The sequence below is a fragment of the Rhamphochromis sp. 'chilingali' genome (genome assembly GCF_963969265.1).
Source record: "Rhamphochromis sp. 'chilingali' genome assembly, chromosome: 1".
Classification (NCBI taxonomy): Eukaryota; Metazoa; Chordata; class Actinopteri; order Cichliformes; family Cichlidae; genus Rhamphochromis; species Rhamphochromis sp. 'chilingali'.
The window spans coordinates 38,670,715-38,733,570 of NC_137929.1; the positions used below are offsets into that span (position 1 = coordinate 38,670,715).

The following is a 62,856-nucleotide window of genomic DNA, read 5'->3' on the forward strand; positions in this document are numbered from 1 at the left end:
CGCAGCAATTTCCTGATGTTGTAAACCTGCTCAACATTTGGCAATAAACCCCTTTCTGATTTCTGATTTTCTGATTTCTGATCACTGAACAATGAAATGAATGCTACACATGTAATATATATATATAAAACAAACAAACATTTGCAGTCAAAATGATGTCAAACATGTCAAAATGGGTTTCAAGAGGACAAATGAAAAGAAAAGTCCAGCACTTTGTATTTATTTTTACACTTGTTTCTACAAACGTATTATTAAAGTATGTTTAAAAAGAACAAAGAAGAACAAAATTAATATATACAAGATACTGTTCCTTTTAAAGTAAATACTGACCAGAGTGAGATACCTTGGTGGAGGGTTGTTATTATTTTTTAAGTGCTTTAGTCATTATTTGGAGTATCTGTCTGAAATTTTAAAAAAAAAAACAAAAAAAAAAAAAACCTCAGTTTCTTTGTTTTGTTTCTGTTCTGTACCTTTTGTTTCCCCCTGTTCACAGATCTTGTTTGACCTCTTGGTGGTTCTGTGTATGTAGCAGATTTGTTGCTGTAAACTGAGTCAGTCTGTTTGGAGGGCCTCCTCCATGGTGGCCGTCACTTCTGGACAGTTGTAGATGGTATCTGCTTTGTGGCTTTCCATGGAGATCATTTCCTCTCTTGGGCTGCTGGTCTGTATGGACTGAAAGATGTCCATGTTCTCATAAACAGGGCCAGGATCATCAGAATAAGAGGCTCTAGACTGAGATAATGGCAGTGTTCTTATGGGCTGAACATAAGATGCTTGTGCATAAAAATAATGAAGTAAAATATGTATTCATTCATATTATCACATGCACCAGAATGAGAAGGTTATATGATAAATATCTGTTACCAAATACATCTTACCTGGTAGGATTTGTATTTTGTTTTAACGAAAAAGAAAGAGAAGACTCCAAGAATAATTAATACAGAAACAGGAATAAGTATTCCTTTTAGTATGAGTTGTTGTGATTTCTCTTCATCTTTATTAGATTTAAAACCTGCAGATTTGAAAACATAGTTTCAGTGGATATTTGTTTTTCTTTTCAGACGTAAAAATAAAATCACTTTTATGATAACAAACAATAGAGTATGAGAACATTTCTTTTTAGACATTTAACTATTTAAATTACAGGGAACGATATAAAAAAAATTCAATGTATTTGTCTAAATAAAATCAACAGCCAGTTATTTTTAATTAATATTTAATACTTACACAGTGTTAAGCTTTCAGAAGCTTTATTTGTGGTTGTTGCCTCTACAGACCACAGCTCTGTTCTCAGTGAAGATGGTGATGTTGACCTCACTGAATGACTTCTGAGATGTTCTGCAGCCGTCTTCATCACAAACAGACCAAAGCCAATAATCCTGGATGGAGCAGTTTACTGTGATACTGCAGCGTCCAGCAGACTGGTTGGAGCCAAGCTTTGACATTATAATGACAGGTCTGGGAACCACATCTGTAACATCGAGCCAAACAGATAAATTAATGATTTAATGCAAAAAGGAGAACAGACAATAACCTGGATGTTTCTTAAATTGTAGGATATATGATGTTGTGGTTAAAGACAATGACAGATTCTGTTTTTCTTTCAGTCACAATTGTGCACAGGCTAAAGACAAAGTTCTCATTATTACTTACCTTGAACAATGACTTGATGTTTCTATGACATTGTAATAAAGTTTTGGCGGTATGAGACTTCGTATATCCCAGCATCTGTATCAGCCAGGTTATTAATACACAGGGAGAGGTTCCCAGCAGTATAAACCACTCTCTCTTTGTATATTGGATTGATTTCTGTATCATCAGCAATAAATATTGTGTTAAATTTCCATTCACCACGTTTATATGGTGGCGGTTTCCTGACATTCAGACACACTGAGCTGTTTTTCAGTAGATAATATGTCGCTGTTGGGTCCTCTGCCATGAGACCTAAGAGAAAACAGTACAGCAAGAGCCTTAAAATATATTATTACACCTTAAAATGGGGCGATCGTGGCTCAAGAGTTGGCAGTTCGTCTTGTAATCGGAAGGTTGCTGGTTCGAGCCCCGGCTCGGACAGTCTCGGTCGTTGTGTCGTTGGGCAAGACACTTCACCTACCGCCTACTGGTGTTGGCCAGAGGGGCCGATGGCACGATATGACAGCCTCGCTTGCTGAAGCGACGTTGAGAAGAGAGGTGACAATCACTACAGCTGTACGGTTTGCCGACTAACAAAAAGACAGGAGGCCGAGCTGAACATTTTCATCGCAAGTGTGAGTAGAATGAACAGGATTAGAAATAAGTGCATCAGAGGGACGGCTCAGGTTGAGCTGTTTGGAAACAAAGTCAGAGAGACAAGGCTGAGATGGTTTGGACATGTGCAGAAGAGGGATAGTCGATATAAATGGTAAATGGCCTGTATTTATATAACGCTTTACTAGTCCCTAAGGACCCCAAAGCACTTTACATATCCAGTCATCCACCCATTCACACACACATTCACACACTGGTGATGGCAAGCTACATTGTAGCCACAGCCACCCTGGGGCGCACTGACAGAGGCAAGGCTGCCGGACACTGGCGCCACCGGGCCCTCTGACCAACACCAGTAGGCAACGGGTGAAGTGTCTTGCCCAAGGACACAACGACCGAGACTGTCCAAGCCGGGGCTCGAACCGGCAACCTTAAGATTACAAGGCGAACTCCCAACTCTTGAGCCACAATACTAAACAAAGGATGTTGAAGATGGAGCTGTTAGGCAGGAGGAAGAAAAGGACCACAGAGAAGATTCATGGATGTAGTGAAGAAGCACATACAGAGGGGTGGTGGGACAGAAGAGGATGATAGGGATGGAGATGGATGGAGTCAGATGATCCTGTATTCACCAGATGTTTGAAGGTTGTTTGTGTTGGGTGGTGCCTGTTTGTATTTCAAACCCTTTGCCTTCACCTCCCTGTATCTCATATCTTAGAGAGGATTGTCTCACCAGTGAATATCTGAGGCCAGTTAGTAAGAAGATTCACTACGATTCTGTTGGAAACAATTTAGAACAATTTAGGACACACAAAGAAAAAATAAAAACTAAACAGAAAAACGTAAATATTTACAGATGACATTCATAATAAATATATGAATGCAAAATGATTCTTCATTATGGAGGAAAGATGAGGTCACATCATTCACTTTTTTCTAAATGAATTTTCTACAAACGTTTGGAGATTCTGAGCAGTTTTAATCCAGATTAAATGTTGAAACTCATCATTTTCCTGAATGATGACTGGATCATTTTCTTTTATGAATGAATGTGTCCCTTTTGTACATCGCCTGCAGTTAAAGACGTCCCCACTAGAGGTCATGAATACTCTGTCTGATTCACCTGCATGGGATCAAATTGTGGTCATAAATATTTTGTTCTTGTAAATCAGGTTATAAAGAATTTATTCAGTTAAAAAGAATTCGTGTGCGTGAAAAAGTTTTGTATGTGTAAAAAGAATTTGTGTGTGCGTAAAAAAGATTTGTATGCGTAAAAAAGATTTGTATGTATAAAAACAATTTGTGTGTGCGTAAAAAAGATTTGTGTGTGGACTTAGCCAAAAAAAACCTGCAAGTTACAAGTACAAATTTTGACCCTAGTTTTCTTCCTTTCATCTGATTGGTTAATGTCATGTCAATCACAAATGTAACAATCCAATCAGAGAACAGATGGGTTTGGCTGTCGGAGGGGGCGCTTTTTTGAACTGCAGGTCCTTGAAGGGTAATACAGTTTGAAGCTGGAGGATCTCTATATAAATATCCAATAGCAGCTAGTATTGATGGGATTTCCGGCTCTTTTTAGAGAACCGGCTCTTTTGGTTCGGCTCACTAAAAAGAGCCGGCTCTTTCAGCTCCGATCCGGCTCTTCAGGTTGTTTTGTTGCTTTAATTCATTATTATTAACAATAATATAAAATTATGCACAAAAGGAATTACTAATGTAAAAAAAAAGTGGTTTTATTTATATATGTTTATATATAAATATATGCGGTGGCCCCTAGAGACAAAACACGTACAAACTTCAAAAAGCACATACAAACTCCAAAACACATTTCTAGCATGAACTGAACTTCCAAAACAGAGCTACCTAGATCACCTAAATTACACAATTGAAAGCATGAAAGCATATGTGTATTGTTTGTGTATTTATACACAAGCATTCATATATAGTCAAATAATAAAAAAAAATTTTCATTTACCTGTTACTACCACACACCAAATCCGGTCGTTGGTACTTGCTGGCTTGTGTAGCCACTAGGTAACAAAAGCTCAACACTGCGACCTAGCATCATGGAGCACTTCTGTGGTGTTTTGTACGTGTTTTGAGTTTGTACGTGCTTCGGAGTTTTTACGTGTTTTGGAGTTTGTACATGCTTCGGAGTTTGTACGTGTTTTGGAGTTTTTACGTGTTTTGGAGTTTGTACGTGTTTTTACGTGTTTTGGAGTTTTTACGTGTTTTGGAGTTTGTACGTGTTGTTACGTGTTTTGGAGTTTGTATGTGCTTCAGAGTTCGTACGTGATTTGAAGTTTGTATGTGCTTTGTCTGTAGGGGCCACCGTAAATATACTTTTATTTACTCCACATAAAAATGTACAAAAATCAACTATTCATATTTCAACTTTTAACTATTTAAATTTTCAGCTTTTTCCTTTTACAAATTTAAAGTGAAACAACACAAAACACTGCAAACCACAACACAATTAAATATAAATTATAATATGAAAACAAAAAGAACATGCATATTCTCTGTCATATGGGCCTGCATTTATTCCCTTCAAAGACCTGCAGTTCAAAAAAAGCGCCCCTCCGACAGCCAAACCCATCTGTTCTGTGATTGGATTGTTATTGTTAACACATATGGGTCATATGTGTGATGTCACATGCCGAGCTGCTGCTTTGTGAGTGGTTGTTCTGCCTCACAGTTGGAACAGATGATCTTTAAAAGATGCCAAAGCACAAGTGCAGCTTTTCAGACGAACTGCAATTTCCCTCGTACCATCGCGGTACTAGTAATTTTTCTTATACAGGTAAGGCCTTCTTTCTGTACCATTTTTTTTAATTCCAGAGGTTTTTAAGTTATTTTTTGTTTTGCACTTCTTGCCTAAAAGCCTATATCACATTTTTTATTTCACCAATCGCACAGAGAAGGCATCATTTAAATATGTTAAAATTTTCTTTAAACAAACAGTATTAAGAAAATTCTTAATGACTGGGCGAAGTGTTATCATTTTTGGAAATCAAACTATACTTACACCATTGTGATTGTACCGTAATACACCAAATATCCCTGTAAATCTCAGCTTCTCTTCTTTTCTAAAGCGCATTCTCCGCTGGTGGGCCCATGGTAAATAAGAGTAAGTGTCAGTGTGGACATACAGATATAGTTCCTCTCCCATATTTCTCATGTCAGACTCTGAACACAGCTTCCAAGTACAATCACTGGACTGTGTTTACAGTTGGTGGCCAATAGAGGGAGACATAATCCATTTATAATTTATTGTATCTGTCATAGTCTCCCAGTCCTCCTGGTCAACCAACACGTAATGAACTCGATACTTTACTTTCTGTTTCTTTCCTGTACGCACTGCTGCAGTTCCATCTAAGAAGCAACCTGGCTGTCTTAAAGGTCATGAAAATTCATTCAGAATTAGCAACACTGATGATGGTAATTATTAAAAAGTATTGGTACTGGTATCAGTATCAGCGATATAGGCCTGGTATTTACTTGGTATTAGATTGATACCAAATCTTGCAGTATTGCACATGACTAATAAGTAGTGATATTAAATTCATTAAACTGATATAATTTCAGCACCATGGACAGCACACAAGGTTTTCACTGCATGAGCTGTGCTCTCTAACACGTGACTGTTTGTAGTGGTGGACAAATTTAGCTGCATGCACACATAGCGCTCTCTGTGATAGGTTAATAATTTTAATTAAAAAATATATGTATATTGATTATTGGCTGAAAGTGATTAAAATTTTTAATATTGTGACACAGTGGGTCGGCACTCTGGAAGGGAGGGGAACATCCGAAGAGGCATACACCTGCTGAATGGCCTCCACAACCCTGTGGGACAATCGAGACTTAGACAAGGGTCTGACCAGAATTCCATAGTGGAAGCTCACAAACGGCTGGTCTGACTTCCTGAACGGCCGGATAAGCAAGAAGTTCTGTGCCAAAGCACAGAGATGGCACAGGGCAACCTGGCTCCCAGCTGCCTCCTTGTGCAGGTCCCCTGTGAGGAATATTCATAACTCCACTGACTTGGACAGGTGAAATTCAGATGGGGTCGTCAGCAGCAACCCAGGGTTAGGCCGGAGGATAACCCCTGTGTCACCTTCATCATTGCCTTTGGACCGACAGAGTGTGCAGCTCACAAAGAATCAAGTTAACTGTGGTCTGGTGGGGGTCCAGCTGGTGGACCGCACACCAGGAGGCAAACAGCCCCCGAAGGAAGCAGTAGGCAGTCCTAGTGGATAGCACACAAAACTCCTGCAGCATTCTCACTTTTAGATCAGGCCAGGCATGGAGCCTCTCCCTCTCAGGGTACAGGCTGTCACCCTGAGCCCTACTGGGAAAAGATGGAACAGTGACCCCCTCACCTGGAACAGGAGGTCCCTCAGAACAGGGAGCTCCGGGGGTGTCCTGGCCATGAGTGGCAGGATAGCTGAAAACTAGCATGTAGGGCCAAAGAGGGGTCACCGGGATCAACTCCTCGGTCTGGACCTGGTGAAGGAATAACTGGAGGAGGGGTATGGAGGGAAGGCACAGAGAAGAGCCTGTGGTGAGGAGTGCACCAAGTTGTCTGCAGGGAGAAGAACAGATGGCAATGTGTCGATTCTCTGGGGGATAAAAACTTCTGCCCCTCTGAAGCGACTCCAGATCTGCTGGACCACCTCTGGATGGAGTCTCCACTCCTCTTGGATCGGGCTCCCCCTCAACATATTGTAATGTCCACTGTCACGTTCAATGGTCCTGGCACATAAACTGCTTTCAGTGAGTAGAACGGGGTGAGCCCACTGCCACAGTCTGGTAGCTATCGTCCAGAGGAGGGGAGACCTTCGGCCCCCTTACCTGTTGATGTAGGCTACTGTGACTATGCTTTCTATCTTGATGATAACATGGTACCCTAACAGAAACTGCTTGAGTGCCAGGATGACAGCTTGCAGCTCCAGCATATTTATGTCAGAGACGCCCAATGACTGATATAACAGCTGTAGACTGTAGAGCCCTCAGCCTCAGGAGCTGACCCCACGAGTGAAGCCCAAATGGGTCTAGGCACACCCCGAAGGTCTGCTGTCAATTCAGGGTGAAGGACATGTCGGCTCTGTTGGACTCCACAGTCATGCCCAGAAATTATGTGATGTGGGAAGGCTGCACATGACATGAGCAGAGCTACATGGCTGCAAAACTGTCCTTTAGTGCAGCAGAAGGATACGGCCCAATGCAGTGGGAGAAACTCTCACTCACTGGGTTAACAGCCAGTCAGCCACAGAGAGGACCCACTAGCCACGTGAACGCACTGACAGAGGTGTTCTGACTTTCATGCATGTTTCTCACCCAGCATGCTGGTGCTCTTGGCTTCTTGGTCTTATGGGGTGCAGATGCTCTCTCAGCACAATTTACCACACTGCTGGGTGTTATATACACTAGTGTATTCAGCTTTTCTTGAATGTTTTGATTCTGGGTCTCATCATGATGCACTTTGCTTGTGTTTTTGATTATTGATTTTGATGTTATGAAGATTAAGGGCACGACTTCACAAATCTGAATACAAACACACACACAAAGAAGAAAAAAGGAGGGTGATGATGTTTCAGATTAATATTAATTGACAGATGCCTCAGCGTGTAGACAAGAGTACATATGACATGTGAGTCTAGTGGTTCCGGTCACCCTTTAATTCTTTTCTGACCCCCCTTTGTTTCTCTGAGCAGACTGTGATGACTGCATGTGGTTTATTTTTATCTGCTGAAAATCTGATACCACAAAATTTCTGTCTGGGCCTCCAAGAAAAGAGGAAATGCAGCCTGTGGTTTCAGCCTGAAGTCTAACGTTTGTCTTCTTTAATCTCAACACAGCACAGTGGAAATGTGCAGGTATGACAATGTGTGAAAAGAGGTTAAAAGTAGCTTTATTGTGGTGACGACACATGCTGGACTAAAGAATAAATAAAGCATGTGGGCATCAAGAGAAACGGTGAAAAGCTTGTTTCTCACGCTCATGTCTTTAAGAGTCTCTGCATGGACGTGCTGTAAATGTTCATTTATCTCTGAAATAAATAAAATCATCCATCACTCTCTCTGTCCACAGCATCATATACAGACATGTTTTCTTCTTACTGCAACTTCCAAACAGGCCAGTTCCTCACAGTATAACACAAAACTCCAAAGTATAATCACTGCTTTGTAACCAGCAGAGGAGCCAGTAAATCATCTAAACCTACTGATACTAATGTGTCTGTTTGGCTGCTGTTACAGAAATGGTTCCTACACCTGTGATGATGACATCAGTGTTTGACTCCAAACTGTCTGCTGGACTCTGCAGTATCACAGAGACTTGCTGTCTTCAAGCCTCATAACATATTGATATGTACTGAAACTTTTGCACTTATGTTAACATATAAACTGCAAATAACATAAAAACATGAAGTAACATCTTAATGTATTTTTCCTTTCCCACAGAAAAGTGGAGGGAAGGAAAAACACACCTGCTGTTCAACAATCTAAAACACTTCGATATCAACATGTTTGTGAGTGTGTGTAGATGATACTGCAACAAACCTTAACTGTAACCTTTGTAAGAAAGTGTTTGACAGAATAAGGATAGATGCTGTGTTTGCAGGCTTTAACTATTATTAATATTATAGACTGTATCTTGAGAATGAGAAGTGAGAAACTGAGGTACACCGCATTCTCATATGGAGGGGATTAGCCAATCACAAAGTTACCACACAAAGCTTTCACTGCTCTGCTGTCCTTTTGGAATCCAATGTGGGCGGAGCCTATAGTAGCTTTCATTGTGTAAAAGATCACCTAGACAGGTTATGGAGAGACAGACAACCATTCATGTTCACATTCACACCTGCAGGCAATCATTGGAATCACCAGTTAACATAATAATATATGACTTTGGACTCTGGGGAGAAGTCAGATAGGTAGAGGGAGAAGATGCAAACTTCACACAAACAGCCCAGCTGGTGGATTCAAACCAACAACTTTCTTCTTGTGAGGCAACAGTATGAACCACAGTCATTCAGCTCATGGTGGTCTAAGAAGTTTGGAAGGAAAGTGACTAAACTTCTTTAACTTTCTTGAAGACGTGTCACCTCTCATCTAAGAGGCTTTTTCATTTCTAAAAGCAAACAGTAGAGAGTCTCAGGTATTTTAACCTCAGTGAGGGTTTTACTTTAAGTGGGTCATAGACCCACAATTAATGACATGAGTCATCACATGAGCCAAGATGTGAAAAAAGGTGCGAGCGTCTGGGGAGGGTCTGTGCTGGCGGACGTTGGTTACTGGCCTGGTAGCCTGGCTACCCTTGGGTGGGTCTGGGACGGGCATGGAGGCTTGGGGGTCTGGGGGTGCTCCGCCCTGGTCTGGGGTGCTGGCTGGGCCTTGGGGGCTTAGGTCCTGGTTGTTGTGTCGCTGGAGCTGTGGGCGGGTGGGTGCATGGGGGCTCAGCCCCGGTGCAGGGGACCTCTGGTGCATCGGCCCAACTGGAGGGCTCTCTAACTGGTGAGGAGGCTGTTATATCTTTGCAGGAGGTCTCCTCTCTACAGGAGCTCACTCTGCAGGTGGGGGAGAGATATAGGAGAGGTAGAGAATGAACTCAACCTGGGTGTCTATTGTCTTGTGTCATTTGGGAGATGATTGGATGATGGGGTGGGTGCAGTTTTCTCTGCCGTTGGGTCGGGTGGGCTGCCCCGGACTGGGCCCCCTTGCCCTGGTGGGTTCCAGAGTGTGGGGGTGCCTACTGGGATCAGCGGGGCTATGGCTCCCCACACTCCCTAGCAGATTGTTACATGGAGAAACCTTTGGAATACAAGTGTGCTGATCCACACAGGTGTGCACAGACACAAACTACAGGGAGTGCAGAATTATTAGGCAAGTTGTATTTTTGAGGAATAATTTTATTATTGAACAACAACCATGTTCTCAATGAACCAAAAAAACTCATTAATATCAAAGCTGAATGTTTTTGGAAGTAGTTTTTAGTTTGTTTTTAGTTTTAGCTATTTTAGGGGGATATCTGTGTGTGCAGGTGACTATAATTATTAGGCAACTTAACAAAAAACATATATATACCCATTTCAATTATATATTTTTTACCAGTGAAACCAATATAACATCTCCACATTCACAAATATACATTTCTGACATTCAAAAACAAAACAAAAACAAATCAGCGACCAATATAGCCACCTTTCTTTGCAAGGACACTCAAAAGCCTGCCATCCATGGATTCTGTCAGTGTTTTGATCTGTTCACCATCAACATTGCGTGCAGCAGCAACCACAGCCTCCCAGACACTGTTCAGAGAGGTGTACTGTTTTCCCTCCTTGTAAATCTCACATTTGATGATGGACCACAGGTTCTCAATGGGGTTCAGATCAGGTGAACAAGGAGGCCATGTCATTAGTTTTTCTTCTTTTATACCCTTTCTTGCCAGCCACTCTGTGGAGTACTTGGAGGCGTGTGATGGAGCATTGTCCTGCATGAAAATCATGTCTTTCTTGAAGGATGCAGACTTCTTCCTGTACCACTGCTTGAAGAAGGTGTCTTCCAGAAACTGGCAGTAGGACTGGGAGTTGAGCTTGACTCCATCCTCAACCCGAAAAGGACCCACAAGCTCATCTTTGATGATACCAGCCCAAACCAGTACTCCACCTCCACCTTGCTGGCGTCTGAGTCGGACTGGAGCTCTCTGCCCTTTACCAATCCAGCCACGGGCCCATCCATCTGGCCCATCAAGACTCACTCTCATTTCATCAGTCCATAAAACCTTAGAAAAACCAGTCTTGAGATATTTCTTGGCCCAGTCTTGACGTCTCAGCTTGTGTGTCTTGTTCAGTGGTGGTCGTCTTTCAGCCTTTCTTACCTTGGCCATGTCTCTGAGTATTGCACACCTTGTGCTTTTGGGCACTCCAGTGATGTTGCAGCTCTGAAATATGGCCAAACTGGTGGCAAGTGGCATCTTGGCAGCTGCACGCTTGACTTTTCTCAGTTCATGGGCAGTTATTTTGCACCTTGGTTTTTCCACACGCTTCTTACGACCCTGTTGACTATTTTGAATGAAACGCTTGATTGTTCGATGATCACGCTTCAGAATCTTTGCAATTTTGAGACTGCTGCATCCCTCTGCAAGATATCTCACTATTTTTGACTTTTCTGAGCCTGTCAAGTCCTTCTTTTGACTCATTTTGCCAAAGGAAAGGACGTTGCCTAATAATTATGCACACCTGATATAGGGTGTTGATGTCATTAGACCACACCCCTTCTCATTACAGAGATGCACATCACCTAATATGCTTAATTGGTAGTAGGCTTTCGAGCCTATACAGCTTGGAGTAAGACAACATGCATGAAGAGGATGATGTGGACAAAATACTCATTTGCCTAATAATTCTGCACTCCCTGTACCTCTTTCTTGGCTGCTACCTCAAAGCACATTGTGCGCTGTCGATCTTGCGTGCTGCACAATAACATTTAATATTTATTATCTACTGCTACCTAGTTCATTGTGATGGTGTTGTATTTATTATGTTGCTCTTTTTTGTTTGTTTTCTCTTCTGTTTTGTTTTCTCCATATAGTTGATCCAGGTGTTTTGTTTGTTTTCTTTCTTTCTTCCCCCCTTTCTCACGTCTCTTCTCCCCTCTATTTTTCTTTCTCTCCCTCTTTCTTTCATTCTTTCTCCCTGTCCTATCCCCTAATCATGTCTGTCCCGTCTGTAACAACCGAAAATAAAATAAAATAAATACATAATTATAATAAAGGTCAATCAAATGGAGCAATATGGCAAGGCCATGATGATCCACTTGGTAAAGTAAACCTTTCTTGGCCTTAAGACAACAATTCTGATGGCTAAAGATCCAAATGGGACAGGCAAAAAAAAAAAGAAAGTGCGAGCCATTATGGAGCTTTTTGTACTTAAAAAACAAATTAATGAATCAAAGCTAATCAGTGCTCTGTGTATGACATATTTAGTGAGTCAAAAATACAAAAGAGTGGCAGTACAGATGAAAGTTTACAGTTTTACCATTGTTTTAAGTCACAGTATGTGTGTCTGCTCAGAATTTCCAAGCCGTAAATGTGAGTTGATTTCCACAAAAAAAACCCAATTCCAACTTCTGGCTTGTTCAATTCAATTCAATTCAATTCAATTCAATTTTATTTATATAGCGCCAAATCACAACAAAAGTCGCCTCAAGGCGCTTCATAGATACAGAGAAAAAACCCAACAATCATATGACCCCCTATGAGCAAGCACTTTGGCGACAGTGGGAAGGAAAAACTCCCTTTTAACAGGAAGAAACCTCCGGCAGAACCAGGCTCAGGGAGGGGCGGCCATCTGCTGCGACCGGTTGGGGTGAGAGAAGGAAGACAGGATAAAGACATACTGTGGAAGAGAGACAGAGGTTAATAACAGATATGATTCAATGCAGAGAGGTCTATTAACACATAGTGAGTGAGAAAGGTGACTGGAAAGGAAAAACTCAATGCATCATGGGAATCCCCCGGCAGCCTACATCTATTGCAGCATAACTAAGGGAGGATTCAGGGTCACCTGGTCCAGCCCTAACTATATGCTTTAGCAAAAAGGAAAGTTTTAAGCCTAATCTTAAAAGTAGAGATAGTGTCTCTCTCCCGAATCCAAACTGGAAGCTGGTTCCACAGAAGAGGGGCCTGAAAACTGAAGGCTCTGCCTCCCATTCTACTTTTAAATACTCTAGGAACAACAAGTAGGCCTGCAGAGCGAGAGCGAAGTGCTCTAACAGGGTGATATGGTACTACAAGGTCGTTAAGATAAGATGGGGCCTGATTATTTAAGACCTTGTATGTGAGGAGCAGGATTTTGAATTCAATTCTGGATTTAACAGGAAGCCAATGAAGGGAAGCCAAAACAGGAGAAATATGCTCTCTCTTTCTAGTCCCTGTCAGTACTCTTGCTGCAGCATTTTGGATTAGCTGAAGGCTTTTCAGTGAGTTTTTTGGACATCCTGATAATAATGAATTACAGTAGTCCAGCCTGGAAGTAATAAATGCATGAACTAGTTTTTCAGTGTCACTCTGAGACAGGATATTTCTAATTTTAGAGATGTTGTTCAAATGGAAGAAAGCAGTCTTACATATTTGTTTAATATGTGCGTTGAAGGACATATCCTGGTCAAAAATGACTCCAAGGTTCCTCACAGCGTTACTGGAGGCCAAGGTAATGCCATCCAGAGTAAGAATCTGGTTAGATACCATATTTCTAAGCTTTTCAGGGCCGAGTACAATAACCTCAGTTTTATCTGAATTAAGAAGCAGAAAGTTAGCGGCCATCCAGGTCTTTATGTCTTTAAGACATTCCTGCAGTTTAACTAATTGGTGTGTGTTATCTGGCTTCATGGACAGATAGAGCTGGGTGTCATCAGCATAGCAGTGAAAATGTATGCTATGTCTTCTAATGATGCTGCCTAAGGGAAGCATGTATAATGTAAACAGAATTGGTCCTAGCACTGAACCCTGTGGAACTCCATAATTAACCTCAGTGTGTGAAGAGGACTCTCCATTTACATGCACAAATTGGAGTCTATTAGATAGATATGATACAAACCACTGCAGCGCAGTACCTGTAATACCTACAGCATGTTCTAATCGCTCTAATAGGATATTATGGTCAACAGTATCGAATGCTGCGCTAAGGTCTAGCAGGACAAGCACAGAGATGAGTCCACTGTCAGAGGCCATAAGAAGATCATTTGTAACCTTCACTAAAGCTGTTTCTGTGCTGTGCTGAGCTCTGAAACCTGACTGAAACTCTTCAAATAAACCATTCCTCTGCAGATGATCTGTTAACTGTTTGACAACTACTCTTTCAAGGATGTTTGATATGAAAGGAAGGTTGGAGATTGGCCTATAATTAGCTAAGACTGCTGGGTCTAGAGATGCTTTTTGAGTAAAGGTTTAACTACAGCCAGCTTGAAGGCCTGTGGTACATAGCCGATTATTAGAGATAGGTTGATCATATTTAAGATAGAAGAATCAATTAATGGCAGGACTTCTTTGAGCAGTTTTGTAGGAATGGGGTCTAAAAGACACGTTGATGGTTTCGAGGAAGTACTTATTGAAGTTAACTCAGAAAGATCAACTGGAGAAAAAGAGTCTAACTTAACATCAATGGTACTAAGAGTAGCTGTAGATAATATTACATCTGTGGGATGATTATTGGTAATTTTTTCTCTAATGATAAAAAATTTATTTGTGAAGAAGTTCATGAAGTCATTACTAGTTAAGGTTAAAGGGATGGTTGGCTCAAAAGAGCTCTGACTTTTTGTCAGCCTGGCTACAGTGCTGAAGAGAAACCTGGGGTTGTTCTTATTTTCTTCAATCAGTGATGAATAGTAAGATGTTCTGGCTTTGCGGAGGGCTTTCTTATAAAGCAGCAAACTATTTCTCCAGGCTAAATGATGATCCTCTAGATTTGTGACACGCCATTTCCTCTCCAGATTACGAGTCATCTGCTTTAGGGTACGTGTTTGAGAATTATACCACGGAGTCAGGTACTTCTGATTTGAGGCCTTAGTTTTCACAGGAGCTACAGTATCCAGAGTCGTACGCAGTGAGGAGGTGAAATTATTAACAAGATAATCGACCTCTGTTGGGGTAGCGTTCAGATAGCTGCTCTGCTCTGTGTTGGTACAGGGCATTGGAGATGATATTGGAGATGTTGGATAACACCTCCCACCCACTCCATGACATGCTGGTCAGTCACAGGAGCTCGTTCAGTGAGAGACTGAGATTACCGAAAAGCACCACTGAACGACACAGGAAATATTTCCTGCCTGTGGCGATCTCCCTGTACAACGCATCCACTTAACACACTGTTTACTGCTACAACTACACATGTTTCTTTTCCAACTATTTATTTATGAGTGACTTATGTATGTATATATATATTATACTATTCTTAGTTAGTGTATTGTCCGTCTTGTCTTGTCTTAATGTTGGTTTAAAATGGAGCACTGTAACAAAAAAATAATTTCCCCCAGGGATCAATAAAGTATTCTGATTCTGATTCTGATAACAGTGGGTGGATTATATTCTTAAACTTAGTTACAGCACTTTCAGAAAGACATCTACTTTGATATAGTCTACTCTTCAACGCTGTGTAATCAATTATCGTAAATGTAAATGTTATCAGGAAATGATCAGACAGGAGAGGGTTTTCAGGAAATACTGTTAAATGTTCAGTTTCTATGCCATATGTTAAAACAAGATCTAGAGTGTGATTAAAGTGGTGGGTGGGTTCTTTTACATTTTGAGAGAAACCAATTGAGTCTAATAACAGATTAAATGCCATGTTGAGGCTGTCATTTTTAGCATTTACATGGATGTTAAAATCACCCACAATAATTATTTTATCTGAGCTCAGAACTAAATTAGATATAAAGTCTGAGAAATCAGACAGAAACTCTGTGTAAGGCCCAGGTGGACGATAGATGATAACAAGTAAGACTGGTTTCTGAGTTTTACAGTTGGGGTGGACAATGTTAAGCATCAGGCTTTCAAATGAATTAAAAGTCTGTCTTGGTCTTTCATTAATTAATAGGCTGGTGTGAAAAATTGCTGCCACACCGCCCCCTCGGCCTGTGCTTCGAGATTTCTGGTAGTTAGAATGACTCGGGGGTGTTGATTCATTTAAACTAACATAATCATCCTGCTGCAACCAGGTTTCTGTAAGGCAGAGTAAATCGATTTGTTGATCAATTATTAAGTCATGTACTAACAGAGACTTGGAGGAGAGAGACCTAATATTTAATAATCCACATTTCACTGTTTTACTCTTTGGTTCAGATGTGGATACTGTATTGTTCTTTCTTTGTGATTGTTTATGTTTAAGTTGTTTGTTGCTGGTTTTTAGTTAGTTTTTTGTCTTTTTGGAAGCTGACACAGTCTCTATGGAGATGGGTTTTTGGGGGGGTAGCAGGAGGAGAGAAGCTGCAGAGAGGCGTGTAAGACTGCAACTCTGCTTTCTGGTCCCAACTCTGGATAGTCATATTTTGGGGGGTTTAATAAATTTGTCCATATTTCTAGAAATGAGAGCTGCTCCATCCAAAGTGGGATGGATGCCGTCTCTCCCAACAAGACCAGGTTTCCTCCAGAAGGTTTGCCAATTATCCATGAAGCCCACATCGTTTCTGGGACACCACTCAGACAGCCAGCAATTTAAGGAGAACATGCGGCTAAACAGGTCACTCCTGGTCTGATTGGGGAGGGGACCAGAGAAAACTACAGAGTCCGACATTGTTTTAGCAAAGTTGCACACCGATTCAATATTGATTTTAGTGACCTCCGATTGGCGTAACCGGGTGTCATTACTGCCGACGTGAATTATGATTTTACTGAATTTACGTTTACCCTTAGCCAGCAGTTTTAAATTTCCTTCAATGTCGCCTGCTCTGGCCCCTGGAAGACAATTGACTATCGTTGCCGGTGTCTCTAGCTTCACATGTCTGAGAACAGAATCGCCAATTACCAGAGTTTGACCCCCGGCAGGTGTGTCGCCGAGTGGGGAAAAACGGTTAGACACATGAACGGGTTGGTGGTGTACCTGGGGCTTCTGTTTAGGACTATGCTTCCTCCTCACCGTGACCCAGCCGCCCTCTTTCCCCAGCTGCTTGGGATCTGCCGGGGAGCAGCTAGCGGGGCCTACGCTATCTTTGGCTGCACCAGCTACAGGGGCCTGGCTAGCTACGGGTGAATGAAGGGTGCGAAGCCGAGTCTCCAATTCAGTAATCCTGGCCTCCAGCGCTGCAAATATGCTACATTTGTTACAGATATCATTACTGCTAAAGGAGGCCGAGGAGTAACTAAACATCTGACACAATGAGCAAGAAAGTGCAGGAGGGACAGGTGAAGTAGCCATGGTGCTAATGAGTCGGCTACGAGCTAAGCTAAGCTAGCGAGACAGTACAGAGACAGTGAGTGAATACTTTGGCTATAAATTAGGTAGTGAGTACACAGAAAGTGTGCTTAGGATGAAGCATGTGAAGATTATACTATGAAAGAAGAATGTATTTAAAAGTTGTTAATTAAATTGCTAAGCAAATAAGCTACTCAGAAACACCACTGTGTTTGAGCAGGAACAGGAAGTGATACTCTACCACAGAGCGAGCGAACACCAAGTGACAGCGCCACTTCAGAAATTATCACTGGAGATTTTGGGTGAGAATGCTGTGAGAGGTTGCCTCACCCTATCATGTGATGTATTGAGGTCACCTGAAGAAAGATACTAGTGGGGGTTGATGTGCCTGGGAAGAAATCTCAAAACAGGATTGTAGTTGGCTGACAGCTGACGCCATAAGGCACCACCTCTGGTTAATGATGGTCATTCACAGTAGAGATGGCCTCTTTCACTCCTCTTTCAAACCATCATACTTGTCTGTTCAAAATGTGAACACTGGCACCTTTAAATGAGTGATATTTGATATGATATTGGAAGCAGATGAAACCAAATAAATATTTGGAGATCATTGTCTGTGCATAATCCTGGAGAGTGAGTGAGTGTGGTGGCCAGAAACTGAGAACAACACATTTTGGGAAGACAGCATTCATGTATCGCACAATAAATGTCTGTGGATGTTCAGAAACATTGACTGATAAGATGACTCAAGATAAAATATTCCAACATTATGATGATCCACAGCACACTGCACACATCACATAAAAGTCTCTGAGAATAAAACATAATTATGAGCTGGTAAAATATGTCACCTGACCTGAAACAACAGGAGGTAAGAAGAAAACACAAGAAGCAAGCCTGCATGTTTGCAGTGGACAGGAAATGTGAACACGTCACATGACTGCTGTGGTCAAAGCTACAGGAGCTGTTTGAGGTTTGTATAAAAGGAAAGGAAGCACAGAGAGGCCACAGTCAGAAGAAACACTCTGGTCTTACCTGTATTAAATGCAGCTTCTCTTTTTATTATTGATGTAAAGTCAAAGTGTTTGAGATCAGCTGAGGATCAGAGTGCAGCAGGGCTGGATGTGAGGATGGGGCACTCTTTGCTCTGCATGACGGGGTTATTGTGTAAGTACATTTGTGACATTGTTTGAATGGCACTGATTAATGAAAGTGTTTCTCATGTGTGAGAATTAGAGTGTATCACTGGTTTGAAGTGTTTATGTGAGAGTTTGAACAAAGCATATTTGTGATGTTTATGATAGTTACAGACAAATGTTGGCTGGTTCCTTGGTTCAGTTTAGTCTGAGTATCATGTTGGATACATCGCTGCTTGTTGCACTTGACTCATTGTTGTGTACAAGTTCATATATTCATAGTTTTTTTTATAACTATTCATAATTTTAAAATAGTTTTTTCATGTTTCAGACTTGTCTGTTATTTTTTTTTATACACAGAAACAGAAAAATACTCTTAATCTTTTAAAAACAAATGCCCTAATTTAGTCTGTTTTGTTTGATTTTCTGTCAGTTGATGTTCTTGATGATGTTTAATCTTTACTTTAATGCTTGGTACTCTCTTCTACATTAATGCATAAAGTGAGAAATGGGTTTTTTCTCTCCTCTTTGATGCTCAATAAATAATTTGATTTTTATTTTTACTTTTACGTCAACAAAAGAAAAGCAAATTTTAAAAATGCAAACATCTGCAGTGAAACTTCAGGGAGAGAACATATCAGAGTAGTTTTATTATTGTACATGTGTAGAGTAGGGTTGTTAAAAATCGACACTTTGTTATTAATCAATAATAAAAAGAATGAAGACACTCATTTTCAGTAATGTTGATATCAATAATGTCGTCTTGGCTTCATCCAGCTGAGGCACAGTTTGACAGCACTGCTGCAGACAGAGTGTCACGCAGCTCCTCCCCTCACTAACAACTGAATGTTCAACACGGGGGAAAGGTCAGAGGTCAGCAAAGCTCCACTAACATTAGTTGTCTGACTATCAGCACTTACCCCATAGCCACAGTTATGTTCCTTACATGTAAATTTAACAACCTGCATGTGAAGAACTCCAGCTTGTGCACAAAAAAGCCATCGTATGTGCCAGATTTAAGCTCTTGCAAGAAATGGTGTGAAGCATTTTTGATCTTTGAAGTGTTTTTTGCGTTTCTCCCTTTCCCATTAATCTCTGCTCTCACTCCCTGCTGTACTGCTGTCAACATCTGGCAGGCACTGACGTCATCAACTTCAAGCGACATGCAGTCAGGACCAATCACTGCATAAAAGATCGACAGCACTTCCTCCCATTGTGCAAAAATGAAGCCAAAGGGCCTGTCTCAATAGGCGTACTTGTATGTATTTACAGTTTCGTAGAATCATGAGACGGCATCAGTCAGAGACCAAGTACTGTTCTAATTCAAAGTACGCATCAAGCTGAGATCGTGAAAAAATCCTGGATGTGTTCTCGCTCTGCCCATTTTATCGATCATGCATTGGTGGTGACTTGTGTGAACTTGGTACAGCTAAATATCCTAAATAACGCGGCAATGATGGAGAAGCGCAGCTAAAAACTTTTAAATATTACTCTTTCTGGGTCACAAAATAAACTTTTAAGTTATTTTTCAGCAAGAATGTAGCTGTGTAAACTTCAAATATCTACTCGATTTATCAAGACATCACATATTTGCGAAAGTGCTCCGAAGTTTTCAAAGACGTCTGTTACCCACCAGCTCGATAGCTGACTGGGAGGTTGAGGCTCACTAGAGCCGGCGAGAACAGCGATCTCCTGGCATATTGTTTTCAAACCACCCGCGGTCTTTCGCTACTCAGGTCAAATATGATATAGAAGTCTCTTAGATAACTTCTAAATGTTAATGTTTGGTTTATTTCAGTGTTTTATTTGGTCTGAGTAAATCAGTTTGGCTGAGATTAGAGTTGAGTTTCATAACATATTAATAACAGTTAAATTAAGAGGGGACGGCAGTAAAAACTCCGGACCTGTGACGTCATCAAGAACGCTAGTGTTCCAATTGTATAAATCGTGACTCTGGACTCACGTTCTCACTAAGTCCGGACTCTTGCGTATTTGAGAATTGAGAAACAGCTAAAATATCCCCCTTGTGGGATAGTGATGGGAATTCAAGCTCTTTTTAGAGAACCGGCTCTTTCGGCTTGGCGATTGTACGTGTTTTGGAGTTTGTATGTGCTTTGTCTCTAGGGGCCACCGTAAATATACTTTTATTTATTCACTCCACATAAAATATAATAAATAAATTAAACCAACTATTTACATTTCAACTTTTAACTATTTCAATTTTCAGCTTTTTCCTTATAAACAAATTCAAAGTAGAAAAACACAAAACACTGCAAACCACAACACAATTAAATATAAATTAAAATATGCAAAACAAAAAGAAGATGCACATTTTCTGTCATATAGGCCTGGGATGATTTTTTTGGGAGAGCGTTTTCCTGCTTGGAATTGCATATGTAGCCGCTAAGACTGGTGGACCTAAATCTTCACCTCCAAGTCCGTTCACATACAAGAGGAAGGGGAGTGCGCGGGTCAGCGCTCAGGGCACAGAAACTAAGTTGGCTTTCCAAACACACCATTTATTTTCATAAGAAAACACAGCCAGAATCACAAATACAAGTTAAAAACGCCCGTATACAATAAAAAGAGTGTTCACAATGCTCTAAAAACCCTGCCGGCAGAAATAACTATACACTATTAAAACAAAGCTAAAAAAAATGTTTTCCACATGCTAAAATTACCCTCCCACAGTCCCATAATCCCATAGTCCAGCCACACGCGGGCGAATGTTCCTTATCTGAAACAGGAGAGGAGGCCATCGCCACCCACTGTTGCTGATCCTGCCATTGGGACTGGATCGCCGAACGACTCGTGGCACCCCACAGTCAGGCAGCAGTTCCTTAAAAACACGTGCGTGTTCACACCTTTCGTGCGTCGCTCCCCTTTGTCTCTTCTTCTTCTTCTTCTTCTTCTTCTTCTCCTACAGTTTAATGGCGGTTGGCAAACAACTTTTAGGTGCATTTACCGCCACCTTCTGGAAAGGAGTGTGGGTCGGAACGGTTTTGCAACCTACAGTCTCGGATACACACCCGTCAATCGTAAAAAGCCAAACACTGCCCTAAAAACAACATCCCCTGCATCCCTTTGAAATATGTCCCTCACCCTTAGTTGAACACTATTTTCTTGCAAGTCAGACTTCAATCTTTCCCTTTCTCGCTTGTACTTACTGCACTCCAACACAACATGCTCAAACGTCTCCTCCTGTCCACAGAAGTCACAAGTCCCTGTGTCATGTTTGCCCATCTTTTTAAGCATGCTATTCAAGCCTGTGTGACCAAACCTTACTCTCGAGATTATATCCTCGTCTCTTCTACTTCGAAAGCCCCGTCTACATTTCCCGACTGTTTTCTGCATGCTATAATAATACCTGCCTTTCCCATCCCTGTTCCATTGTGCCTGCCACTTCTCCTTCAACTTTACCTTGATTAAACTTTTCACCTCACTTTTACTATATTTGATAGTCAAACCCACACAACTTCTTCTTGCTGCACCTTTTGCAAACTTATCGGCCTGTTCATTACCATCAACACCGATATGCGCAGGAACCCATAAGAAAACCACTTCTATCCCTCTATCCCTCAGTGCGCTGCTAAAGTCTGAGCAAACCAAATACCTCCCCATTGGTGCGTCCTCCACCCAGTTCAAAGCCATTAAAATTGCTACAAGCTCCCCAGTATAAACTGCCAAACGATCTGTAATTCATTCACTCGCCATATAACTTATGTCTGGGAGAACAAATGCAACACCCACTCTGTTATCCAAAAGTCTTGACGCATCAGTAAAAATCTTCACATAACCTGAGTACCTTCCCACTATATGATCTTGTACCTGGCTTTTAGTCACCCCCCCCCCCCCCCCCCCCCCCCCCTCCCTTACGTAGCAAATAAAAGTCAGGAATTATTTGGTCATATAACCAAGGTGGCAACACTGACAAGGCTACTGCTGGGCTAAGGTCCGTGCAACTAAATCCCATCTCATTGACTTCTTTCCCTATAGTCCACCCGAAACTTCTCCTCCCCTTTGTCTCTTCTTCTTCTTCTTCTGTCAAGTTTAACAGCAGCTTGCATCCAAAACTGTTGCATTACTGCCATCTCCCGGCTGTTAACCGTCCGTCACTCCTGAACCCTCAGATCCTCTTGATGAGACCAGTACTTCTCAAAAAACGAAAAACCACCACTCTCCCTTCACCATGACTTAACTTTTTCACCACTTGTTCAAACGTAAGTTCCCTTCCACCACACAGTTCACCCCACATCACCCTCCTGTGACTTACATACTTCCTACAACTAAGGAGTACATGCTCAACCATCTCCATATCAGTGCACCCATCACACAACCCAGTTGGATGTTTCCCCATCCGAGAAAGAGTACCATTTACAAAGCAGTGACCCGTTCGTATGCAACTGACAACAACCTCCTCATGTCTCTGCAATCCGCTACTCCTCTTAGCTTCTATTGTGTTTTGCACCCTATATAAATGTCTCCCTTTTGTTTCATTATCCCATGCCATTTGCCACAAGTTCCGACTTTCTGCCCAAACTACACTTTTCCCTTCAGATTTTGACAATGGTAACTGTACATCTATGTCGACTCTTTTAACAGCTGCTTTGGCCAACCTATCTGTGCTTTCATTACCCAAGATACCCACATGAGCCGGAGTCCACGTTATTACTACATGTTTATTTTGGTCAGACAGTCTATGATGAGCAAAAAGATCCCCTTTGTCTCTGCGCTCACTATCCCCTTTAACAGGTTAATCTGGCGGCTGATAGGTCACCTTGGGGAACACCCCCACCTCACAGGTGCCTACAATTGTCTGTTTAGTCCAAAGTGGATTAAAGGAATATGGTACAACAACATTAAACACACACTAAAAATATGGGGATAAAATCATGCAATAGGAATATCAATAAACAAACATGCAATATCACTATTACAATAAAATCATGCAAATAAAATCGACACTATATACCAACACACAGTCTGATCCAAAACAAAATATAAAAACACAATTTTTCCACTGTGTGACACATACATAGGATTCACTGCATGAACAAACTTTCTGAATCCTTTTTTGTCTACAACTGAAAATAATTGTGGATGATTACTATACTTTTTTAATGTGACAATGTTGTCTCTTGTTGTTGTCCCTCTCTCTCTCTTTCAGTCCCGCTCTGTTCCTGTGCTACTGGACTGTAACTACCGCCACTCCTCCCTCTGATCAGCGCAAGCACAAGGCTGAAGTGCGGAGTGAAGTGAAGAAAAATGCGAGGCAGAGGGTGAGAGAAAGAAAAAAAAAAACACGGCTTGCCAGGCACCCAGCCTTGGTGCATCGGCCAAACTGGGGGACTCTTCAATTGGCAGGAGATTGTTACATCCTTGCAGGAGGTCTCTGCTCTCCAGGAGTTCACTCTGTAGATGGGGGTGAGATATAGGAGAGGTGAAGAATAAACTCAACCTGGGTGTCTACTGTCTTTTGTAATCTGGGAGATGATTGGATGATGGGGTGGGAATGCTATACGATATTGGACGGTCTGTGTATTCAGCCTCACCTCTGGCGCTGGTGCCCACCTCTCAATTCTAAATGCATGTAGACATTGAGGGTTCTTGGGAGTGGCCGTGCTGACACCTGCTGCTCTCTGGCAGGAAGCACCATGCCCCTCCTGTGTTTTACATGCACTTTAGAACAGCACACAGCAACACTACATATGAGCGGGCGGAGAGAGGTATGGGGTCTTCACACCCCTGTTCTCGGTTCTCCACCTACAGTGGGGCAAAAAAGTATTTAGTCAGCCACCGATTGTGCAAGTTCCCCCACTTAAAATGATGACAGAGGTCAGTAATTTGCACCAGAGGTACACTTCAACTGTGAGAGACAGAATGTGAAAAAAAAGTCCATGAATTCACATGGTAGGATTTGTAAAGAATTTATTCGTAAATTAGGGTGGAAAATAAGTATTTGGTCACCTCAAACATGGAAAATCTCTGGCTCTCACAGACCTGTAACGTCTTCTGTAAGACGCTTTTCTGTCCCCCACTCGTTACCTGTATGAATGGCACCTGTTTGAACTCATCTGTATAAAATACACCTGTCCACAGCCTCAAACAGTCAGACTCCAAACTCCGCCATGGCCAAGACCAAAGAGCTCTCGAAGGACACCAGGAAAAGTATTGTAGACCTGCACCAGACTGGGAAGAGTGAATCTACAATAGGCAAGCAGCTTGGTGTGAAAAAATCAACTGTGGGAGCAATCATCAGAAAATGGAAGACATACAAGACCACTGATAATCTCCCACGATCTGGGGCTCCACGCAAGGTCTCATCCCGTGGGGTCAAAATGATCATGAGAACGGTGAGCAAAGATCCCAGAACCACACGGGGGGACCTGGTGAATGATCTGCAGAGAGCTGGGACCAAAGTAACAAAGGTCACCATCAGTAACACACTACAACGGCAGGGAATCAAATCCCGCAGTGCCAGACGTGTTCCGCTGCTGAAGCCAGTGCATGTCCAGGCCCGTCTGAAGTTTGCCAGAGAGCACATGGATGATACAGCAGAGGATTGGGAGAATGTCATGTGGTCAGATGAAACCAAAGTAGAACTTTTTGGTATAAACTCAACTCGTCGTGTTTGGAGGACGAAGAATACTGAGTTGCATCCCAAGAACACCATACCTACTGTGAAGCATGGGGCTGGAAACATCATGCTATGGGGCTGTTTTTCTGCCAAGGGGACAGGACGACTGATCCGTGTTAAGGACAGAATGAATGGGGCCATGTATTGTGAGATTTTGAGCCAAAACCTCCTTCCATCAGTGAGAACTTTGAAGATGAAACGAGGCTGGGTCTTCCAACATGACAATGATCCAAAACACACCGCCCGGGCAACAAAGGAGTGGCTCCGTAAGAAGCATTTGAAAGTCCTGGAGTGGCCTAGCCAGTCTCCAGACCTCAACCCCATAGAAAATCTGTGGCGGGAGTTGAAAGTCCGTGTTGCTCGGCGACAGCCCCAAAACATCACTGCTCTCGAGAAGATCTGCATGGAGGAATGGGCCAAAATACCAACTACTGTGTGTGCAAACCTGGTAAAGACCTATAGTAAACGTTTGACCTCTGTTATTGCCAACAAAGGTTATGTTACAAAGTATTGAGTTGTATTTTTGTTATTGACCAAATACTTATTTTCCACCCTGATTTACCAATAAATTCTTTACAAATCCTACCATGTGAATTCATGGATTTTTTTTTTTCACATTCTGTCTCTCACAGTTGATATGTACCTCTGGTGCAAATTACTGACCTCTGTCATCATTTTAGGTGGGGGAACTTGCACAATCGGTGGCTGACTAAATACTTTTTTGCCCCACTGTATCTGGAAACATCTCAGGCCCATCAGTGAGTGTGTGGCCCCCACCACACTCCCTGCCAGTGGCTGACGCCCTCAGCCGTCTGTGGTTCGGGGGTGGACGCTCAGGTATGTACTGGCTCATTCCCGCTGGCTGCTTGGCAGGGTCTGGCGCCCTTGTTGGTGAGTCCCTGATCTCAGTGTGGCCATCACACTTGTTGCAAACAGGCAACAACAGCACAAGAAAAAAAGTGTCTTCAAAGCAAATTTGATCAGAATCAACAACTGGCAGCAGCACATATGCGGACAGCAAACTGCATTAGTTTACATTCAACGTGTTGCTCCGTCAGGTCCCTACCGGGAGTTGGGGGGCCCTCAGGTTCGGTTCACTCTAGTGTGGCTGGCTGCTGGCAGGGCCTGCGAGCTTGTCGCTGCAGCCCCCTGTGGCTTCTGCACTGTGGCTGCTGCCTGACCCCACGTCTGGGGCTCTCCTAAGCTCTTTCCAGGAGGGTGTACACACAGGTGCTCACTGACACAAACTATATCTTTCTTGGCTGCTGCCTCAAAGCACATTGTGTGCTGTTGGTCTTGCGTGCTACACAATAACGTCTTTCCTGGCATTCAGACAAAAATTCTGATTGCTAAAGAATCAAATGGGACAAAAAACATCATTATAAGTTTGGTTTTAGTTGTCATTATGTTTTTTCAGACGTTTCAGAAGTTTTCAGACGTGTCACTGCTGGATGTGAGGATGGGAGCCACTTTGCTCTGCGAGCTGGGCCTATTCTGTGAGTACATCACTGACTTCTTTTGTTTGATTCATACTGATCCATAAACATGTTTTAGTAAGAAGAACATAGCATCAGTCATTTGTACCATTTCAGGTCATGTGATCAGAGGACTCTCATGTTTGTTACCAACATGGTTGTTTGCAGACTGGATTAGATTTTAGTGCACTCCGATTAGAGTGGAGCTGGTTTAGTTTATCTGTCACGGCTAGTAGGGCAGGCCGTGTGGAAATAATAATGGACCCAAGCTGCAGGCATAGCTTCTTATTGTGGGGGTGAAGATACAAACAGCTGAGGTGATGGGAAGTTCAGGACCTAAGACAACCTATACTCAAAACAACAAAACAACAACCAGAAACTTGAAATGGGGATGCAAGGAGATTCGGGAAGATAACAGAGTGAGGCAGGGTAAGAAAAGAGGATGACGGAGAGAAATGACGCAGACAAACCAGCAACGGACACAAGAAAACACAAGGGTTAAATACACTGTCAGGACAGTGAGGAGCGCAAGAGAGAGCACATACATGACACACTGAGGAAACATGGAAAACATAACAGAATAAAACATGAAGGGAATCGTGGCACAAGAGCTCACACCACAATATAAACACAGACACAAAGGGCAGAGACACAAGGGGGAACCTAAATAAACTAAACTGACCCAGGAGCATGACATTATCTAAGAAAGGTTTGTTTCTCCATCAGGGATAATTTGATGCATATAAATCATAGCAGCCACTGGTGCAACCACAAGTGTTTGACTTATTTTAAATTTGAGTGTCTTTAGTTTGATAAAGTCTGAAGTTTGTGTCTTTATTGTAGTGCTCTGTACACTCTTCTGCACTGGACGATCTCAAGGTGACTTAAGAGTTTTTACTTTTTCTGTCCTTTAATTTATTTGGTAAAGATTCGTCTCAAAATACTGCAAAAATCTTAATTACATTTGACTTATGTTTTATTTTTATTTATTATTCAATATATGAACAGTGTATGAACATACTGTCACAGATTGTGTCATGCATAAAAGTGTTTCAGGTTGTTAACTTTGTGGTTGTGTTGGATTCTAGATGCTGTGCTCACTATTGAACCCAACTGGTCCAGTTTTTTCATTGGAGAGTTTGTTACCTTCAAATGTGACATGAATGAAGGAGAAGACACTGACTGGTATTACACTATCAACAAGGATGGTCGAGAGTATGTCCCCCACAGCCCAAACAAAGACTACACATTAGAAATTACATCTACACAACACAGTGCTGAATATCAGTGCTCTGGTTTAAGGAAGGAGTCACATGATACAAAGAACAGTAACACTGTCTCTATAACTGTATTAGGTAAGTTCTCAATGACCAATAATGTGATGATTCATCTTGACATAATCATCTGAATCATAAAGTTCTGAGTACATTTAATTAATGTTGTCATTGAGATTTTTTTTTTTTTTTTTGATTTATTGACTTGAAATTTTAACAAGGACTACTGTATTTTACTGGTTACTTTGCTCACAGTATACACAGTACTAAAGTACTCACAGACTGTTATTTATTATTACTACATGTGTGTATTTTAATATATAACAAGAATAATCGTGGATTAATCTGATTAGTTAATTAGTTAAAGATAATGGAAAATTACCTAAGCTTGATGTGGGAACCATGTCAGTGATGGACGCGGTGCTCTAACAATAACAGACACCATTCAGTGCGTAGTGTTACTTCAGAGAATTATTGAAGGAAAATGTAGAGAAAAGAAAAAACATATAAAAGTACTTTGTTTTTGCAACATTTGTCTTTGAATAGATGAAGAATAAATCAGAGGGAATCTGTAGTGTAGTTTTGTATGAAGACAGTCTAATGTGTCACATGCAGGTAAAAATATTCTGTTTTGTGCCAGAAGCTATATGACTGAGTGAATGTGTAAAGTTTGATCATTTCTATGACAAAGTTCATCCTGAAGCAAGTGACAATCTGATGAACTTTTTCCTGTAAACTCAACAGTAAGTAAACCCAGAGCCACACTGACAGCACAAAGTTCAGTCATAGCAGCAGGGGGCAGTGTGACACTGAGCTGCTCTGTGGAGGGCTCTGCTGGCTGGAAGTTTGACTGGTTCAGACGTGATTCAGTCTCTTCTAAAGCTCAGCTCATGAGAGGAAATGAAGCAAACAGAGTTATTAGTGTCTCACAAGCAGGCCTGTACCACTGCAGAGGAGGGAGAGGAGATCCAGTTTACTACACAGAGGACAGTGCTCCAGTTACAATTCAGACACAAGGTGAGGGTTAAGTTTTGTTGTGAAATAAAACGCAAATTCATGATTAAATTAAAGTAACACTTTATAAATATGATTTTATTTTATTTTTTTACCTCATGACTTGTTATTTAATATTTGTGTTTATTTGTTTGTTGAACAGTTCTGGCTGCTGTGAAACTGCAGCACAGATGATTTAAATGCAGTAAGTATACACGTTTCATATAAATATAGTCTATAAAGTAATAATTTTCTGTAGCCCTCATAATTAAACATTTCAGTTACATAAAACATGAATTTTTATTACGTGTGCTATATAACTAATAAATAAATAAATAATTAATAAATATGTGGCCCAATAAGTATAAAGCTACACAACATAGGGTAGTTCTTTATCACAAGTCTAACTTAAGTTTTACACTCTTTTGTGTTAGAAAAAATCCAATTGTTATATGCTTAATTTTACACAAATATAAATGACAATTTTTGACTACTTTTGCTTTTACATTTGTATTTCACCTTTAAATTGTTTAATTTAATTTTTTGTTTTTGCCTTGCTTGGTATCATTCTTTTCAGCTCAACCTCACATGTTTGAATTTACAGTTATTTTTCATTGATATACTGTATTAACACAACTGATCTGAAATCACACAAAAACCATACAATCCTAGTAGTAGTTATGTATTTTTTACTGTAAAAACCACAAACATGTTTACTAAATTAAAATCTTGGTGTTGGTGGTGGTCAGAGGGCCCGGTGGCGCCAGTGTCCGGCAGCCTCGCCTCTGTCAGTGCGCCCCAGGGTGGCTGTGGCTACAATGTAGCTTGCCATCACCAGTGTGTGAATGTGTGTGTGAATGGGTGGATGACTGGATATGTAAAGCGCTTTGGGGTCCTTAGGGACTAGTAAAGCGCTATATAAATACAGGCCATTTACCATCTTTAAGAGTCTTGTGGCAGACAGAAGGTTTGTCTGCCACAAGACAGAAGAGACCACCACAGGGATAAACCCTACAGGCCCAACAACAGGAGGTGTATCACTCCTGTTGTCCACCTGGACACAGTGTTTACATTGCAATCTGCCTTTGTGACATTTATTAGTACCCTCACTGACACATAAAACAAAACCACGACTACACAACAGGCTAACAACACAAAACAACACAACACACTAAGTCTGAACTTTCAACACAAGCTGAAATGGAATCAGCGTGGCTGCAGCTTGTTGCTATGTCAGCTTAAATCAGTCATTTGGAGGTGCAGCACACAGAGGGTTAATAACACTCACTTTAATTCCATTTCCAGAGTGTAACAACTAACAACCTGTGTGAAATCTGAAATGCCCATGGTGTTGATTCAAAATGTGCTCTGGCACAATCATAGGCATCGGTTGCTCCTGACAACAAGAAAAACGTGCTTATTACCCCCCTCCACAATTAATCTTTTGTTAATTGTTGAGGCGGGTTATTTATAAAATTTATATTAAGTGTCCCACTTTAGAGGGAAACCCAGCACACCGCAGACCATGGCCTCTCTGTGTGAGGATCTAAACGTATTCTACGCTAGATTCGACACAGCGAACAGCATGAGACCGGACAGTGTGCGCACCGCGGATGACTTCAGTGCGCACACTGATCCTGAGGAGGATGTGTGGAAGTGCTTCAGAAAGGTGAACGCGCGCAAAGCTACTGGTCCGGATGAGATTCCCGGCCGCGTCCTCAAGTCATGCGCGGCTCAGCTGGCTGTAGTGTTTACACACATCTTCAACCTTTCCCTCTCTCTGTCTGTAGTACCAGCCTGCTTCAAAATGGCCACCATCGTCCCTGTACCCAAATCCTCCACCATCTCCTCATCTCCTGTAGTTTTCTCTGGTCCCCTCCCCAATCAGACCAGGAGTGACATGTTTAGCCGCATGTTCTCCTTAAATTGCTGTCTGTCTGAGTAGTGTCCCAGAAACGATGTGGGCTTCATAGATAATTGGCAAACCTTCTGGAGGAAACCTGGTCTTGTTAGGAGAGACGGCATCCATCCCACTTTGGATGGAGCAGCTCTCATTTCTAGAAATATGGACAAATTTATTAAACCCCCCAAAATATGACTATCCAGAGTTGGGACCAGGAAGCAGAGTTGCAGTCTTACACGCCTCTCTGCAGCTTCTCTCCTCCTGCTACCCCCCCAAAAACCCATCTCCATAGAGACTGTGTCAGCTTCCAAAAAGACAAAAAACTAACTAAAAACCAGCAACAAACAACTTAAACATAAACAATCACAAAGAAAGAACAATACAGTATCCACATCTGAACCAAAGAGTAAAACAGTGAAATGTGGATTATTAAATATTAGGTCTCTCTCCTCCAAGTCTCTGTTAGTACATGACTGTCATGGTCCTGGGCCATGTGGGCCCAGTATTCTTAGTTCCTTGTATTTTTGTATTTCGTTCCTTATTTAGGCCATGTTTTCTGAGTTGCCCTGTTGTGTTGTTCCCTAAGTGTTTTCCCTTCATGGCTTTTACCCCCTGTGTGCCCCTCTGTGTATCTGTGAGCCCTCGTCTCTCCTTATGTTTTATTCCATGTTTCCCCTGCCCATTATGTCTAAGTTCTCCCCGTGCTCTCTCTCCCCCCTGTGTGCCCTCTATGTATTTATGAGCCCTCGTCTCCCTTTGTGGTTGTTTCATGTTTCCCCAGCCCGTTATGTCTGTGTTTTCCCCGTGCTCTCTCTCCTCCTGTCTGAACCTCTGTGCCTGTACATGTCATGTTCAGTTCACCCCGCCCTGTCTCGTTATGATTATCAGTGTCACCTGTGTTCCCCGTGTGTGCCCACTTTCCTCGTTTACCCTCTGTGTATTTCTGTCTGAGTCTCCCTCTGTTCGGCGTCGCGTTCTCCCTCATGTTGTGTGTGGTTCTCCCCGTGTCTTCCGGTATATGTTACTTTAGCTTTTCCCAGTTTAGTGTAGTTTTGCATTGCTTTTGTATCATCGTTATTGTTTATCACCTGTCAGCAATAAAGCTGCATTTTGAGTTTATCCCCCATGTCTGTGAGTTTGCAATTTGGGTCCTCATCCTGCCTGCCACACGGCCGAATCATGACAGAAGAACGCGACCACGATATGGACCCAGCAGTTCACAACCCCTCCGCGGACCTCCAGTACGACCTGACCATGTCGGACCCAGCGACTCCTGGCAGAGACGTAATCCAAGCGGTGGAGTCGTTATGCTACCAGTGGAGCCGAAGCTCTAGTGAGGAGGAGAGGGAGGAGTTACTTTACTCGTTGGGGACAAGCGTCACGGTTTTTCCCTGGTTATGGGAGGCGCTACCCCCTCTGATCTCGGACTTCCTCCGCACCATCCTCCCAGCCTGCCCTCGGCAGCATCAGCGGTCCGGTGTGCGGACTGCGTCACCACAGCCCCGTGGCCGCGCAGCCTCCCCTCCGCCTGCTGTAAGCATACAAGTCGGCACGCTGAAGTTCGCCACGGCACCACACTCCTCTACGCTGGCGCCGTCCCTCTACTCGCCGGTTTCCACTTCGCTGTCGCAGCTCAGTCGTTCACCCTCACCGCCTCGACCGACCTACCCGTCTTCCGCTTCCTATCTGGCACGGATGTGGTCAGAAGACGAGGAGCCGGTCGCCACAGAAATCAAAGTTTCATCCACGACCACCTCAAAGAGGAAGCGGCGTTCGCGTCGCCGTCGCCCAGCGCTACGGCATGTTTCGCCCTCCAACGAGCCACACGAGGATGCGGGGGAGGTCATGGATTTCGACCTGGAGGAGCGGCAGCGTGCAGCATGCGATCAACTGGATGAAGAGCTCCGGTGGAAGCCGTGGCTAGCTCCTGACTATGAGGAGATCTTCCGGGGAACCCGCCTGGCTCTCGGGGGTCCCCTGAGCTTCCAGGAACTCTCATCTACCGCTCCATCAGCACCCAGTTCACCAGCCTCTGCGACGCCGCCCGGCGCGCATGAAGCGCCGTTGTCTGGTTCATCGGGAGCTGCAGTCAAGCAGAAACGGCGTTCGCGTCCCCGTCGCGCTGCGCGACAACCGGAGGTGAGTGAACGCACTCTCCCATCACCAGCCTTCGTTGAAGCCGTAGAAGAGGAACTAAATTCAAGTTTACAGATTCAAGGGTCACCATTAAAGGAGACACATAGTGTGGAGGCGGCGGACTCCAGTACTGTGACTGATGTGGTCAGTTCATCTGGCTTCCATGAACAGGGAGTAAGACCCACACAGACTGTAAATCCCAGCACTGGAGAACCTCAGCCTGTGTTCTCGTCACCGCCACCGGAACAGGAGTTTGACGGTCCAGCCTCTGAGCCGACCGGGGAATCCCCTGTTCCGTGTTTTTCTTGCAGCGAAAACAATGACATTATTTCAGAGACAGCCAGTGCTAACTGTGAGCTGAGTAATACAGTGCTAACCGGGCCGCCGCCCAGAGATTTTGCCCCGAAGACACCCGTAGACAGACCTAGTGATTTGGCAGGGACCTCTGGTGTAATACTTAGAGGGAGGGAGACCTCCACAGACCTGAAAGCTAATTGTGTGACAAGAGGGGGGGAGGAATTTCCTCCGTTGTCCGTTGCTTCGCCTGGGGTTCCATCTAAAGCTGAGTTGCCTGTGGCTAACGCCTCCCTTCCTGAGTCTGCTCTGCTCACCTACGAGGTGCTTAAAGTAGACACTTGTGCTTTCACAGCGAGTGAGGACTTTTTAGAGGAGGGTCATGTCGCAGAGCATATAAGAACGGAGGGTGAGACGAGGTGTGATCATGTTTTGCCTGCTGCTCCTGTGTCCAATGAACTTAAAAATAAGAATGCTGGTCATGACCTCATGTTGGGACTTAAAGGTGACAACAGGGATTCTAATCAGGGTAACACGAACTGTGAAATGTCCCCACCTAAATTCTGTTTTCCCCACAGTCGTGAGCAGGGTGTTTTTGGACTGTTTACCTCCATCCCTGCCGCCTCTACTCAGAGGATTGAGTCTGAGACCAGGGGATACAATTCCACTATTAATGACCATGTAGCGTCCCCTCACGGAGTTACTTTGACACAGTTCTCCGAGGTTTCTGTGAGCACATTATCGGACAGGGTTTTGAGTCCCAAGGTTAATGTTAACACCAGCACACAGCCGGAAATGTCACCCGTCTCGGCTATGGTTGCTAGCACAGCATTATCCGTACCCATTTCACCATACACTCTACATAACACCCTTGAGTTACAGTCCACCTCTAGCGTGGTCCCAAGTCAATGTACCACTTACCGCTATCAGACTGGTCAATTCTCATCACCCAGATCCATATCTGAATATCTCATGTTCACCCAGGGACTTCCCCCTGGAGGTTTAAGTCATGTTTTTGTGGGTAATATAGTAATCCTTGTTTTCCCTGTGGCTGACCCTGCTTACCTGTGCCATAACGTTATGTCATTGATTGAGTCTGAAGGGCGGAATGTAGACACAGGGCTTTCTGTTTCTGAACCTATTATGTCAACTAACATGAGTCTTGCAGTGACTGGGCTGGTCTCTGCCTCAAGACATCTCACACCTGTTTGTTTCTGGACTGATACCTATAAGATGTCATGTGAACGCAGCCGGCCTATTGCCACGTCAGCTGGAGGGCCCCAGGAGCCCGTCCGGCCTGTTGCCACGTCAGCTGGAGGGTCCGAGGGGCCCGTTCAGCCGCCCGTCTCCGCTGGAGGGTCCGAGGGGCCCGTTCAGCCGCCCGTCTCCGCTGGAGGGTCCGAGGGGCCCGTTCAGCCGCCCGTCTCCGCCGGAGGGCCCGAGGAGCCCGTCCAGCCTCATGCCTCGTCAGCTGGAGGGTCCGAGGGGCCCGTTCAGCCTCCTGTCTCCGCTGGAGGGTCCGAGGAGCCCGTCCAGCCTCATGCCTCGTCAGCTGGAGGGTCCGAGGGGCCCGTTCAGCCTCCTGTCACCGCTGGAGGGCCCGAGGAGCCTGTCCAGCCGCCACCTGCGGCCACCTCTGCCTCGCCTGGTCCAGCTTTGGCTTCTGCTCCTCCCGGTCCAGCTCCGGCCTGTGCCTCGTCTGCTGCAGCTCCGGCCTGTGCCTCGTCTGCTGCAGCCTCTGAATCTTCGGCCTGTGCTTCGTCTGGTCCAGCCTCTGAGTCTTCGGCCTGTGCTTCGTCTGGTCCAGCCTCTGAATCTTCGGCCTGTGCTTCGTCTGGTCCAGCCTCTGAGTCTTCAGCCTGTGCTTCGTCTGGTCCTGTGCCCACCGGGCCATGGCCAGCACGCCTGACACTGGAGAGCCGCCGCTGCCTTCCGCGCGGCCGGCCTCCTGAACTGCTCCGTCGTCTCCTTCGCCGCCGCCGCTGCCTTCCGCGCGGCCGGCCTCCGGACCAGCTCTGTCACCTGTGCCACCCGCCTGGTCGGCCCCCCGACCGTGTGACCCGTGAACTCTTGTGCCTGTGGGCTCTGGGTCGGCCCCCTGAACTTTATTTGGACTATGGTCATGTGCTCCTGTGTTTTCTGTTGTTTGTTTTGTTTCCCGTTCTGGTCCCTCCGTCCTGGTCCCCCGCCTCCCGCCCTGGGTGGGTTGTTTTCCGTTTTTGTTTTGTTTTTCGGGTTTGGGCTGTCGGGAGCCAGCCCTTTAGGGGGGGGTGATGTCATGGTCCTGGGCCATGTGGGCCCAGTATTCTTAGTTCCTTGTATTTTTGTATTTCGTTCCTTATTTAGGCCATGTTTTCTGAGTAGCCCTGTTATGTTGAAAAACGTGCTTATTACCCCCCTCCACAATTAATCTTTTGTTAATTGTTGAGGCGGGTTATTTATAAAATTTATATTAAGTGTCCCACTTTAGAGGGAAACCCAGCACACCGCAGACCATGGCCTCTCTGTGTGAGGATCTAAACGTATTCTACGCTAGATTCGACACAGCGAACAGCATGAGACCGGACAGTGTGCACACTGCGGATGACTTCAGTGCGCACACTGTGCCTGAGGAGGATGTGTGGAAGTGCTTCAGAAAGGTGAACGCGCGCAAAGCTACTGGTCCGGATGAGATTCCCGGCCGCGTCCTCAAGTCATGCGCGGCTCAGCTGGCTGTAGTGTTTACACACATCTTCAACCTTTCCCTCTCTCTGTCTGTAGTACCAGCCTGCTTCAAAATGGCCACCATCGTCCCTGTACCCAAATCCTCCACCATCTCCTCATCTCCTGTAGTTTTCTCTGGTCCCCTCCCCAATCAGACCAGGAGTGACATGTTTAGCCGCATGTTCTCCTTAAATTGCTGTCTGTCTGAGTAGTGTCCCAGAAACGATGTGGGCTTCATAGATAATTGGCAAACCTTCTGGAGGAAACCTGGTCTTGTTAGGAGAGACGGCATCCATCCCACTTTGGATGGAGCAGCTCTCATTTCTAGAAATATGGACAAATTTATTAAACCCCCCAAAATATGACTATCCAGAGTTGGGACCAGGAAGCAGAGTTGCAGTCTTACACGCCTCTCTGCAGCTTCTCTCCTCCTGCTACCCCCCCAAAAACCCATCTCCATAGAGACTGTGTCAGCTTCCAAAAAGACAAAAAACTAACTAAAAACCAGCAACAAACAACTTAAACATAAACAATCACAAAGAAAGAACAATACAGTATCCACATCTGAACCAAAGAGTAAAACAGTGAAATGTGGATTATTAAATATTAGGTCTCTCTCCTCCAAGTCTCTGTTAGTACATGACTGTCATGGTCCTGGGCCATGTGGGCCCAGTATTCTTAGTTCCTTGTATTTTTGTATTTCGTTCCTTATTTAGGCCATGTTTTCTGAGTTGCCCTGTTGTGTTGTTCCCTAAGTGTTTTCCCTTCATGGCTTTTACCCCCTGTGTGCCCCTCTGTGTATCTGTGAGCCCTCGTCTCTCCTTATGTTTTATTCCATGTTTCCCCTGCCCATTATGTCTAAGTTCTCCCCGTGCTCTCTCTCCCCCCTGTGTGCCCTCTATGTATTTATGAGCCCTCGTCTCCCTTTGTGGTTGTTTCATGTTTCCCCAGCCCGTTATGTCTGTGTTTTCCCCGTGCTCTCTCTCCTCCTGTCTGAACCTCTGTGCCTGTACATGTCATGTTCAGTTCACCCCGCCCTGTCTCGTTATGATTATCAGTGTCACCTGTGTTCCCCGTGTGTGCCCACTTTCCTCGTTTACCCTCTGTGTATTTCTGTCTGAGTCTCCCTCTGTTCGGCGTCGCGTTCTCCCTCATGTTGTGTGTGGTTCTCCCCGTGTCTTCCGGTATATGTTACTTTAGCTTTTCCCAGTTTAGTGTAGTTTTGCATTGCTTTTGTATCATCGTTATTGTTTATCACCTGTCAGCAATAAAGCTGCATTTTGAGTTTATCCCCCGTGTCTGTGAGTTTGCAATTTGGGTCCTCATCCTGCCTGCCACACGGCCGAATCATGACAATGACTTAATAATTGATCAACAAATCGATTTACTCTGCCTTACAGAAACCTGGTTGCAGCAGGATGATTATGTTAGTTTAAATGAATCAACACCCCCGAGTCATTCTAACTACCAGAAATCTCGAAGCACAGGCCGAGGGGGCGGTGTGGCAGCAATTTTTCACACCAGCCTATTAATTAATGAAAGACCAAGACAGACTTTTAATTCATTTGAAAGCCTGATGCTTAACATTGTCCACCCCAACTGTAAAACTCAGAAACCAGTCTTACTTGTTATCATCTATCGTCCACCTGGGCCTTACACAGAGTTTCTGTCTGATTTCTCAGACTTTATATCTAATTTAGTTCTGAGCTCAGATAAAATAATTATTGTGGGTGATTTTAACATCCATGTAAATGCTAAAAATGACAGCCTCAACATGGCATTTAATCTGTTATTAGACTCAATTGGTTTCTCTCAAAATGTAAAAGAACCCACCCACCACTTTAATCACACTCTAGATCTTGTTTTAACATATGGCATAGAAACTGAACATTTAACAGTGTTTCCTGAAAACCCTCTCCTGTCTGATCATTTCCTGATAACATTTACATTTACAGTAATTGATTACACAGCAGTGGAGAGTAGACTTTATCAAAGTAGATGTCTTTCTGAAAGCACTGTAACTAAGTTTAAGAATATAATCCACCCACTGTTATCATCTTCAATGCCCTGTACCAACACAGAGCGGAGCAGCTATCTGAACGCTACCCCAACAGAGGTCGATTATCTTGTTAATAACTTTACCTCCTCACTACGTACGACTCTGGATACTGTAGCTCCTGTGAAAACTAAGGTCTCAGATCAGAAGTACCTGACTCCGTGGTATAATTCTCAAACACGTACCCTAAAGCAGATGACTCGTAATCTGGAGAGGAAATGGCGTGTCACAAATCTAGAGGATCATCATTTAGCCTGGAGAAATAGTTTGCTGCTTTATAAGAAAGCCCTCCGCAAAGCCAGAACATCTTACTATTCATCACTGATTGAAGAAAATAAGAACAACCCCAGGTTTCTCTTCAGCACTGTAGCCAGGCTGACAAAAAGTCAGAGCTCTTTTGAGCCAACCATCCCTTTAACGTTAACTAGTAATGATTTTATTAACTTCTTCACAAATAAAATTTTTATCATTAGAGAAAAAATTACCAATAATCATCCCACAGATGTAATATTATCTACAGCTACTCTTAGTACCATTGATGTTAAGTTAGACTCTTTTTCTCCAGTTGATCTTTCTGAGTTAACTTCAATAAGTACTTCCTCGAAACCATCAACGTGTCTTTTAGACCCCATTCCTACAAAACTGCTCAAAGAAGTCCTGCCATTAATTAATTCTTCGATCTTAAATATGATCAACCTATCTCTAATAATCGGCTATGTACCACAGGCCTTCAAGCTGGCTGTAGTTAAACCTTTACTCAAAAAGCATCTCTAGACCCAGCAGTCTTAGCTAATTATAGGCCAATCTCCAACCTTCCTTTCATATCAAACATCCTTGAAAAGAGTAGTTGTCAAACAGTTAACAGATCATCTGCAGAGGAATGGTTTATTTGAAGAGTTTCAGTCAGGTTTCAGAGCTCAGCACAGCACAGAAACAGCTTTAGTGAAGGTTACAAATGATCTTCTTATGGCCTCTGACAGTGAACTCATCTCTGTGCTTGTCCTGCTAGACCTTAGTGCAGCGTTCGATACTGTCGACCATAATATCCTATTAGAGCGATTAGAACATGCTGTAGGTATTACAGGTACTGCGCTGCAGTGGTTTGTATCATATCTATCTAATAGACTCCAATTTGTGCATGTAAATGGAGAGTCCTCTTCACACAGTGAGGTTAATTATGGAGTTCCACAGGGTTCAGTGCTAGGACCAATTCTGTTTACATTATACATGCTTCCCTTAGGCAGTATCATTAGAAGACATAGCATACATTTTCACTGCTATGCAGATGACACCCAGCTCTATCTGTCCATGAAGCCAGATAACACACACCAATTAGTTAAACTGCAGGAATGTCTTAAAGACATAAAGACCTGGATGGCTGCTAACTTTCTGCTTCTTAATTCAGATAAAACTGAGGTTATTGTACTCGGCCCTGAAAAGCCTAGAAATATGGTATCTAACCAGATTCTTACTCTGGATGGCATTACCTTGGCCTCCAGTAATGCTGTGAGGAACCTTGGAGTCATTTTTGACCAGGACATGTCCTTCAATGCACATATTAAACAAATATGTAAGACTGCGTTCTTCCATTTGCGCAACATCTCTAAAATTAGAAATATCCTGTCTCAGAGTGACGCTGAAAAACTAGTTCATGCATTTATTACTTCCAGGCTGGACGACTGTAATTCATTATTATCAGGATGTCCAAAAAACTCGCTGAAAAGCCTTCAGCTAATCCAAAATGCTGCAGCAAGAGTACTGACAGGGACTAGAAAGAGAGAGCATATTTCTCCTGTTTTGGCTTCCCTTCATTGGCTTCCTGTTAAGTCCAGAATTGAATTCAAAATCCTGCTCCTCACATACAAGGTCTTAAATAATCAGGCCCCATCTTATCTTAATGACCTTGTAGTACCATATCACCCTATTAGAGCACTTCGCTCTCGCTCTGCAGGCCTACTTGTTGTTCCTAGAGTATTTAAAAGTAGAATGGGAGGGAGAGCCTTCAGTTTTCAGGCCCCTCTTCTGTGGAACCAGCTTCCAGTTTGGATTCGGGAGACAGACACTATCTCTACTTTTAAGATTAGGCTTAAAACTTTCCTTTTTGCTAAAGCATATAGTTAGGGTTAGTTATGCTGCAATAGATGTAGGCTGCCGGGGGATTCCCATGATGCATTGAGTTTTTCCTTTCCAGTCACCTTTCTCACTCACTATGTATTAATAGACCTCTCTGCATTGAATCATATCTGTTATTAACCTCTGTCTCTCTTCCACAGCATGTCTTTAATCCTGTCTTCCTTCTCTCACCCCAACCGGTCGCAGCAGATGGCCGCCCCTCCCTGAGCCTGGTTCTGCCAGAGGTTTCTTCCTGTTAAAAGGGAGTTTTTCCTTCCCACTGTCGCCAAAGTGCTTGCTCATAGGGGGTCATATGATTGTTGGGTTTTTCTCTGTATCTATGAAGCACCTTGAGGCGACTTTTGTTGTGATTTGGCGCTATATAAATAAAATTGAATTGAATTGAATTGAATGACTGGCGACTTGTAGCCCTGACCCCCATCGTGAGCAAATGCTTCGAGAAGGTGGTCAGGGACTTTGTTTGCTCTGCACTACCTGACTCACTGGACCCTCTACAATTTGCATACCGCCACAACAGGTCTACTGATGATGCCATAGCCCTGACACTACATACTGCCCTCTCACACCTGGAGAAGAGAGACACGTATGTGAGAATGCTGTTTGTAGATTACAGCTCAGCATTCAATACCATCGTTCCCTCAGAGCTTGACAGGAAACTGCAGGAGCTAGGACTGAGCAGCTCCTTCTGCAGCTGGATCCTTAGCTTCCTGTCTGACAGACGCCAAGTGGTCAGACTGGGCAGCATCACCTCATCCCCCATCACACTGAACACTGGTGCTCAGCAGGGGTGTGTACTGAGCCCTCTCCTGTACTCACTCTACACCTACGACTGCACAGCCACTAGAAACTCCAACATCATTGTAAAGTTTGCGGACGACACTACAGTGGTGGGTCTTATCACCAACGGTGATGCGACAGCCTGCAGGGAGGAGGTCAGCGCCCTGACCCACTGGTGTCAAGACAACCATCTCACCCTCAACGTCGCAAAAACAAAGGAGTTGATAGTGGACTTCCGGAGGTGCAGAGAAGTACACACCCCCATCACCATCAACAGCACTGCTGTGGAGAGAGGGAGCAGCTTCCGGTTCCTTGGTGTACATCTGGCTGAGGATCTTACGTGGTCAGTACACATAAACAAAACAGTGAAGAAGGCGCAACAGCGCCTCTTCTTTTTCAGGAGACTGAAAAGATTCGGCATGAGCCCCCGCATCCTCAGGACCTTCTATTGCTGTGCCATTGAGAGCATCCTCACCACCTGGTACGGCAACAGCACCGCTTACAACCGCAAAGCTCTCCAGAGAGTAGTGCGGTGTTCTGAACGGATGGATTCCTGAGACTACGGGAGCTGTGCAGTTCTTCCAGTGAGGGCAAAGGATGGCCGACTATCCTCTGGGCAACCTGTATTACCATGTGGAGCTCTTTAGTCTGTGCAGCTGTGCTATACAGTTCTTCATGTAGCACAGTATGCTATCAAAAAACAGCTACAGGGTGTTTAAAAATATCCCAGTACATCCTAATGAAGCAGTCTTGCAACTGCTGAGAGGCTGCCTCTGGCCAGATTTTGACTGTCTTTGTTCTGTTTGTAGCAATTTTTCTAAGTGCGATGTGTGCCAGGATCAAAAACTGTTATCTGTAGTCAGATTGACTCGAGGTGTGGTTTAACCCTGTAGCCTGTTTGAAACATCAGAATTTTTTGTTTCTATTTGTCTCTAACTGGATATTTTTCTGTGAACAGTTCCCAGTAAGCCCACTGTGAACCTGCAGCCATCCTGGACTCAGATATACAGCGGTGAGACAGTCACTGTCAGATGTGAGATTCAGGGAGGTGAAGGAGCTCAGTGGACGTATGAATGGAGAGCAGCCAAGATGTTGAGCAGGGGTAGGAATTAATAAGTATGTTCATACTTCTTCCTACTCCTTTTCAGACCAAACATTGTTACATTATGTCAGACGATTTTGTTTTATTTCATTATATATTTTTTGTTTATCTGAACACATACGTGTGTGTGTGTATATCTACATATATATTCGTATCTGTAAATGAAAATATATGTAGTGTGTATATATTGTTTTTTGTTTTATATGTCTGAAACAAATAAAGATACAATACAATACAATACAAACACACCTCCAACATCCAATGAATACAGAATCATCAGAGCTACTGAGTCTGACAGTGGAGGATACAGCTGCCGGGGCAGAAGGGACTATTTCTTCTCAGAGTGGAGTGATATCATCACACTGACTGTATCATGTAAGATCTTTCATCCAGAGTATCTAAATAAGGAAAAAGCACTTCTTCTTTCTTACAGCTTTATAACTGTCTTTCATGTTGGTCAGTAAAATGTTTAGTTTTTATTCCAACAACAAAAACCTGAACAGCAGCTTTTTATTCACAGTGAAGAGAACAAAACATAAGAGAGTAACTTCTCTGCTGTGCAGCTCTAATACATGAAAGATGAAATGCAGAACAAATGCTGAATCTGTCTCAGCTGCTCCACCACATCCACTAAGAAACATTAAATCCACTGATTGTTCCTCATGTGTGTTTTTAACTTAGAAATGCTGCAAATTAAATATGTCTGTGAAGGTTCTCAGTCATCCAGGTCATCGTAGTCAAAGGAGCTTGCAAAGAAAAGCGTCTGGACTTCTTTAAGTTACTTGAAGACATTTCACCTCTCATCCGAGAAGCTTCTTCAGTTCTAAGGTCAAATGGTGGAGAGTCCCAGATATAAACCCAGTGGGAGTATCCCCCCACAGAGGGACAAAAGGACCCCCTGATGATCCTCTAATCGCCTGAGCCAAGGTGTGAAACTGGGTGTGGGTCCCAATCAGCCAGAGTTTCGGGTGAGTTCATTGTGAAATCTGGCCCCACCTTATCATGCGAATTCCTGAGGTCAGATGGCCCAGGATGTGAGTGGGCGTTAAGGCGTCTGGGAAGTGATCTCAAAAGTGGATTATAGATGGCAGAGAGTTGGTGTCGTAAACCCCCGCCTCTGTTCAAAGATGGTCGCTCACAGTGGACATAGATGGCTTCTTTCACTCCTCTTTCAAACCATTTGTCCTGTCTGTCCAAAATGTTAACATTGGCATCCTCGAAAGAGTGTCCTTTATCCTTAAGATGCAGATGGACTGCTGAGTCTTGTCCTGTGGAGGTGGCTCTTCTATGTTGTGCCATGCGCTTATGAAGTGGCTGTTCGGTCTCTCCAATGTGTAGAGGTCTGGGCATTCCTCGCTGCACTGTACAGCATACACCACATTGTTAAGTCTGTGTTTTGGCGTTTTGTCTTTCGGGTGAACCAGTTTTTGTCTGAGCGTGTTGCTGGGTCTGAAATGCACCGGGATGTCATGCTTGGAGAAAACTCTCCTGAGTTTTTCTGATACACTGGCTACATAGGGGATGACAATGTTGTTGCGTCTGTCTTTCTTATCCTCCCTCGCTGGTGTCTGGTCTTCTTTTCTGTGCCTCTTTGCTGACTTTAAGAACGCCCATTTAGGATAGCCGCATGTTTTGAGTGCTTCCTTTACATGTGTGTGTTCCTTCTTTTTTCCTTCAGGCTTAGAGGAACATGTTCTGCCCGGTGGTGTAGGGTCCTCTCGTGGGGAACACCCCACACCACATCAAGAACTCCACCGACTTCACCGACAAGGTCCAGAAACTTACCCTGGATCCAGATGAAACCATGGTGTCCTTTGATGTAGTCTCTCTCTTCACTTGCATACCCACCACGGAGGCCATGGAGACTGTTAGAAAACGACTACAAGAAGACAGATCCTTGGAGGACAGGACCAACTTCACACCCGATCAGATTTGCACCCTGTTAGACCTCTGCCTCACCACTACATATTTCAAATACAACGAAGGCTTTTACAGACAAAAACATGGCTGTGCCATGGGCTCCCCCGTGTCACCTATTGTAGCCAACCTTTACATGGAGGAAGTGGAAAGAAAGGCTCTTGGCTCTTTCAAAGGAAGAGTACCCAGCCACTGGTACAGATATGTGGACGACACCTGGGTCAAAATCAAGACACAAGAAGTGGAATCCTTCACTGCGCACATTAACGCTGTGGATAAAAACATCAAGTTCACCAGGGAAGACACAAAGGACAACTGTTTGCCTTTCCTGGACTGCGCTGTGCACATTGAAGAGAATGGCAACCTCAACATCGAAGTTTACCAGAAGCCCACACATACGGACCAGTACCTCCTCTTTGACTCCCATCACCCTCTAACACAAACTTGGAGTAATTAGGACCCTACACCACCGGGCAGAACATGTTCCCTCTAAGCCTGAAGGAAAAAAGAAGGAACACACACATGTAAAGGAAGCACTCAAAACGTGCGGCTATCCTAAATGGGCGTTCTTAAAGTCAGCAAAGAGGCACAGAAAAGAAGACCAGACACCAGCGAGGGAGGATAAGAAGGACAGACGCAACAACATTGTCATCCCCTATGTAGCCGGTGTATCAGAGAAACTCAGGAGAGTTGTCTCCAAGCACGACATCCCAGTGTACTTCAGACCCAGCAACACACTCAGACAGAAACTGGTTCACCCGAAAGACAAAACTCCTAAACACAAGCTTAACAATGTGGTGTATGCTGTACAGTGCAGCGAGGAATGCCCAGACCTCTACATTGGAGAGACCAAACAGCCACTTCACAAGCGCATGGCACAACACAGAAGAGCCACCTCCACAGGACAAGACTCAGCAGTCCATCTGCATCTTAAGGATAAAGGACACTCTTTCGAGGATGCCAATGTTCACATTTTGGACAGAGAGGACAGATGGTTTGAAAGAGGAGTGAAAGAAGCCATCTATGTCCACTGTGAGCGACCATCTTTGAACAGAGGCGGGGGTTTACGACACCAACTCTCTGCCATCTATAATCCAGTTTTGAGATCCCTTCCCAGACGCCTTAACGCCCACTCACATCCTGGGCCATCTGATCTCAGGAATTCGCATGATAAGGTGGGGCCAGATTTCACAATGAACCCACCCGAAACTCTGGCTGATTGGGGCACACACCCAGTTTCACACCTTGGCTCAGGCGATTAGAGGATCATCAGGGGGTCCTTTTGTCCCTCTGCGGGGGGTCACTCCCACTAGGTTTATATCTGGGACTCTCCACCATTTGACCTTAGAACTGAAGAAGCTTCTCGGATGAGAGGTGAAACGTCTTCAAGTAACTTAAAGAAGTCCAGACGCTTTTCTTTGCAAGCTCCTTTGACTACGATGACCTGGATGACTGAGAACCTACACAGACATATTTCAAATACAACGAAGGCTTTTACAGACAAAAACATGGCTGTGCCATTGTCATGGTCCTGGGCCATGTTGGCCCAGTATTCTTAGTTTTCATGTATTTTTTTATTTTGTTCCTTATTTAGGCCATGCTTCCTGGGTTGATCTGTTACGTTGTTCCTTATGTGTTTTCCCTTCGTGACTCTTACCCCCTGTGTGCCCCTCTGTGTATTTATGAGCCCTCGTCTCTCTTTGTGTTTTATTCTATGTTTTCCCCAGCCCGTTATGTCCTCCTCCTGTCTGAACCTCTGTATTTCCTGTTTTACTTTGCCCGTCGTTGTGTTCACTCCTGCCGTGTCTTGTTATGATTATCAGTGTCACCTGTGTTCCCCGTGTGCTCCCACTTCCCTCGTTAACCCTCTGTGTATTTATGTCTGCGTCTCCCTCAGTTCTGTGTCGCGTTCTCCCTCATGCTGTGTGTGATTCCCCCTGTGTTTCTTGGTGAGCTTTATGTTAGTTTCTCCCAGTTTAGTTTTGTATCTCCTATTATCTTTTGTCAGCAATAAAGCTGCTTTTTGAGTTCATCCCCTGAGTCTGTGAGTTTTGCGATTGGGTCCTCATCCTGCCTGCCACACAGCGATCCATGACAGCCATGGGCTCCCCTGTGTCACCTATTGTAGCCAACCTTTACGTGGAGGAAGTGGAAAGGAAGTTTCTTGGCTCTTTCAAAGGAAGAGTACCCAGCCAGATATGTAGACGACACCTGGGTCAAAATCAAGACACAAGAAGTGGAATCCTTCACTGTGCACATTAACGCTGTGGATAAAAACATCAAGTTAACCAGGGAAGACACAAAGGACAACTGTTTGCCTTTCCTGGACTGCGCTGTGCACATTGAAGAGAATGGCAACCTCAACATTGAAGTTTACCGGAAGCCCACACACACGGACCAGTACCTCCTCTTTGACTCCCATCACCCTCTGGAACACAAACTTGGAGTAATTAGGACCCTACACCACCGGGCAGAACATGTTCCCTCTAAGCCTGAAGGAAAAAAGAAGGAACACACATGTAAAGGAAGCACTCAAAACGTGCGGCTATCCTAAATGGGCGTTCTTAAAGTCAGCAAAGAGGCACAGAAAAGAAGACCAGACACCAGCGAGGGAGGATAAGAAGGACAGACACAACAACATTGTCATCCCCTATGTAGCCGGTGTATCAGAAAAACTCAGGAGGGTTTTCTCCAAGCATGACATCCCAGTGCATTTCAGACCCAGCAACACGCTCAGACAAAAACTGGTTCACCCGAAAGACAAAACGCCAAAACACAGACTTAACAATGTGGTGTATGCTGTACAGTGCAGCGAGGAATGCCCAGATCTCTACATTGGAGAGACCAAACAGCCACTTCACAAGCGCATGGCACAACACAGAAGAGCCACCTCCACAGGACAAGACTCAGCAGTCCATCTGCATCTTAAGGATAAAGGACACTCTTTCGAGGATGCCAATGTTCACATTTTGGACAGAGAGGACAGATGGTTTGAAAGAGGAGTGAAAGAAGCCATCTATGTCCACTGTGAGCGACCATCTTTGAACAGAGGCGGGGGTTTACGACACCAACTCTCTGCCATCTATAATCCAGTTTTGAGATCCCTTCCCAGACGCCTTAACGCCCACTCACATCCTGGGCCATCTGACCTCAGGAATTCGCATGATAAGGTGGGGCCAGGTTTCACAATGAACTCACCCGAAACTCTGGCTGATTGGGACCCACACCCAGTTTCACACCTTGGCTCAGGCGATTAGAGGATCATCAGGGGGTCCTTTTGTCCCTCTGTGGGGGGAAACTCCCACTAGGTTTATATCTGGGACTCTCCACCATTTGACCTTAGAACTGAAGAAGCTTCTCGGATGAGAGGTGAAACGTCTTCAAGCAACTTAAAGAAGTCCAGACGCTTTTCTTTGCAAGATCCTTTGACAAATTAAATATGAAAGATTAGTGTTGTGTTTGTGTGATAGTTGTACAGTTTGTTGTAGCTTCACCATTAAAGTTATGTGATATTTATTATTTCCATATTTCCACCAAGTTATTTAAACTGGTTTGATTCAGTCATTGACTTTTGTTGTTTGTCTAAACTGAACTGCAGATAAACCAAAGGCCAAACTGAGAGCTGATAACACAGCTGTTCCAGTAGGGGGCAGTGTGACCCTGACCTGCTCTGTGAACCCATCATCATCATCTGGATGGAAATACTACTGGTACAGAGATGAGAAATCCTCTGAAGCCCTGACCACACAAGATGCAGTTTTCCACTCAAATGGACAAATCAGTGTCTCACAGGAAGGACTCTACAGGTGCAGAGGAGGAAGAGGAAACCCAGTTTACTACACAGAGGACAGCCAGTCAGTCAGGATTGGGAAAACTGGTCAGTTTAACATGAAGTCAGATAAATTCCTGATTAAGGAGGAAGATGAAGAACAAAAGGCATTAACATTTTTGACATTCATGTGTTTTTATTGTACTTTCTTGAACAGTAACAGCCTCAAACTGGCCTGTTGTGACTCTGTATCCAAACTGGTCTGAGATATACAGAGGAGAGACGATCACTGTCAGATGTGAGATCTATGGAGGAGACACTGAGTGGGATTATGAGTGGGAAACAAACAGCAGGATAAAAGCTCCAAATCAAAATGAATACAGGATTAGATCTGCTTCATCATCCAACAGTGGAAACTATAGCTGTAAGGGCAGAATGAAAAGTTCACAGCATGAAACAACAGAGTGGAGTGATTCAGTCACACTGACAGTTTCTGACAGTAAGTAGAGTCATAGTTCATTTAACCTGGAAATAGAAACAGTTTGTAAAAATGTGTTTTTATTAGTACATGTTGAGATATTTGACATGTTTAGATAGTCTCACTCTGAAAGTTCATCATAAATATTTGTGAGTCAACATTTTAGTGACATTGAATTCAGAGTTAAGAGACGAAAGATTGAGAGAAAATCTTTGTTGAACAGATGAACCTCGTCCTGTCCTCACTGTGTCTCCATCATGGCTGAGTCCTGGAGCCTCAGTAACTCTGAACTGTGAGGTTGAACATCCGTCTGCAGGATGGAGCTTCTACTGGTATAAAGCTGTTCCTGATCTATCAGAGAAATCCTCCAGTTATGAGCTGCTACCTGATGGCAGTGGGACTGCACAGGACTCCTACATCATTCATGGACAGACACACACAGCAGGATATGTGTGCAGAGCTGGAAGAGGAGACCCAGAGTATCACACTGATCACAGTCAACCAAAGTTTGTCTGGTCTGCAGGTCAGTTTGAGGAATTTTAATCTTCATGTTGATGATTTGAAAGTCTGTAAATCTGGCTGCATAACTATCAGGACTCCTGTGAACCACACAGAAGTCAAACGTATATTTTCACTGTGATATTTTGATCCTAACATCTGTGAGCTTTGTCTCTTCACTGCATGTTGTTTCCAGATGTTCATTCAGCAGTGTGTCTCACCGTGAGTCCTGACAGAGTGCAACACTTCACCTCTGACTCTGTCTCACTGACCTGTGAGGGAAACTTCACTGAGTGGAGAGTGAGGAAGTTCTCTGAGGACGGCCGACTGTACTCTGACTGTAGGAGAATGACTGGATCCACATGTGACATCAACACATCAAAGTCAGATACTGCAGTGTACTGGTGTGAGTCTGGATCAGGAGAGTTCAGCAGTGCAGTCAACATCACTGTACAGAGTATGTTATTATACATTTATTACTTGGATTTTAATGAGTTAGACATCAAATGTATGTGTGTATGTGTATTTCTCCCATTATTTTTTTTGTGGCATACAGTATTTGTACCGTAGTTTTTAAGTGCACAAGATCAGATTTTGATGATGAAAAACATTTGTACAATCTGTTCTTATTATTGTTTGTCAGCTTTTTCTCAAAGTGTGCACCAGCTGATGTGACTGAAACAATTGTGTGTGATTGTGTCACAGATGATGGTGATGGTCCTATCCTGGTGAGTCCTGTTCATCCTGTGATTGAGGGAGCTTCTGTTAGTCTGAGCTGCAGTTTGAGAACACAAAAAATACTTTCCAATGTGTTTTTCTATCACAATGACAAACTTATTCAAAATGATCCCCGAGGGGAGCTGAAGATCTCTGCAGTGTCAAAGTCTGATGAAGGTTTCTACAAGTGTCAGTACTCAGGAAGAGAGTCAGCACAGAGCTGGATGTCAGTTAAAGGTGAGCAGGATCAAAACATGCGATGGAGTTTTGTAAACCAGTTTAATGACTGAGAAGGAACATTAGATTGTATGATTTAATTCTCAAAGTCACTTGGCTCTATTTTATAAATGCATTTATTCATAAGATTATAATTTATTAATAATTAATTTCTGTTTGTTGTTACAGTAACTGTGTCAGGAGCTGACAGCTCTTCATCTCCTGTGTGGTTGATTGTTGGACTGGTTTGTGGAGTCTCTCTCATTATTATTCTCCTGCTCTTGTTGTATCGCTGCAGACAGTCCAAGTGTAAGAGCCTCTTCTTTTCATGCTGTATTACAGAGTTTATCTACTACATACACTTTAATTATTCACACATATACATGTTTTCTGATCTCTTGACACAAAATAAATGTGGGGCAATTTACATCACAAACATGTGTAATGTGGGGCAATTTACATCACAAACATGTGTAATACCATTTGTCTCTTTCACAGATTCCTGCTTCACCAGGTTGGTAAAATACTTTTAATTATTATTTTAAACAAACATCAGTTACTTTTGAGTTTATTGTGTTTATTTCCTGTTTCAGGTGGATCCAGTCTGAGAGTCACAGTCCGGGCACCTCCACAAATCATGGAGTCAACCAGAATGAAACTCATGAATACAACTCTGTTCATCCTGGTCAGCACTTAAACCGATCTTTATTATCATTATTAATATTGACTTTTCATTCAGTCTCCATTAACAGGAACATTTCTTAGGTTCAGTTTCATCTAAATAACCAACTGACTACATGCACAAAAGATCAGAAACAAACAGGATTTTACAACCTGATTGTATCTTTAACTCGACTGAAAGAATCCACAAATGTTGTTGTTTCATATCAGAACAACACAAACAGTAACACCATGATGGGTTCATGCTCTGAAAATATCTGACAGTCCTTGATTTGACTCACACAGTACCACAGAAGGTTCTTCTGTTTTTGCACTTATCTTTGAAATATGCATATTAATATTTTATTAAATGATTAATATGTTAATGTTTCTGTTTGGTAAACTCAGTGAATTGGTCACACAAGTAGCAAACACTGAAAATGATTAAATACATTTTTTATATTGGAAAGAGACATAGAAAATATAAAACAAATTTTGGATTTGAGGAGACTGAGTGCAACATATTTACAAGTAACTACATTTGTTTTACATTTTAGTTGCAAATGAACACCAAGATGTCACCCATGTCACATACTCTCGTATTGATATTACAAATGTTGGAAAGAAGAGTGAGTACACAGGACAGTATAAATGAAAAAAAATCATTTAGAAAGTTTACAATATTTAAAAATAATTATTTTCATTAATCTGATCATCTTCACAGAGAAGCATCATAAAGCAGAGCAGAGTGCTGTTTACTCTGAGGTGAAGACGGGAGCTGCAGGTACAGTCACAACAGTCTCATTCAGTGTTTGTACTTGAATGTGTCATCACATCATTATATTGCAGGTAATTATAGGGCAACATGGAGTTTAGTTATTCACTTGTTGGGTCTGCGCTTCCACAGGCCCCGCTAGTTTAGAAACGTATTCTCGTTAATGAAAGAAAGAAGACAATCAGAGATCGATCTATTTTACTTGCGCAAGAGATGCCCTGGTCGGTGTCTCAGAAAGCACTCTGAATCCAACCGCAAAATGACCCCAACTTAGGCCTCCGCTTGCCGCTTTTTATTGAAAACAGTTACAGTACACACAAGCACCTCCCATTGTAAAACCCCCCTATAGTTACAACAGACAAGGCACTATATGTGCACGTGTATGCATGTGCGAGAATGTGTGTGTGTGTGTTTGTGTGTTTGTGTGTGTGTGTGTGTGTGTGTGTATGTGTGTATGTGTTTGAGTGTGTGCGTTTGTGTGACCTCCTGCTCACAAAAGGATCATAAAAGCAGGAAATCTACTAAACAACAAACAGAATCCTCACATAGATGTCACTACAATAAAACACTACAGTCTCTGATAGGTTTGTAGCATAAACCTATTCGGTGGAACGTTCAAGACAATTTACTACACAGCAAAAACAAGACACGAGTAGGCAAAGTTCGTTGTGTTACTCATGCATGAGGGAGACCGAGCCGGAGCCAGATGTCGTTCCGCCCACCTCCGTCAGACTGTCGTCCGCTCCCCCATAACACTGCTCTTTTATTGAGGTTACATGAATATACATAGCTTCATTAACATATGACGTCTACATACAAACAAAGAGTACCTTGCCTGTGCGTTGTGTAAGTATGTGTGTGTGTGTGTATGTGTGTGTGTGGTCAGAGTGTGACCCCATAAAGACTTCCCTAAACCTGCTGGCCTGGAAGTCCAGCAGTTCATCTAAACAAAAGGCACTTAGACTAAAACTGACATAGCTACGTTTATCCTACCATAAAACAATAAGACAAGGTACGACCTCTCCCATGCTCCCAGGGTGTGGGTGTGAATGCCAGAACACTGGAATGCACACAATGTCTTTGCAGACTACTAAGGATGAAACCTCTACCAACATGACATTGATTGTACAACTCTAAGCATATATGAGTAAATATTTCTATGCATAAATGACAATCCACTATATAAACCTGACAGTCTCCCCCACCAACAAACTGGTCAGAGAGAAAGGAATGTCTTTGATCATGCTGCTTGAACTAAGACTTACAAATTTAAGTAACACAATGACAACATTTAACAATTTGACTCCAACACACTTACCAAGCTTAGCTTCTACACACTACACATCACCAGAGTTGAATCTTATACACATCGAGGGCCGTTCAGAGTTTAGTGTAAGTTTGTCTGCTTCATATACAGAATGATATTGTTATTGTACAGTATGGTATTGTCCATCTATATGTCCCCCAACTAAATAGTTTCTCTCATGTTTTTACTCTGTAATGTTCTTGTCATCATATCTGTGCTGAACAAATGTGTGCTGAGCTCTGACGTCTCTTTTAGAGGACAGTCTGATGTATGCTGAGGTCAAACAGCCCAAAAAAGAAAAAGCCAAGAAAAACAAAGGTGAGCAAAGTCTGCCATCATCTCCACTGAATATTGTTCATCATGTTTATCTGCTCTTAAAATGTAAATCTGTTTATTTTAATATTTATATTTATGTATTCACAATTCATCAGCTGATTAAAATCTATCATACTCAATTGTCTTTGCATCAGTGGAGACATCAAGTTTCCTCCTGGTTAATGATATTATTGTTTTCAATGATCTTCTCTTCATTCACAGGAACATCAAGTCCTGCAGCTGATGCAGCAGTTTATTCTGAAGTCACATCAGGAAGCTCTCTCAGTAATTCTGCTGCCATGCAGGCTGATTCATTCTTCACATTTTTAAATGTCTTCAGCTCATAATATCTTTACATGTTGGAAATCACTTTGTCTCTTTGTGCTTGTCTTACAGGTCAGTGAGGAGAGCTGTAGCAGCAAAGCCAAGAAGAAGCTTTTTATGAAGCCACTCTTGCTCCTCTGCTGCCCAAATATCAGACATGCTCAGCTTTATGTACATTTACAATATTAAATCATAATATCATATACTTACTTATAGCAAAAAGTAAATGGAGGTATATTCAGATTTGAGTTTTGTACGTTATAGTCAGGTATTTCTTATATTCATTCTTAAAACTTTTGTTAAAGACTTTTTCAAGAGCAGTGAGAAGAAAGTTTGAAACGTGATCTTTAGTATCTGATAGGACGACTCACATTAGGACGTAATGGTATGGGCAACAACAAATATCTTTATTGGTCTAAATTGATACAAATGATATGATCGGTACTGTAGGAATTGAAATGCAATAAATATGTTTCATGTATTTTTTTTCTGTTTTTTTCCTAATTTATAATTTTCTACCTGTATAGTTAGAAGGTAGAGAGTAAAGTCTTTTTACATTTGAATGTTTTATGTTGATTTTGGTTCAGTGTGTAAGATTATTTCCACACTAACAACACAACAAGAGGTTAACAGCAGCTTCCACTACAGGAGACTGTAATGTTAAATTTAGTCTATAACATTTTTTGTTTTCCAAATGGTAATTCAAAATGACCCCATGAACCATAGTAATAGGTTTGTACTTCATGTAATACTTTATTTAAAAATCATTACATTATCATTTATAACATCAGACATTACTTGAGCATATTACATACATATTTTTAATAAAGAATAATGTGGTTGCCCGTGTTTATAAATTACACACTAAAGTGTAGTAATGGAGGAGAAAAGCTTTATGAGAGATTAAGTCAATATTTGCTTATACATCACTAATGCTCACTAGTATTTATGTTAAAGTGTTACTGAAGTCACAGATGTAGCCAAATATGGGAAGCTGTTTTATTTACTGCTGAGCTGCACATGCGCAGAGCCTGCTGCAGGCTGTCTGTTGAATTCACAACGGCACCAGAGCGACCTCTACTGACTCAATAAGACCTCAACATTGCCAATATATTTAACCTGCCACACAGAGCAGAGCTGCCAGCATTTTCTTCCTCAGAAGAACAGGGGGGTGGCTGTAGCTCAGGAGGAAGACCAGGTCATCTACTGATCAGTTCGATCCTTGGCTCCTCCAGTCTGCATGCCAAGTATCCTTGGGCAAGATACTAACCTAAGTTGCTCTCTGGTGCATCTATGCATGCTATGAATGCGTGTGATGTTAGTAAGCACGGGGTCTTACAAAAGATCTCGCAAAGGTTTTGCGAGTGCTCACAAAAGTTAATCTTAGGTCATCTTAATTTTCTTTTTCTCTTTTTGTCCCTTGCGGGGCTCTGTAATTTGCATCTTTCATCAACCACTGCTAATCAAGTGGATGGAAGAGGTTTGAAGAAAAAAAAAACTTTAACTTTATTTACCATGAGCCCACCCGCTGGTGGCAGTGTTGCCACAGTTACTTTGAAAAAGTAATATATTACGGACTACTGATTACTCCTTCCAAAAGTAACTTAGTTACTTTACTGATTACTTTATTTTTAAAGTAACTAAGTTAGATTACTAGTTACTTTATTAGTTACTTTCAGAAGCTGCCAATAACACTCCCTACTGCCTCAACATAAAAACATCAACCGATTTTGCCAATACTCACTTTATTGGAAGTGTATTTTAACAGTAATGTCAACAATATATCTCCTGACATTTGAAGTTGAACTTAAAACTTTTTTCCTGACAGAAATACTTGTTTGTATGAAAATAAAGACAGTCTTGTTACTTCACTTAACATAAATACTTTTTATAAAAAAACAAACAAACAAACAAAGAGTCTTTCTTGACTTCCCTTAAGATACTTTTCATACCATCCACATGTAAGCACTATTGTCCGCTTTTGTAACTTTGGACTAATCTTATGAAAAAAAAAGAGACTGCAGGTCCAACTTAAATTGCCTTACTTCCTTGCAGGTAATTGATTTAAGTTAATCAACTTGAAAACTTTAATAAGTTTATTAAGTGACTTTGATAAACTTAATTCAATTACTTGTAAATAGTTATTTAAATTGGATTCCCCATTCTCTGTTTTTTCAGTATATGTTGTCATCGCATGTTATGGGGGAAACAGTAGAGTGGAGCGAGTAAACCAGTGGTTGTACCTCATTAACAGAAGCTTCTCAAACCTTTTGTCAGAAAGTCGATTTCTTTTAGGCGTGAGCACCAAACCTCCCAGACTAAAAAGTCGCTCCACAGGAGCACTTGATGGGGTTGGAGTATTATACTTTAAAAAAATTGTCTTTATGCTTGAAAATTTATGCAGAATCTGAAGGTCGTAGCCTGACATCAGGTAGTCCATGACTTCTTTTTCTGCAGAATAGGTCTCCTCCTCTGGCTCTGCCTCAAAAGTGAAAAAGTCCATCTCACCTTGGCTGCTAGATGTAGTAGCACTGGGCACACTGGCAGGGTTTTTTGCCAGAGGAGCAGTGGTGCAACACTCTGCTGTCAGAAGCTGTTTTACTCGCTCCCTCCTTCCTGCATCTCTCAGCCATCGGAGTTTGAATTTTGGACAACTGGCAGCTGCAAGAAGGGCATCTTTGTCGTCCAGCACACCGGCGAAACGAGTCTGAATAGCCTAAAAAACATAATTGATATTTTTATGCCAACAATTTATCATGTTATTGAATTATTTGCAAACCATGCCTAATATGAGATCAGTATTATGGATTTATTTTGTTTTAGGTTGCTTGTAAACATTTTAATTGTTTTAATCTTATTTTTCAATGATAATTAATATTCTGTTCCATGTTTGTGAATTGTATTAAGCAAAAAATCTGACTAATTTCAAGATAGAGCGTACCTGTACAATGGCATCTGGAAGGCCTGCAGTCATCCTGGAGAGGTCATCTTTCACAGCCTGGGTCTTCTGCATCAGAACTTCCAAGTGTTGGTAGTAAAGTTCCATATGGACAGTCGCCTTGTAAAATGTCCAGTGCTGCAGTCAGAGGTTTCATGGCCATGCAGTACTCATGCAGGAACTGGTATTCTTGATCTTTGAAGCACTTCAGTCCTAGCTTTGTGCACACAGTATTCAGCTCACCCATGGGGATTTCTGCAATTCTCTTTACAGCATCAAAAAAGGAATTCCACCTTGTGGATGTTGGTATTAGGAGCTTTCTTTTGCTGATTTCTTCCACTGTTTCTGATGCAAGTGCAGATCTACTCGATTTGGTCCAAAGCATTTTGCTGTGCTGCTCCTATACACAGCCCTGCTCTCTGCATTAGTTGTTAAATGTTTCTCCACATCACGTGTGCAAATTATGTTGATGGTGTGCGAAGCACACCTGCGGTGCGGGGGAAGAGACAGCTGACCATCACTTTCATTCTCAGCCGAGAGGATTTCTGACAGATCAGAAAAAGTGACATCATCGTCTTTGGGGCTGGACTCTTCCTCCTCCGTCTCATCATCGGACTCCGTGACAGGATGATAAACTTGAAACGCATTAACAAAGTTGGATCCATTATCAGTGACTGTTGCAACTACTTTGTTGAGTAATCCATAAGAGGAGTGGATGTTTTCGATTTCTGTACCAATGACATCATACGTGTGTCTACCACGAATTCGCCTATATGCTAATGCAACCTTGTGACGCTCTAATGTGGTTCTACTGATCCAGTGGAGCGTTACTCCCATATAGCTTCTGTTGTTAGCAGTCCAAATATCCACGGTAGTTGAAACAAAGTCAATCTCATTCAGTGTGGCCTTCAAATTTCTCTCCATTTCTGTAAACTCCTCCAAGTAAGAAGTAAAAGTCATTCAGTGAGGCAGCTCGGCATTAACAGAAGTAGGGATCTTTTTTATTATGGCACGAAACGAGGGCGAGTCAACAGTGTTTATAGGTAGTATTTCTTCTACAATATACTGCGTGACCAACTTCTTCAATTCTTCATCACTTACTGGTTTACTGGTTACCCCCCAAACAACTTTTGTTGTTTGGGGGGTGTAGGACCTTCTGCGGAAGTCACGGCTCTCTGCTTCGGACCACTTGGTGGGACTCTCTCTGTGAGTTTGACTGTGCTGTGCTGTGACTCCAAATGTTTCTTTAAGTTTGACGTAGTGTTTTTGAAGGTAGATAACACTTTTTCGTGTCCTGGCTGTCTTAAAGGTGATGAAAATTCATTCAGAACTATAGTGACAATGATCATGTACCTTAATTATTAAAAAGTAATGGTACTAATATAAGTATCAGCGATACAGGCCCTGTATTTACTTGGTATCAGATTAATACCAAATCTTGTATTATTGCACACGACTAACAAATAGTGATGTTAAATTCATTATACTGTTATTATTTCAGCACCATGGACAGCACACACGGTTTTCCCTGCATGAGCTGTGCTCTCTAACACGTGACTGTTTGTAGGGGTGGACAAATTTAGCACACATATCAACAACAACCCCAATTACAGGACCCAGTACAATACTTCAGTCAGCAGGGCATGATTGTGGATGCCGTGTAGGTGCAACCGCCTTCCCTGCACGGCACTGCAAGCCACGCCCCGCCACAACCCCCATAGTCCTGAGAAGGCCACAAATGAGCAGAGCTACATGGCTGCAGCACTGTCCTTCAGTACAGCAAAGCGATATGGTCGGAGCAGCAGGAGAATCTCACTCACTGGGTTAACTGCCAGTCAGCCACAGAGAGAACCCACTAGCCACATGAACCCACAAGACTGTGGGCAAGACACCAGAGGTGTTCTGACTTTCATCCATGTTTCTCACACAGCAGGCTGGTGTTCTTGGCTTCTTGGACTTATGGGGTGCAGATGCTCTCTAAGCACAATTCACCACACTGACAGGTGTTGTCTACACTAGTGTATTCAGCTTTGCTGTAATGTTTCGATTCTGAGTCTCACCATGGTGCACTTTGCTGTTGTTTAAGGGGTTTTGATATTATGAAGATTAAAGGCACAACTTTACAAATCTTCATACACACACACACACACACACACACACACACACACACACACACACACACACACACACACACACACACACACACACACACACACACACACACAGAAGAAAGAGGGGAGTGATGATGTTTCAGAATAATAGTAATTGACAAATGGCTACATATGACATGTCTAGTGGTTCAGGTCACCCTTTAATATCCCCCACCCCCCTCCGGACAGACTGTGATGACTGCATGTGTGGAAAAGACTGTTTTTGGTTTATTTTTATCTGCTGAAAATCAGACACCACAAAATTTCTGTCTGGGCCTCCAAGAAAAGAGGAAATGCAGCCTGTGGTTTCAGCCTGAAGTCTAACGTTTGTCTTCTTTAAAGTCAACACAGCACAGTGGAAATGTGCAGGTATGACAATGTGTGAAAACAGGTTAAAAGTAGCTTTATTGTGGTGATGACACATGCTGGACTAAAGAATGAATAAAGCATGTGGGCATCAAGAGAAACGGTGAAAAGCTTGTTTCTCACGCTCATGTCTTTAAGAGTCTCTGCATGGACGTGCTGTAAATGTTCATTTATCTCTGAAATAAATAAAATCATCCATCACTCTCTCTGTCCACAACATCATATACAGACATGTTTTTTTCTTACTGCAACTTCCAAACAGGCCAGCTCCTCACAGTATAACACAAAACTCCAAAGTATAATCACTGCTTTGTAACCAGCAGAGGAGCCAGTAAATCATCTATACCTACTGATACTAATGTGTCTGTTTGGCTGCTGTTACAGAAATGGTTCCTACACCTGTGATGATGACGTCAGTGTTTGACTCCAAACTGTCTGCTGTGGGGCTGTGCTATTTGACCAAAATCTCATATCCTGATATTAGACAATTATCATCCTGACGACGATATAAATCCCAAAAATTTAACATTTTCTGTAAATTCTATGAATCTCAGGCAACTCAACTTGCATGAAGTGTTTCCAGCTGGGCGTCCTTTACCTGGAATGAGTGTTTTAACCGATGCATGAAACTATACATTTTTAGACAGAAATTGTAACGGCCAAGGTTTATTTTTTAGCACCTGACGGATCTTTTTTGCTTCTCATCCGTAAACTCTCTGCATACTTTTTCTACATGAATCAATGGTTTTAACATCATTTTTGGTAACGACAACACTTAAAAACAGGCGCTTGTCCATGCGTAGTGTGGTTATATTAAATATAAGAGAAAGAGAGAACTTTAAGAAATGAATAAAGCCACTATAGTGGCCATTAAAACGATGAAAAAAATATTGCGTAATAGGAAACGATAGACGTTTTTATATCGTCATCCGATACATATCGTTATATTGAACAGCCCTATCCTGCTGGAATCTGCAGTATCACAGAGTCCCCAAGTTTTTAGGCTTTATTAGACGTCATATCTTGAAGCATTATAAACTCTTAAAATATTGATATGTACTGAAACACTCCACTTACTTCAACGTATAAGCTACAAATAAGGGAAAAACAGGACATTAAGTCTTAATGTATTTTACCTTTCCCACAGAAAAGTGGAGGGATGTAGAAACACACCTGCTGTTAAACAATATAAAACACTTGGATATCAACATGTTTGTGAGTGTGTGTAGATGATACTGCAACAAACCTTAATCATAACCTTTGTAAGAAAGTGTTTGACAGAATGAAGGATGAAGTTTGGCACTAGTCAGTGACAAAATACTTATGAGGCCCTGAAACGAGACCCAGGTTGTGGTTAAGCAAAGAGGCTGATCGATTGTCTGAAGCAGTTATAAGAGCACAAAGCTATTGACCTGACCTCATTCCACAGTCTATACCCAGGGGAAGCCACACCAAGTCTGTATGTTTTAATGAATGCTGAGCCTTTAAGACCAATTGTCTGTATGATCCAATTGGTCACCTATAACATCTCAAAGTTATAGCTGGCTTTAATCCTCAACCCGTTGATAGGCAGTCTAAACACCACATCCAGAACACCTTGGATTTTGTTGAGAGGGTACGAGATGTTATTATGAAGGTAGATAACACAATGGACTTGTGTTCCAGTCACTGGAGCAGTGGAGGTAGTTTGTAAGAGATTACTGGATAACCCCAACCTCAGCAACAGGACCACTCTCAGCACCGACCAAGTGTGTTTGCTCTTGGTACCGTGTCTTCATTCCACCTACTTCACATACAAGGGTCAGTACTTTTATGTGAAGCATTATAAACAGCACTGTTTATAATGTTGGGAAACCTGCAGTCAGCTGAGACTGAAGGAGTCACTTGGATGAGTGAGAAAAGTTTTTCTCACTGAAAACTACATCCAGATGATCAGAATCAACTTTTTGAGAATGAAGGATGGAGGCTGTGTTTGTGTGCTCTACCTGTGATTGATACTACAGACTGTATATTGGCAATGGCCATTGCCATGTGTTTTGATCGAGTGAAAAATGAGGTACACTGTAGGCTTATATAGAGGAGACTAACAGAGTAGCCAGAGTAGCTGGAGAGAACATGCAATCTCCACACAAAAAGCCCAGCTGGTGGATTCAAACCGACAAACTTCTTCCTGTGAGGTAACAGTATGAACCACTGTACCTCTGTGCCACTGTAAAAAGTGGAATATTATTTTCTGTCATGTTATACCCCTAATTAAAGATTGTGAACTATTAGGTAGTTTTAGTTTGCATTATTCTCCTGGATTAGAAGAAGCTGATAACTATTGCATTAGTTAAACTGATTTGCATTACATTAAACTGCTGATTTATTGTGAATGAATGATATTGTTTTATGATGCATTATACTGCTGAGTTATGAGAAATACTGTTCGCAGAAAATCATTGCCTTATTTGTCTGATTAGAAGAGAACAGAATATGCTGGAGTTTTCTGCCCCATCTCAGCAGGAGCAGATAAACGGGGAGCCAAGGTCGTAGCTTAGGCGCCGTGTGAGAGAAAAGTATGTGAATGTTTAGGCTTTTATGATAAGGTGGGGGCACCAGAGGTTATAAAAGTTTGAGCAATGCTCCACCATTTTGAGATCTGAGGCTGTCTGCATACAGTGTCCATCTCCCACGCGTGTGTTCATTAAAATCATCGTTTGACTCAACCCGGCCGGACCAGTGTTGTTATTGTGGTTTTTTCCTCTTGTCTCCATCCCCAATTTTGAACTTGTAACAGCTTGGGGGCTCGTCCTGTGGTATTGGGGTGGAATTTAAAGGTTTGGACGGTCCGAGGTTGTCGAACGGACAGGCACAAGCCAGTGGTCTGACGTGAGTGGGCATAAGCCGGCTTATCTAAAGGTAAGGCACTACCTGTTGAATTATTTCCAAAGTGTGCCAAATTGGATATGACTAAATTAAAGTCTACTCACTGAAATTACTGGTAGAGGGTCTGTTTTGATTTTGATGAGAATCACCGTGTGTTATGCAGTTAAAGTTGCTTAAGAGTATTTAATGAAGTTGAAGAAATATGAACGTAATAATGTTGGGTTTGAGTCCCTGGATATTGAGTTAAAGGCTCAGGTAGTTTGGTAGGGAATTGGCTATGTGTTGTTATAGAAATTAGGTCAGAAACTGTTCCAGAAGTAACAGATACTGATTAATTGATTACAAAAAAGTTGGACTTTCTTCGGTTGGACCCGTTAACTTAAATTTGTCGAAATTGTGTAGGCGAAAATTATTATAGGACGGCACCAGAAGTTGCTAAGAAGCGCATAGCCCGGGGGTTACGCCCCCTCCTGGTCGTGGACGCGCGGCTTTGACCTGTCGGCGAACAGGGATAGTTCAGTTTGGCTTAGCTGTGGGGTACAGGGCATCTCGAGAATAAGCTAGGAGTTAGAGTCTCCTCATCATTGAAAACGGTGTCATGTGCTTTTTTGGACAAAGTTAAATTGAGTTAGGGATTTTAGAAGTTAGGTCAGAAACTGTTCCAGAAGTAACAGATACTGTTTGATTGATTACAAAAAAGTTGGACTTTCTTCGGTTGGACCCGTTAACTTAAATTTGTCAAAATTGTTAGGTGCTGAATCTGTCAGGCCTGTCAGTGGTTGTAAATATAAGACGTCTTTGTAATATAAAATAATAGAGTTTTGCCTGAGCTTTGTGTGAGACTCTGTGTGACGTGCAGCTGCAGCGCTGCGAGCTATTTTTAGACTGTGTGAGCCAGAGGTGTGGACTCGAGTCACATGACTTGGACTCGAGTCAGACTCGAGTCATTAATTTTATGACTTTAGACTTGACTTGAAAAAATGTTCTAAGACTTGTGACTTGACTTGGACTTTTACACCAATGACTTGGGACTTGAATTGGACTTGAACCGGTTTACGTGAAAAGACTTGATATTTTACCCCAAATATAAAATTTAACATGCATATTATATAGAGATTGAAAATGTGACGTCATTCACGGGTAGAACCGCAAAGGATTCTGGGAACTCGTGGCAAGTGGTACTAGCACACGCAGGCTTTCAATTAAAATCAGTTATACAGCGATAAAAAGAAACACAAAAATGTCAAGAAGCTGTTGTATTATTAACTGCAATGACGCATGACAGCCACGGGAAGCCGACGGGTAAAGAGATCGGTTGTTATCGGATTAGTCGTTGAAGAGAAATTGTTCGAGCCATGTTTCCGAAGTAACAAAGACGCGACGGATGGCCTGCATTGCAGCCATTCAAAGATCAAATATAAAGTCCCAGAACACTCCAGCTCACAGGTTAGTCTGCTCCAAGCATTTACACGAAGGTCAGTGTTTTTTAGTAGTTAATACGTCATTTTCATGACATAATTAGTGATATAGGTTACAAGCAAGTCTGGCGCTGAACAGAAATGGTCGCGCTATGCTCCTTTATTTATTGTGCATAAATAGTGAATTGTCCTGACACAATATTGCGTTTCGCTTCTGTTATTATGGTACATTGACAAAAACATATACTTTTATTCACAGGATAAAACAGTTGTTTTGTATCACTAATTGCCCAGTACGATTACAGCATACAGTATTATTGTCACTGCTACATTTCTGTGATGCTACCAGAAATTATTTCCA

The 62,856-nt window shown here is 42.7% G+C and overlaps 1 protein-coding gene across 1 annotated transcript; it reads left to right on the top strand.

The window, feature by feature from the left end:
• Nucleotides 1–28,573: 28,573 nt before the first annotated feature.
• Nucleotides 28,574–53,207, top strand: LOC308387989 (basement membrane-specific heparan sulfate proteoglycan core protein-like; the record flags this gene model as incomplete). Its single annotated transcript, XM_080868413.1, has 12 exons — nucleotides 28,574–28,700; nucleotides 41,637–41,769; nucleotides 42,022–42,155; nucleotides 47,296–47,574; nucleotides 49,565–49,684; nucleotides 49,874–49,889; nucleotides 49,969–50,060; nucleotides 50,593–50,664; nucleotides 50,760–50,819; nucleotides 52,372–52,434; nucleotides 52,654–52,716; nucleotides 52,828–53,207. 12 exons carry the CDS (start codon nucleotides 28,574–28,576, stop codon nucleotides 52,833–52,835), a joined length of 1,167 nt encoding a protein of 388 aa, XP_080724539.1. The 3' UTR covers nucleotides 52,836–53,207.
• Nucleotides 53,208–62,856: the final 9,649 nt, after the last annotated feature.